This window comes from Hippoglossus hippoglossus, chromosome 17 (assembly GCF_009819705.1).
Source record: "Hippoglossus hippoglossus isolate fHipHip1 chromosome 17, fHipHip1.pri, whole genome shotgun sequence".
Lineage (NCBI taxonomy): Eukaryota > Metazoa > Chordata > Actinopteri > Pleuronectiformes > Pleuronectidae > Hippoglossus > Hippoglossus hippoglossus.
Genome location: NC_047167.1, coordinates 14,643,530 through 14,702,187, shown reverse-complemented (window position 1 = coordinate 14,702,187; position 58,658 = coordinate 14,643,530). Strand labels below are relative to the sequence as shown.

Below are 58,658 nucleotides of genomic sequence, written 5' to 3'. Positions count from 1 at the left end.
ACCAGAGGTAAGGCTAACTTTGTCAAAGCAATATTGTACCTTAGAGGATTTATGCTGGTGCATCAGTGAGGACTTGGGGCATTCTTTACTTAGTTATATTGAATAGAGACGACTTCTCCACGCAAGTCCTGTCAGTAGTGCTTCCTCATATCCCTGCAGGGCCAAAATCCAAAGTGAAATCCCACACGGAGCCCTGTCGTCTTCATAGCTTTTGGCAGAATCTCCACTTACTTTGGCTATCTACGGTTTATGCTATATGTCTCCCTTTCAGGCCTCTTTGCCCTAGATTCCCCCTTTGACTGACTGTTATTCTCATAGGCTAGAGGTGCAGATCCAAGAGGTGTGTGATGTGAGTGGTGCACAGCAATGCTTTGCCCTCGATCGTGAAAATCAAAATTTTCTGAGTCGGTGTAATTGGCAAGTATTCGCGGAGCAGGTGTCAAACACATCAACTCAGCAAAACACATTTGAGTTGGAAGAAATAAGTTAGGAACAACACTGACAAGTGTAGAAGTGTATACTCATATCACTATTAAACCCACACCACAAGCCATTTTTTGAATGCCCACAAATTCTCAGTCTTCATCATTTCAAATGAGCAAAATACTACCTGAAAAATAAACTTCAATTTGTGAGAATTTTACAGGTATATGGTTTGATAATTGATAAGAAATTTTGACCTTTTTGCTTTGTTGTCTAAATTTGTAAGACGTACAAATTCCATGTTGATCACTAAAAACAATTAGGCCATTTTTTTTATATATATATTTTGTTGACACGTTTCCAACAAAGTTCAAAACCAGAGTAATCAAACACAAATTTATTCAGTGTTACGCAACGTTTCATTTTGGTTGCCTTTTAATTACATCATATCCACTTTACTCATGGCTTTGCCCATCTCTGCTCTAACTTCTGGAGCAAACAACGCAGGACAAAGTAAAAACACACCAGTAGCAAGTCAGCGAGTCGACTGTTTTTTCATTCCACTGTTTCTATGAGTCAATCATAATAGATCATGATTAATTCATTGCAGTTTGCTGCGTAACGTGAATTAAACTTTACCTCATGGACAGGATTCGCACCTGAGTCCTGTCAACAACTCCCACAATCCCTCAGTGCTTCATGACATCATCAAACCAGGTCTTTTGTTATTTTTGCTTGAGAAAAGCATAGCAGCTGAAGTAACGTATTGCACGTGTAAATAAAAAGTTGGAGTCGCACTCATGTTTGTAGAATGAATATGATGTTAGAGTCAGCAGCTGGTTAGCCTAACACAAATTTTAGAAAATGGAGAGAAACCGCTCCATCCCACGATAACAAAATCCACCTACCAGCACCTAGCTAGTCTACAGCTCACTGATTAGCATGTTGTATCTTGTTAGCTTAACGCCTACAGAGACCTTAGTGTAAAAACGACGAGGTTATGGTGAAAACAATTGTATTCCAGACTCTTTCTTGGTCAGGTGTAGCAGTATCCTGTTTACTTTTGTTTGTGCTAAGATAAATGAGCTAGCTGCTGGTTGTAAATATACATCTATCACAAATTTCTTATAACTGCTGACAAGAAAGCGAGTAAGCCCAGTTTCCTAAAAGTACATTTTGACATACTAACAATGATTTTTAGATGTAAAATGACTGCGATCCTGCTACGGAGTTTGGTCAGCTAGACAAACAGCAATGGCCATAAACAAGGTTGGTGATTCCTACAGCAAAAATATTGTGGAGGGGGTGTAAGAGAAAATGATCATGTGTTTAGTTTAAAATTCAGCAGTACGTTTTGTGCACCCTATGTGATTTTCGAGTTTCCCTGTGGGGCAGCCCGAGTATAATGAGACCCGGTCCAGCCCTGTTTTCTCTCACTTCCTGGATTCAGACGAACTTGAAAAGGAATTAGAGATATCCTTCTCTCAGGACACTGCCTGCTGGAGAAAAGATGAATTGTATTAAGAACCCCCACTTCCAGTCCTTTAGAGGACAGGGGGTTTCGAGGAGAGTGAAGTAATTTGAGATCCTCCTTTTTTTCTGTGGTGTGTCTGTGATCATGTCTCTTTCACTCACTTTCTCTCCAGTGATTATTTCCAGTCATCAAAAGGCAGAGTAGGGCCTGGAGAAAGCGGCTGTGGCCATGTTTCCCTCGCTCCCCAGGCTCTGCTTACTCACCACTAGTGAAGGTCAGTGGATGGACTCATTCACCTCGTCTTCAAATCACCAGCCCTCACAGTGCTCAGATCCCCGTGCAAGCAGTGGCAACTGTTCCTAATGAGTGTCCTGGCTAACTACGCTTATTAGATGATATACTTTGTACCATACACTAGATTTAGTCTCATTCTATCTGCAGTCTTCTCTCTCTGTCTCTGTGTTGATCTGTAGGTAATATTCCGCACTGTAGGTGCCTCCTACCTTTATTGAAAAAGTCTCTGGGCTATTTTATGCCAGCAAGATAATTATAAATGTAACCTGTGGCAAAAAAGCAAAACACAACTCCCACATCTCTCCCTTGCCATTTCTTCTCTCTCTCTCTTTCTCTCCCTCTCTCTCCCTCTCTCTCTCTCTCTCCCTCTCTCACCTCCTCCCCCACCCTCAGCCTCAGGAGCTGATTTCAAATTTTCAAAGATATCTCACAGTGAGGCTGTGAGACTGAAGTCTCATAAATACCTTTATTATAATATAATGGCCACATATTTCAAGCCATTATTTCGAGTTGAAAAATTAGTTCATCTGGGTGATGAATGCCTCCACAGTCCTTTGAGTTTTAAATGTTCTTAGATGGACAATTGCTGGTAGGATAATATCTCAAAAGGACGCTCGCTGGAAGAATAATATGTCACAGCGGCTTTGCTTATGGAAATTCAAGTGTTGGTGTTTAATGGAGTGATGGACTTGAAGTTGTTTGGGACGCATGTTGCCTGCAAATGGAAATCCTTGTAACGTTTGTTTCCATAAGACAGACGTAACTTGTAATAATCTACTTTTAATGTACAGCAGAATTTAATCCAGTAAACCTCCATGTTGGTTTTGTTCAACACAGCCATACCAAGTATTTTCAGTCTCTCACAGCAAAATTGAGGTGGATGCTATCGAAAAAAAGGATAAAGTCAAAAATACCCAATAGCCTAGTTTCTGTGATTCTTCAAAAAATAAAATTTTGCTGCACTCTTGTTGGGATTTGCAAGAGACAGGTTTATTTTATTTTTTTTAAATAATAGTCAAAACAGATACAGGAGGAGGATGAGATATCCTGACTTTTGGTTTCCAGTATGCTTCTATAGCTAAAATTCACTTCTCACAGTGCAACTTGATAAAACCTAACAAGCCATATCTTTATAACTTCACTTAACAGGTTTATAACATCGGATTTCTGTCAACAAAACTAAAAGAAATTAGCACATTAGTTCTTCTGAGCACGAAGCCAATAATGACAATGCTAACAAGAGGATGATAAGAAGGATTAATATTAGCCATGCTCCCCATCTTAGCTCACTGTGTTAACACAACACAAAGTGCAGCTGAATATTATCTAATTTTGCAATTTTCCATTTTTAACCTGACGACCGTGTAGAGAAAAAGTTAAGGAATGATAGATTCACCTTGAGGGGACAGAGGTGTCGGTGCCAACTTTTAGTTTTAAACCTAATGGTGGCACTCGAGGAAATGTCACGCGGTCACTGACGTTCTCGTCTGGGAACCATTCAATATGTGAAGCAGACAAGGGATCCACACTGTATTACTAGCTTCCGGCAATTTGAATTGAACACAGTCTCCTGGACCTATACCTGTACCAAATTTGTGTCCAACAGTTGTCGATATATATTTCACAAACAACCAAATATTTAAATCTGCTGGAGACCATGAATGTTATTGCAAACCATCTGATCTCAAGCTCTAATAAACAAAGTATTTTCATCAGACGTGACAAAGGTTCTCCTCCAAAGTGTTGGATTGTTGTCTCCAGGACAAATAAATTGAATCACATATAAAATTGGTGTTATCTCTTGAACACAACAGAGACAGTTGCATAAAGTAATACCCTCTGTTAATTCTGTATTATTAAATGTTAATCTTAATGACAAATAATTGATTTATATAGATTTTAAATAGTGTTAAATACAAGAATCTGGCATATGCGCCACACAACTTTCTTCAGACCCTCTACTGCAATATGTGACAGTGCTCCAAGTGGAGGATTTGAGGTAATGCTCCACAACATGCTGCACTTTCCATTGTTTATTTATCAGTCAGGCCTTGAGTTATAGTGCGCTTGCAGTGAGGAATTTTAGACCGGACTATGGTCGCTGCAGGCCCCCTGGCATACACTGTACACTGAGAGGGAATCATTTATATTCTACTCCAGAGGTAACAGAAGAACATGAGATTGGGAAACAGCTCAAACACCACTCTGCTTGTGAGGCTTAAGGCATAGAAAGAGTCAAGCTTTTTTTCGTGTACGTGTGTGTGTGTGTTGGGGGGGGGGGGGGGGGGGGGCATATTCAAGCAACTTCTGTTTTTCTTTTCTATTTTCCTCCCAAAATCTCCTAATATATATGCTGTGCACAGTCATAACTACATGTTCGCACTGAAACTATACGGCTCAGCGGAGGTGTGATGGAATGCTTTGGCCAAATTGTCTGCAGCAATGAAATCTGACCGGCGAGGCTACTTGTACGTGCTCTAGGTTTCCCCATTCTAACCTGTATTAAAAAAGCCTGGGGGGCGTTTTATGCCGCTGAGATAATTGCAAATGTATCCTCTGGCAAAACCATCAGCAAACTATAGCCCCCTCCCTCAATCCTTCGCTCTCTCCCTTTCTCTCCCTCCCTCTCTTGGTTGGGAATTAATAATTAAATGATTAAAAGGTCTCAACTGTACTGTATGGCTCACCGGTATTGCACCCCTCCCTGCACCAGCCTTACACATGGGTAGACCTGCATGTTAGGAGTGCTCTAATGATTCTGGAGCTCGCCATTCGAGGGCCACCCATCCATCATAGTGGTAAGGCCAGCGGCTTTATTATAATACAGAGGACAGACGTGCTCTGAGGCTATGTGGGACACAATAGAGGTCTTTCAACAGACCTATAAATACATGATCTGTCAGAGTTGCTGTCCTGGGGGCGCTCTCAGCCAGGCTCTAGCCCTCGGGTCGGCCATCACTTATGCTAAGATATGCGCCAGCCCCCGGGCTAAGGCTAAGGCTCAGTTCATTTCAGCCCCTCATCAACCACCACATTCTACCTCCAGCCATGAGAATAAATAAGAACAAGATGAAAAAAAGTGATTCATTATGATGGAGAGCAAAGCCTTAACAAAACAAACAAATGGAGGGAGCGAAAACAAACAGTGATAGCCTGCTATTGACTCTTTGGCAGCGGCATCTGAAACGCTGTTGCCGAAACGAAATAACATGAGGGGGATTTTGATCCAACAGCAACATGAGGAAAAGGCTGATCACACGGTGGAGACACCAGTATTTCACTAGTATGGACAACTACATTGCAAATTCTGACTAACAACTCATGTGCCTGCAAGTGCATTAAATAAAAAGATGTGTCTCTCAGGTTGGTGCGAGTTTGGGGGAAGAAGTGGAACATGACTGCCTCCCTTCAGCTTTTCCTCCAGTATTTTTCAAAGTACATTTGAAGCGATATGAGCAGCACCTCCTCCTCCTCCTCCTCCTCCTCCTCCTAACTCCTCTTGCCGCTCCTGTCCTCACCTTATCTCAGGTGAGAATCTCCTTCCACTGTTGCCTCTGAGCCAAGATCAGCAATCTGGGAGTTGGGTGTGTTCTTCTGGAGATTAGTGTGGATGGAGGCTGTTGCGTGTTGGAATAATAAACAGGTGAACACTTTAACTCTGCATAATTCTCTATATCTCTGGGCCACCATAATGTATGAAAATCATATTCTTCCTCGGGGCAGAAAACCGGCAGCAGATTATGTCCGGGGCACAGTGAGTGGAAACCCAATGACAAATCCCACCACTCGCACAACAATGATCACCTGGGAGGGAGGTTGCTATTTATCAGGCTTTTCACCAAATCCTGGCGTTTAGGGGGGGGGGATTCTGGCTGTTTGAGTTGTATGCATTGCTAATGTGACTGCTGATGTGGTAATGCCATGTTTGCACTGGGATCCGCTTCGCTGTATCTACAAACAACACCTTACACAAAACACATGTTCCTGTACGCACCCCCCCTCCACAAAGTTCTTCTCGTTCCCATCCAGAACATACCCACTCCACCAGACCCCTCTTTGAGTACTCCAAGGGTTATTCCGGTCCCCTTGACAGCCAAGCCAGGTAGGGGGTAGTGCTCATAATGGCTGGTGTTCTCAGCTTTAGATTTTAGTCGCCCCCCCCCCCCTCCTCCCTTCACACAAACATGCACACAACAATGCCCCCTGCACCAGCCTCATCCACCCCCCCAGCGCTCCCTCCCCAACTTGCTCTCCTTCTTCTTCTCCTTCGTCCCCCAGATCTCTCTTTGCCACAGCTGCTGCCTCGTGGCCTTGCCCAGAGCCTTCAGGAGGCTTCCCAGCTCCCTCTCCTCTCCCCTGCAGTAATGGTGGAAAAGCAGGCAAAGGAGGAAAATAAAACTTCAGGCACACCACGCAAGGCCATCTGGGTAATCTTGTTCAAAAGGCTTGAGGTGATAGCTGCAATTTACACAGGCGAAAAAAAAAAAAGAGAAAAGAAAAGGAAAAAAAAGAACAGACCTCATTTCCATACCTACCAGCCTCAAGGAGATGAAATTGAATAAACTAAGAATTAGAAAAGAATTACAGTAAAACCAATACGGAATATTCAACATTAGTTCATTTTGTCCTTGCGACACCCCCTCCCTGCACACACATCTTCTGATTTCCTAAGAAAGGAAGCAGTTTGGGCTGACATGACGGTGCCGTGGACCACTAACAGAAGAACACAAGTGCGCGCGCACACACACACACACACACACACACACACACACACACACACACACACACACACACTTGCATACACCAACACAGATCCACTGGAATACACGTGCAGGCGCTCAACTGCCGAGGGGGGAAACAATATTTGCGATGAAAGCAAATCAAACTGAAATCCAACATGTTAAAGTCAAGTTGATTAGTGTGAAAATGTGAAAGCATCTTCAACTGGCATATCCCACAGTCATAAAGATATGTTAATTTGCAACTTAATGGCTGAGAGCATAATTTTGCTTATATAAACCTTGAAACATGCTGCATTTTTTGAAATGTGCCGTAATTTAATGAAGTAAACACCACCAAAAAAACAATAAATGCCCCAATTAAAGAACAGGCATGAAGAGAAGTGTCTGTTTCCCGTTTTGCCCCTGCGGACATATGTACCCAAGCGTGTCTGTGCATTTACCCACACGCAGAGGCATATGCATCAGGCGCAGCTCATAAACATCATGCCTTCACGTTTCACATTAGCATATGTCCTATGTTGTTTAAGATGTAGGTTATCTGGTGTGAGATCCAGGCTACATGTTTATGGCGATATCACCGTGCATGCATGCATGTACGTGTAATGTGCGAGTGTCTGTTGGGGGGAGAGAGGGGCATGTGTGTGCTTGCCTGCCTGCTTCTGTATAAGTGAGTGTATGTAAGTGCATGTCTGTGGTGGTATGGTGTAACTGTATAATTAGTACATAATGTAGTCAGGGTTAACATTTATAATTGCGTGCATGTTATTGGAACATATTGTGCATTAAAGGCAGGATGTGCCATCCTCTATTCTTTCTTCCTTCTCTGCCCGCCCCTGTGTCTGTATGTCATCTGGCCTGCTTCGCACCCCTGGGGGGCATATCCCATCAGGCTCGCTGTGCTTCAATGTGTCCCGACAGACCTGATGTGATCTGAGTGGCTGACGGGTTTGTCCCTGCTGCCCGCTCTCTTTTCTCCTCCCTGCTTCACTCACACATGTGCCTAAGAAATACACAACTTGATGCAGGCGGACTGGATTTTGCACCTCCCGTGGAAATCCTACAGTCGGTCCACGTGTAATTATCTGCTGCATGTGCAGCCACCAAAATGTGCACACCATTGTGGGAGCAGTGTGCGACACCTCACGCCTGCAATCTGGAGTTTAATCTTGAGTGTCGGCTTTGCCACGGATAATTCAAGTGTGGAACATGGTTACGTGCTTCACTTCTACTTTTAGTCTCCGTTTGAATGAGTGCATGAATGTGAATGTTCAATTATGAAACCCCAGTGGAGAGAAACAATGCCCTCTTGGTTCAGGATCCATCTTACACACACACACACACACACACACACGCACACACACACAAGCCTGAGGGGATGCAGAAAGAGTGGGGGTTGGATACCATGGGTCTAGGGCATCAAACTGGGGCTTAGAGACAGAGATATACCAACTGGAACCTTATACCTACAGGGTGTGTGTGTGTGTGCGTGCGTGTGTGTGTATCGATGTGTGTGTGAGATGGCTCGCATCCTTGTGTTAACACAAACTCACACATATGGAGGAAGCAAGTGTCATACTGAGGAAGGCAGAATGCTGCATAGGGGAATACAGTTTGTGGAGGCTTTGTGTGTGTGTGTGTATGTGTGTTTGAATATAATCTAATTGCTTACTAGTGGAGGACAAAATTGTTTTGCCTGCAGGTATAAGTATGGGTGGTGCTGATGAGAACTGGTCTGATATCTCAATCCACCAATCAGCTAAGCAGGGCCAACCCCACAGCCTATACCTCTTAAAGTCATGTCATTCATGCACTAATGCTGGTTATGTGTGTTTGCTTGTCATTTTCTTTGTCATAAAATGGACAATGAAAATGAGATTGGTTTAAAGTCTCCATTCAACTGCAACAACTGGGAGCATCGGGCTTTTTCGCCTTTAATTAAAAAAAGATCAGGGGGATTTTTATTGATATTTTTTTGTGCACTTTAGGCACAGAGCTACAATGCCTCAAGTCCACAGTAATGTGTTTTGATCAATGATTAAGTACCGTCGACAGGATCTTAGATCACCTTTAGGTGCTCCTCACAAGCTAGTTTGTCTTGTGGCTAAAAATGAACCACAACATGGAGGAAATGGCTGCAGAAATGGCTCAGGGAGGACAGTGACGAAGCAATGTTATTATCCTGCTTGTGTCCATTCAAGCAGCACGACTCCAGCATTTGCTTGAACTCAGGGTAAAGGTCCGAGCAGACAGGTGCCTTCTATCACTGAATTTGCTCTCAGTAAGCAGAGTACAAATGATGGATGGCTTACTTAGTTTTTACTCAAACTACTATTGCTCAAACTTTTTCCACATGAATAATATTGCAGCTGTACTGCTTTAAGATGACACATGCGGTTGGCCGTTTCTGACATGATGTTTTGACACTGTCAACTTGGAGAATTCTTCCCTCAAAAGCCCTAGGACACACGCGCCATTTTGGGGGGGCACATGTGACCCTTACGCTGTCTGTGATCATTCTAAACGGCTCGCCGACAGGAGGGGAGGGGTTGGAGGAAGCCAGGCAGGTCAGAAGTCACACGAGTCATGTGACCACCCCAGGGCTTTGTCGGGAGTGACAGGGAGAGCGAGAATCAGAGCTGCGGTATGGCTGCGAGCCCACGGGTGAAAAGGAGGTCAGTGGCCACAGGAACCAGTGCAAAAGTGCCCAGAGCCACTGTCCTTAATGAGAGAACATCCCCTGGGGTGTATATCCCAGCAGCCTAACTGCCACATGAAAAACTCCAATCTATATAGAGTGCTGCAGGCTCAAGAGAGCAGCCATTTTCATGGTCCATTCCCGGAGCCAGGAGCCATCTTGTGAGGTAAACAAACCCAAGTACAGATGTGCACCTTGGTACAGGGCCAGTGCCGTCCCAGCACACACACTGTGTTCCATGAGCGCCCATCTGACCATTTGTTAAGTTTCAAAGATTTTGACTGCTCCAGTCTCAACAGGGTCCTCCTCCAAAACTGATTATTAATAAAGTTTGTGCGCTTCCAAAGAGCAGGGGCTAATAAAACAGGAGCCCTATAGGGTGAGTGGGAAAATTCATCTGGAAATAAACTTTGAGTAACTCATTAGATTAAGAAAATTATAAGAATAATCACCCTGAGCGCTGCCTGGGGAGGGAAATCTCATTAACAGGTTTTTCGATTCTTCCTTTCAATACATTTGTTAAAAGTGCCAGGGAGTGTTCAATTATCACCCGCCCTCTCACCTCCAAGACACAGGGTGACAAGAAACCCCAGAGAAACCTGCAGGGCCAGGGAGGGGCCGTGCACACGCACACGCACGCACACGCACGCACACGCGCGCGCGCGCGCACACACACACACACACACACACACACACACACACACACACACACACACACACACACACACATATATATATATATAACCAAACATGCGCACAGGGTTTCACTTCATTCCCCTCTGAGTAATGTGCTTTCTGACCATTTGTTTAATACTGTCAACAAACAAGACAAGAGCTCCAGGGCTACTCCACCAATGCAATCCCACTCTTGAATGAGTACGAGCACATGATCCACACACATGTATCACGTCCACACATGTCCACGTGCCCATGCACAATAGGAAGCTTTTGCCCATTGAGCCTTTTAACAAATATATTTCTTACGCTCCAAAGAAAACTGCTCTCATGCAGCTGGCTTTCATAAGACCAACCAGCCAGCCCCACCTAAGTTTCTTTCTTTCATCTGTTTCCAATCTTCACATTGGCCTTTGGGCTTCATCCTCGAGGCTGGAGGTTTGGGAGGCTATATTTGCTCTGGAACCATTTACTGTGGCCCCCTCCTTCTCGAGGCATGGCAGAGTGCCCGAGGGGGGTTGCAACTTGGCCCACCTGGAGTGCTGTGTCTCCACCTAACCCCCCCTCCCTCCCTCTGGTGGTAGTCACCAACACTGTGCAGCATTAGTTTGTGCCTCACAGGCCTCAAACTACAGCAAACCGCTTGGAAAGACATCACAATCTGGAGATCAAGATTGAATAACGGCAGCTTCCAAACGGCAGTTTGTACAGTACAAAGCCGAGGGAATGGATTTGAAGCATATGTGGCCAACTGAACGCTTCACCACAGCTATGTTATGGCAGCGATCATCAACATATACAATATTCTTTTAAAGCAGAGAAGAGAGGCTGTGTAAAACAGAAAGTTGAATTGTGTGTTCAAAGTACAGGCTGTACTTTATTTCCATGTATATTTCTTACCAGTATCAACTGGCTAACAGCTTCACCGCAGCAGCACCTGGAGCTCACACATCTCTTGCCAGTTAATATTCCTTAAAATAACCTCGGAGATCCATGCAGAGAAGGCGTAAAATGAACTTCACATAAGACAGCTAAGTAGCTATATAATTAAAAAGTAAGATTTTGTTGAGCCATATGTAGTTAGGCTGCATGTATGTGCCAAATTCTGCACAGGCTATGAACTATTTATGTTGTACCAAGAAAAACCGACAAATTTAATATAGTTTTTACTTCTGCTAAAATGTTTCATTGATAAAATGTGTGGATTGGGGATATACTCCTTTTGTCCGTTTGTACAATGTGTGTGTGTGTGTGTGTGTGTGTGTGTGTGTGTGTGTGTGTGTGTGTGTGTGTGTGTGTGTGTGTGTGTGTGTGTGTGTGTGTGTGTGTGTGTGTGTGTGTGTGTACTGACCCTGGTAAAACAAAACTGCTCATACAGAGGAAACTGTGGACTTAATACTGTATGTGATGCTTTCAAGGCCCATGCACCTTTAGAGAGGGGAGATGAACCATCTTGTTTTCAGGTAAGACTTAACAACTAAGTTAAAACCTTATAAGTAAATAACACAATGTGGACACATGTACAGTGACTATTTTATACTTCAAGCAGAGCATATATGTTTCTATTCTTATGTACAGAGGTAAGATAGTTTGCAGATAGGTAAAACTATTTTTTAAAAGTATTATCTGCTGGAGGCAAGATCTAAATCATTTATTTTCCTGCCCTCTAGCAGCAAACCTGCGTCATTCATTTCCATTTCTCTGTTGCCTACGCCACAGTTGAAACTCTGCCTTGTGCTTGGTTTGTTTAATTTTATATCCAGTGGATTGGCATTTGTGTCAGCCGAGAAAAGAGTAAGAGAAAGAAGAAAAAAAATCAATCCGCTGAAAATGGGATTTCATCAACTACACTGTCCGATGTTGTGGTGAGTTAATGAACAAGGTCACAAAGTGGCATTGATTCCAAAGCACCAGAAACACGGGACCAGACGATGTAATCCAGCTCCAAAGCTGCTGCTGCGACGACAACAGTGTCAGACCTGCAGTGCCGGCCCAACCTGTGCCACCTATCAGCAGGAAAACAAACAGCACTTTTTAACCTGAGGCTGTAGATGATGTGCACCACAGGCTCTTTTTTTGACTTGTCAGAGTAGGAAAAGCACAACTGTAACTATAACGTTAATGACAGTTAGCACTATTCATTTTATTATATACACCTATTGTGCTGTTTGTGTGTGATTATAATGTATGTGTGAGTGTTTGAGGTTAATGTGTGTCCGGAAAATTATAATGCTAAGCCTAATTAATAGAGGGGGAAATAAATGAAAGATTAATTAACAAAATCCTTTAAAGCCAACATGTGGTGTTTTATAGCCACACATAAATTATCTTTCTATTTGAATATTCTTCGAGAATTTGACAGCCATTAAAGGTTGGCAGGACACATTGTTATATTTTGACTAATTTATTTATTTTAGCAAACTAGAATGGCACTGCGTAGAGCATGTACTTCCACCAAGGCCCAATAGTCCCTTTAAATTAAATCGAGCTGCAACCAATTTCACACACTCATAGATTTACCAAAATTGAATTGCTTCTTCATGACCTATACCACATCCTTCCACCAAGTTTCATGGCCATCTGTCCGGTGGTTTTATCGTAATCCTGTTTACAAACCAACAAACTACAAAACCAAGGCAAATGGTAAAGCTGGAACACTCAATGGCTGTAGGTGATGCAAGTGTCACCTGAACAGCTCTCTCTTGTGGAGAATCAGGAGTATGCTGTCAGCATTCAGCAAACAGCACACGTCAGCTTGAGAGAGAGATACATGCAATTATAATTCTGTGATTCACAATTTTAAAAAAAAGGAGAGACAAATGATGACAAATGTGTTGCTCACAAACATGTGTTCCACGTCTCGAGCGAAGGATTCGCTTTGCAGGATACAAGTCAAAAATCAAAGACCAAAGCAAAATGAGTAGTGCTGCATTCATCACAGAGCGTGAACCAAAAACGCAAGCATGCACATACACACACACACACACACACACACACAGACATACACACACAGTCAAAGTTTTAGTGCTTAGTTTTGATTCAGCTCTTCATTAGCCACAGGGCCCAACTCCGGTTAGCTCCAGTATTAGGCTCAATTAGAACAAGATCCAATTAGAGGGCTCCTTTCCCCTGGGGCAAGGAGAGGCAGGAAATGGAGACTGAGAAATGTATAAGTCGACAACATGCGGACACCGCCAACATAAACAAACTTACTTTGTTGATCTCTGCTGTTGCTACGCAGGAGTCCTCTGGGAGTTAAAGCCCTGCTAGTCTAAGCTATGAGATAAAACAAAATAAAAAAAAGCCCTGCAGCAAAACATGAACTCTGTGAACACAAGGGCTCCGACACCATGAAGGGAACGTCTGGGCCCAGAAAATGAAAAGCCCACAGGCGTTTTCCATTTACAGCTAAAAATCCAGCACTAGCTTCTAGCCAGGGTTAGTATCAGACTCTCAAAATGAACACTTACACTACGGGGGAACAAATGAGTATCTTTCTATTGTCACTCTATTAAATCTGTGGGTTTATAGACATATACCTTACTACTGACAGAAATCAATAATGTACAAAAAGATAGGAAGGAGGAAAGAAAGAAAGAAAGAAAGAAAGAAGAATGAAAAGACATAATTGGTGCAAGAAAGAAAGAAAAAAAGGGAGAAAGATAGAGATCCGGCAGTGTGATTCTGAGCTCAGTATTTTCGTATGGTTAGAGGTGGTGATGGCGGCAATGTTGTGTGAGCTGTTTGGGCTTGCCCTTGCCTCAGGCCTCCAGTGTTCCTCCCCCAGGCGGCGTGTGAGGGAAATGGTGTGTGGTGCGAGGGTAAACCTTGACCTGCCTGCCAGGAGGCTGCACACGGAATGAAATGAGCACAAACAAAGCAGGGGAGAGAGGAGGAGGTGGAGGAGGTGGAGGTGGTGGAGGAGGAGGAGGAGGAGGAGGGGTGTCAGGCAGCAGTGGAGGAGGTATATGGCTTTACTTGTATCACCGTTTTTGTTCTCTGATCTGACTCTGAGCGGCAGGATAAACATCGTACATCCGTGGAGGGACACACACACACACACACACACACACACACACACACACACACACACACACACACACACACACACACACACATCTCACGCTCATTTGGGAGTGCTCAGGTGTTGTGGGTGGCATCCTGGTATGAGGGGAAGATGGAAAGTGAAATGTTGCATTTCCCTTCATGCTCTGCCAAGTTGCGTTTCGGGTAAAGATGGAAATCCCATTATGTCACATGCCGAAACTTGGCCCCGCAAACTCCGAAACTCATTTGCGAAATTGGGTTCAGATCTTAATGAGTTGCAAAGTGGTTCTGGTCGTATAAATCTGCATTTTGTTGAAACGCCGCGGAAAGTGCGGCTGTGCATCAGCCCTAATTTGGAGTTTTACTTACAACCAACTTGCAACCTGGCAACCTAAAGTTACAGTTGTGCTCTGTTCGTCTCATCGGATTGTGCTTAGAGCAGGTGTTTGAACATGTGACAATTCGCTCATCGTTATCCAGTGAGAATTAAAGACATTTAAAAGGTATAATCGCTGTAAACCAGCGTGTTGACAGAAGTGTATACGACATATCACCCTGCTTACCTGTGAAAAGCCCAGTGAAATCCATTACATACTTTAGAGACGACTCATGAATGGAATAATTAGCACAGCATGCTTTCCGCCCGGCTGGAAGTCTCTCTCGATAATGAACAAAGGAAAGGAAATTAGCTTTTGTCTCATAAAGTCACAACTTCAAAGATCCCTGCCATTGCATTAACACAGCCATAGCCTGCGGCGGCATGGAAGAGAATAAAATAAGCACTCTCACTCCAGACCCCATTCCTATCAAGGTCTTTCTCAGGACAAATACCGGGAGCTTGGCTCTTATAGACCACACACACTGGACTGGATCGGGGAGAAATAGCAGGAGAGAAAACGATCCCATAAATGTCCCTTTTCTGGATTATGATCCAACAGGAAGATTTACATTGGTAAATAAATTCTCCAGGTGTATCACTATTTCCACGTAATATCGCTCGGTTGCAGCTGGATGTACGCTTAATCACATCAGGTCAACGCTTTGGCCCGGGGGTTCCCAGCTGTGGCCTAGGCGACCTGCGACGGCCGTCTCGCCTAACTGCTGCTGCAGTCAGCTGCCCTCAGGAGCGTGAGTGGTACACTGATCTGGTGCTGGGTCATCCGTCCTGGCACTACCACATTACAGCATATTAAAAAAAAGACCAGAAGAGCCCTGTGTTTGCGGTTGAGCTGACACTGTTGATGGTGAGGTGTTCACAAATTGTACTAGAATGGCCGACAGTAAAGTGCATACCTCCACCAAGGCCCAACAGTCTCCTACAAATTAAATTCACTAGTTATGGAATTGTATTTGGATCTGCACCAAATGGCACAAACTCATGAATGTCAGTCCCATTAACATGCCAGATATTTTTCATTATGATCCATGAATTATTCTCTCAATGAGAATGTTGAATATGACATATATGTCAAAGAAAGTGATTTATTCCCTGGATTCGCCCCCTCATCCAGATCCACACCTAAGTTTTGTGGGTGAGCCGTACCGCAGCTTTCCACCAAGTTTCATGGTAAAACGTCTTTTAATTTATGTGAAATCTTGCTAACAAACAAACAAACATACCAACAAACAAAACGAAGAAGTGTCACGGTGAAAGCACAACATCCTTGGCTGAGGTAATAAGTGGAAAAGAAAGGTAGTATAATAGCAGCCGCATATAAAATAGGGGGAAGCTGTAACTCTCACTGACTGTAGGTGGTGCAAGTGTTGAAACTGTATATATTTATTTGCCTGTAGGTGGCGACATCTCTAATACAAGCTGGTAGGTGTAAAAGTCATTTTGTGTAATCCTGTAAACAAACAAACAAGAAATAACGCAGACGAAACCATTACCCCATGAATGTGAACAGGTTTTCCAGACCCTGTGCAGTAACAATCATATAATTTTAAAGTGACAACATGTTGTGGACAAACTGTATTAAATATGTACCTATGTTCGGTCACTTTGACCTCCACATCCTCGGCAACATTTTGTCTTCGTCACCATCATTGTCTCGAAGCTCGAAGCAGCAGCACTGAGGGCGAGGCGAGTATTGTCCAAGGCACCACTCTGTATCGCCTATCTGCTCCTTTATCTGCCAGGATCAGTTGTTAGTGCTGGCAGTTTTCCTCTTCTGTCCTCTGGAGAGAGGTGGCTCTCAGCTGGAGAGAGGCGCCAGAGGCTGTGCACTGTCTCCATTGTGTGGAGAGACACACGGAGGACTTGAGAGACTCTGTGCAGGTGCAGGGAGGAAGAGTGAGAGGGAACACACCTGAGGGGGTTGAGGGTTTTTTTTTCCCTCTCTCACAAACGTCGGGCTTGTTTCTTTCTTTTTTTGAGGGGGCCTTTTTAGTGCAGGGACATTTGTTGGGCGGAGGACAGATTTACTGGAGGTACACTATACTGGAGGGAGGGAAAGGGCCCTTAGTTCGAATGCTTCCTCCAACTGCCAGAGACATTTTGTAACAGACGCGGCGTGCCAGAATAAACACAATTTCCAGCATAGTTGACGAAATGCAGGACAATGCCGCTAAACTACCAATAGAAACTTATGAATTCAATGACTCAGTGCAGCGGTGGGTTTGAATGTGCAGTGCTGCAGGATGAGCCATGAGACCGGCACATGTGTGAAGTCATGTTTCTCAGTTGAATCACAGGGCGGGTCCACCCACATTGGACAGGACACAACAAGCTGCGGCTGATAACCTCACCTCACACGGGGAGATCTCCTGTGAAAGTGATCCCTGTGCTAACTGTTTGTTTAAAAGCTGACAGGCTACAAGAGTCTCTGTGACAGCATCTATTCATCTCAGGGTGTCAGATGGAGAGAGAGAGCGGGAACGAGGCACGGCTGAAAACACAGGGAGAGGAGGCGGACGGAGAGAGCTGGGGAGAGAAAGAGCCCAGGAAAAGAGTTCATGGCAGAATTGCGCCCTGTTAACAAAAGGCTTGGTTTACCTTCAGCTTTGAAACATCTTCACATCATCCAAGTAGCAATTTCAGAAATTCATCCGGCGAGTGACTGAATGAGTGCTGATGTTTTCATCACTTTGGTTTTAATTATATGTCTCATTCAGCACAGTCTTCCTTCTACTCGGCTAATTTAGATTGAGATCCTTCCAGGCTTTCCCCTATCTTTCATTTCCCTCCCCTCCTTCTCTCCTCTCTGCATCCCATCAGCCCCTTTGTAGAAAAAAAGAGGAAGGGAAAAAAACCTTCATGTCTGTGACTTTCTTGCCCTCCAGCGTATGAAGCCCTCTTTTATTTTGATCATCGCAGCACAATGGATTCATGCCATTCTGGCAACTTTATTCAGTATCAGCCCAAATTTACATACTGCTTAACAAGTTTGTGCGTGACTGTTGATGCCTCTGATCAAAGTGCTTTTGGAAATCTTTCTCATCTGATTTTTTCCCCATCCTTCATTTCAAATGCATGCTGCAGACAGGCATCTCTAACTCAGGGGCAAAGAAAGGTAACCTTAGTGCTGCACAAGCCCAAATGTCATCCAACAAGGAGGGCTCATGTCCCGGGGATAAAGATAATGTAATCTAAGCAGTATACAGTGTGTGACTGTGTGTGTCTTTGAGTGTGTGTATCTGTGCTCGCCTCAGTGTTTGTTGGAGGCTTGGTTTTGGGGGCGGAGGGAGACAGGGGATGACAAAAGTCAAAGCAGTCATGTGTCATTTTCGGTGCTGAAGGGCTGGGACCTGCCTCCAGGGCTGTCCTCTCTGTCAGACGCACTCAGATATCCATGCTGAACTCTAACGCTGTCTCTTTTTTCTTTTGCTCTCTCCATCTTTTCTCTCGGTCTTTGTCTAATGCACACGCATATGTGCAGCTGCTGCAACGAGCGCCACAATCAATGCTTTAAGAGGCATACAGCAAGGTGGATAAAGAACAATATAAGATTTAAAAACATACACATCTGCTTTAGACGTACAACGCGTAGTGAGTCATTTCATATTTCTAAATAATGGCATCTTGACCACGTCCGCCACAGGAGAAAGACTGGAAGGAACATGATTTTTTTGCTCTTCAAGCAGTGATGCATGCATCCCATAATGCTGTGAGAGTGCATTGAGGACAAGTGGGGAGATATTTTTGACAAAGATCAACATTCCCATGGGGGTAGACGAGGAAACTACATGGAAAATGAACTGTAACAACCCATTGCAGGGGCACAGTAGCCTCCATTTACAAAAACTACAGCACGTGCGTAAATATACGTGGCTAGCAGAGCAAACAACAGAATTGAAAACATTAAATAAATGAGAAAGAAAAATGGATTCAAAAATACAATGAAAAGAGGGTGTGGGTGGAAAGAGAGGAATCGTGGGAATGCAAGATTGCACCTCCCTCAGGCAATCGAATTATCCTATGGGCCGATGGTTCCTCCTTATGCGTCGGCTGACATTTTCCTGTAACCCCATCCCAAGTAATGCTATGTGATGTGTGTGACTGGCTTCTGCCACGGCCCTGCGAGGCCACGGCACCCCGGGGCCATTTGCTCTTGCCCCGCAGCATCCTGGGAATTGTTTATTTTAGCTCTGTTTGCTCCTTTTCGCCTCTCCCCCTCATCTTGCTCTCGCCTTCCTCGTCTCTCCTGTTCTCCCCGTTCCTCCTTCCCTCTATCTGGCCCAGTGGTGTCTACTTTCAATTAGAGGAGGACGCACTTGTATTCTTTTGTGAGACAAACCCCCCCTGACAGGTGACTCTCGAGGGGTAACTCTAAACCATGCCTTTAGTCTCTCCATACAAACTGTTAGTATTCCAGAGGAGACAAAGGTAAACGGCAACCAAAAGCTGATGGCGGTATCTGTTACTCAGCTGTGTACGACGCTCTGTGCAATGGCGATAAGAGCAGAGGCTGGGTTCAAGAAGAAAACAGTTGAAAATCAAGATTTGCTGCGAGTTGTGTGGAAGAGCGAGGGAGAGAGGGAAGAGATTTAAGGACAGAGAAGATGAGATGTGTGATATGAGATAATAGAATGATATTCTAAATGTATCCCTGGAGCTAGAAGTAAAAGGAGAACATTAAAAGGGAACATATTTTTGATCGCTTATGGATATGTAAGCCTGCACACCAATATGCTGAAAACTTTACCCCACACTGCAGAGCCCTGAAGGACACTTGGTGCAGGCGGGCTGATCTACTATACACAAATAGTGTGTGTGTGTAACTGTCAACATGTGACAAGCAGAAAAGGGACAGTGTTGAGAACATAGCCTTTTATGACCCAACACACTCTGACAGCTTGGCCATCGCTCCAGGACACGAGCAATGTTGCTTTTTCATCTGACAATTTTAAGCAAAAACAACTCCCCCTTCGTGGATTCAGTTGTTCGGAGCCTTTGTGGCCGCGCGTTACAAGTACAGAGACTAAAACATGTCAGCAGCCCGTAGATTGTGCTCACTGTTAGGCTGGAGGAGTCTTGCTGCCAATCTGTAGGACAAAAAGTGAGATGAAAGTGTAAGAGATATGATGGAGAGAGGCTGCTTTTATGCAACACTGCACTCTGCTGGCGAAGACGGCAACAGCACCGTGAGTAATGAGACAGTCTTGACTGAGGACTAATGTAACCTTAGTTCCCCAAGGATACAACTGTCTGTGAGCTTCTACCCTTGAAGCAGTTGCCTTATTTGTACCTAAGGACATTCTGCTCTGAAAAAATGTAAAGATCCCAGGAGGGGCGTGCTTTGAAATATGGCCACAGGGTGGCACATCAGAATGACAAAAATGTAGATTCTCAAAGTGAAACCTGCCTGTGACTTGGAAAATCAGCTCGAGATGAAAGTGAGGGATATCATTAGAGAAGGGTCACACCGTTAGATGTTGGATACATGCAACAACTTCAATCAGATGCGAGGATGAGGGATGTATTTGTTCTATATTAACACAAGAACTCACTTTGCCTTGACAGAGCAAGAGAAAGAGAGATGCAGACACTGTTTTAAAAAATCTGCTGTGTGTTCACATTAATACAGTCTTTGCTATGCGTATGTGCAATTGGCCTGCAAGATGCGTGTGTGTGCATACAAACAATGCACTCAGTCGACAGCCCGCAGCAGTGTGCATTCTTGCTTGGAGAGTACATGTCCTCGGGCCTCGTTCCTCCGTTGATGACCTCTGGTGAAGCCATTATTTTGTGCATTAATGATGAGCAGCAGCCAGTGATGAGAGAGATGGACTTTGTCCTGAGGCACAGAAGCGCTGATTATGGGCAACAACAATGCCAAAAAAAAAAGGAGAGGAAATAAATAAATAAAAGAAAGAAAGAAAAAGAAAACTCTTCCCACAAGCAGTTCAAATGCCTGGGAGTCTTAGCGGCAACGCAGAATAAGCTGCTCTTGCTCCGTATTGACAAGATGGATCAGATAACCTCGGTAGCTGCAGGATTACTTAGACCAAACTTTAAGAAAGGTTACCTTTAGATGTTTTGTCATCCAGGGGGTTTAACACCTCTGCACAAACGAAGGGACAGTGACAACATTTTCATCTCGTCAGATTCTGATCTGAAATACGTGGGTGGCAATTAGTTCATGGTTGAATGGGCTGATGGTGAGTCATGCAAACCGCACTTTTTTCTTTGTGCTCCCCTCCTAGGATTCCATGACGTCATGTATGGGAAATAATATTAAGAGGCTTAATTGATCCTCTGACATCAGCCCAAACACCAACATATAAGACTCACAAACAAGACAAATTGCAGACAAAGTGCAATTGCTCTAGTCAAGGCAGCCAGGGCACCCACTCAGGAAATCCTGGCTTGGGGAGATGACTCTAAATGAAGGACTTTACCATTCACCATTATGTCTTTGGTGAGAGTCAGAGGGAACCCTGGGGCTCTTCAGCACAGCACGGCACAACTTTTCAAAGGGCTCCAGATTAAAGTCACTGAAAGTTCCCACTGGGGTCTGAGGCCAGGATCCCATTAAGCAGCCCTACCACACCGCCGGCCATAATTGTGTCGTTGAGAATTCAGAGCAGTGGTTGCTTGATAAGCGAATTTAGGGTGAAATAAAAAAGGGAGAGGCAAAAAGGGGGTCTCGTTGGGCCACCATTAGACACTTCATTCACTCATTGCTAATTTGTTTTAAATGACTGAGGGAGAGGTGAGCTCTTTATAAAGCAACCTGAGCTACCTTTCTCCTCCATTTATAGGCCGGTGCCACGGAATGCTGATAAATGAAAAACATTGCCGTTTATAGCCACACACCACACTGCCGCTGGTGGCGTTTTAAACTGTAGTTATCTTTATCGCAGTACTTGCTTTGCAGTAGGATAATCAATAAGTCCCTCTACTCTCATTTTGAAGAAACCGGTCAGTGCACCTCAAGTAATGACAATTATTACTCAAGTCTTGTGAGTAGACACCCTCTTGTAACTACTTTTATAAATAACTAAAACAACAAGCTACAAACAAGTCGGCTTTTATTGAGAATCAAGTTTTTTTATGGTTCTGAATGTTACAAATGGTTTATTTCTACATTTGCGATTCATCACCATCCCAGCTGTTTGGTGAATGATATAAAAGCCTCCATTAAGTGTAGTTTAAAGATGTAAACCCTAACTTGAGATCAGGGAATGTGCTTCTACACATCAGTCAACTCACTTGCTGGAAGTATAGGAACTACTGATTCTTTGCAACTGGTGGAGATCTCAAGTTATGATTCAACACTTTATACCGAAAGCAATAAGAGTAAAGCCTCTGAAAACATACAGATATTTGCAACCCAAATATACTATTGTCATCCAAGTGCAACAAAGAAAAAGTTAAGTTAACTGCTTCAGGTGGATTTTTTCTGCTTCTTCTTCTCTGCCTCTTCCTCCTTCTCCTTCTCAATCTCTGCCACCAGGGTCTCAATTTCCTTGGATTCCAAAATCTGCAAACAGAGAAAATGTGTTAATATAATGATAAAAAACAAGGTAGTAAAGAAAATAGAAAGATACAATTTGCAACAACTTACCTTCAGTGGCTGATTCCGTCTGATGATAGCAAGTTCAATATTCTTTCCTCCTGACTGGACAACCTAGAGACACAGTTTTGAGGGTATTTAGTGCAATTGAACACAGCAAATTCAGTCCTTGACTTCTGTGAGTATTTCCACTATAATATCTATAGTAATAATGCCCCTTTATTTAATTTTGAAATCAATTAATTAGCATCACATTATACAAAGTATCACAGACTGTAATATTACACGTACAAGGCAAAACATTTATTGAAAAGCAGCATTTATTTGATTTGCTTCATAACAAAACTAAAACTAAACGGCAGGTTTTGCTAAACAAAGTTTGACATTGTAAACGATTACTGCAGATCATTTGATGGTTCACACCTGACTGTCGCTCCTGACTGACAAATTCCGGCCTGCATTAAATTCATGCTGTGGTAGACTTTATTACATCTGAAGTGACAATATCTAAAGCACAGTCATTTCTTTGTGACTCATGAAAAATGCCTTTGAATCAAGTATTTGTATGGAAGTAGGGTAATCCTACTGTAAAACTGCTTAGTAATTATTCAGTATCAGCATATGTAGTTAATGGCAATTGTGCAAATTAAAATATGACAATGCAGAGACTCAATTTGAACTTACCTCCAGCAAAGCTTTGATTGCCAACTTGATCGTCTCATTGTCCCCAGCAATGGCTTCATCTGTATAATTCTTCTCCAAGAACTCCCTCACAGTTTTTGCGCTACGGCCAATTGCGTTTGCCTGATATTTCGAGAAAAAAACAAAACAATAATTAATCTGTTTTATACCGACTATTGTCCAGGTGTAACATGACAAAGCAAATTCACTGACCTTCCAGGCATGGTAGGTTCCGGATGGGTCTGTCTGATACAGCCGGGGAGTTCCATCGTCGTCAAAGCCAACAATTAACGCAGAGATGCCAAATGGCCTGCGGCCATTGCTTTGAGTGTAGCGCTACAAATATGACCGATAAACAGACTCATGTTACAAGTCATTCTTAAAAAAGCAGAAAGTAATGTTTGCCCCGAATGAAAGCAGACTCCTACCTCTGCATTATGGTAAATCAATAGTAAACAACACATTGATGTTAAGTAAGCCAAATACCTGTTTCAGTGTGGCTATGTAGCGTGTGATGTATTCCACTGTGACTGGGTCCTCAACAGTTAGCCTGTGGCTCTGGCACTCAACCCGAGCTCTGTTTATCACAATACGGGCATCTGCTGTCAGACCTTAAAATATTGAAAGAGAATAAATAGCTATAACCATACAAAGAAAATGCAACAGGAAAGACAAAAAAGGTCCTTGAATAGGGCAACAGTGACAACTGGTCTTTGGAGTCCTCTGTCACATCAAACTGAGCTGTGACGACTAAATACTAGGTGTGGTCTACTTTGTGATGTTGCATAAGATGTTCTCAGACATGACCTACGGGTAAAATCTGGAAAATTGGCTACAGAGGTTACCCAGAGTTTGCCTTTCACACATGCACAACACAGCGGGAGGTTCTCTGCACGAGAGCATCAAATCCTCCGATTATTCAGGCTGGATGTGGAGCAGCCGGGTGCATCAGGCAGAGGCAGGATGTGACGTATTAACTCTTCTGCCAAGATCACGTTTATAGCATGTTTATGCATCTCCTCCGGAGACCACACGGAGGAACTGCGGAGTCCAGCGCATGTCTGAAAGCAGCTATAATGAAAGTATTATTCAGTTATTAAAAACGGATTGTGTCGAGGTACCTGCAAAGGCCATGCAGACATGCTCATCCAGGGCGCATATCTTGCGGACAGTCCTTTCTTCCTGCAACTTTGCCACAGACTTCTTCTCAACGCCGAGGACAACAATGTCTTTACCTCTGATTCCCACCTGCAGAGAAAGAAAAGAATCAAGATTAACCACAGAGTAGTTCAATCCAACAGGCAGAGATCATAAAGTAGTGAACAGCAAATACTGAGAATTTCAAATCAACTGACTTTATAGAGACTGAAACCTTGTTTCTATGAGGTCGTCCCATGATTACTAGAACCTTAGTGATTCCTTTCAGTTTATCAGTGATGTATAACAGTAGTAGGACCAAGATGTTTACACCTTAAATCTGCTGTGAAGAGATAAGTACTCCCGTCAATGGACGTGAATGTAATATCTGATTTTATTCTTCCTGTTAAAATGACTAAGATATACAACTACAGAGATTATTTGTATCCGAGTTAGCTGCAACTTCAGTGATGATAACAGACCTATCATTGACTTTAATGCAGCATAGCATCTACTGAGCATCACATTAGCTAATATTGGAAACAAGATTCCGTCACATTTTAAAATGTTTGTATTGTTGAGAATGTGTAGTATGTTGTAAACAGTTAACACAGGTTAATGCACCTTCGCTGACCGAGTTAAACAGTAACATCGTTTGTGGCGTTAGATGACATGAACACACTGAAACTGAAACTGTTGTGAGAGTGACACAGCGACAAAATGCTCGCTAATGGCAACTTGCTCTTTATTTCCACAAGCTTCTAAATGTTTTAAACATTTCACGTGAAAGTAATAGACTGGCACTACAGTTAGATTTATATATGTTTTAAATCAGAACACTTGAGTGTAACACATTGTCAGAAATAAAGAAACTAGCTTAACACACGAGTGCCTGCTGCTAGCTAGCTGGGCTGGTAAGCTAACAACCGCTTGCTAACGTTAGCATTAGTTTCATTTTAAGGACTTACCGCAGTGGAGCCCTTTTTTACGGCTTCTTGTGCGTACTCCACCTGGAAGAGATGGCCGTCGGGAGAAAAGACGGTGATAGCTCTGTCGTATCGTGCCGCCATTGCACCGCAAGACACGTACAATCAAACGAGAAGAGGGAGACTGACACAAAAATGATTCAGCTAGTTAGCAACAAGCCGCTCAGTGTGAAGCAGTGTGCCGGAAACTGCGCATGCGCGAGACCTCTGAACTCGGGCGATACCAAGAAACCAGACGAAAGTTGTTAAATCTCTGTGGGTTGTTATATGTTAAATTGCGTCAGTGCTCTACGAGATAAATACTTGTTTTAAAGTTTCAAAAGAAAATACAAAAAAGCTTTCCAATTAATATTTAAACACTGGTTTAGTTTTTTTTAACCTGGTTTATTAAGTGAGATGTTGGCCTTTAAACTCGTAAAATCCGGAGTAGTGAATATTCATATATACTAGTATTTCCTTGAAGTTGATGCCATGATATTAATATCTTTTAGAAATATATATCAAATATTTAAAATCTCTGTTTCCCCTTTTTTTGTCGAGCGGTCCATTTCCCGTGGCATTTCGAACGAGAGCTAGACTGTTCCACTATATGAAAAGGGGGGGGCTGACAATTAAATTTGGTTAAAGTAATGACCTTTAAATCATATTTACGAATATTCATAGTAATATTAGGATTTTTAAAATGTGTGCATTAATCCCGTTTATTCCTGTGTCGTAAAAATGTACAATACCCTTATACTACATTTTCAAATGCGCTGTATCCCCCCTCAAATTGGACCCCTGCATTATGAAATCGCATCCCATTCTCCCCAGTCTGAGTTCTCCAGGTTTGTTAAGTGTGTTAGCTTCTTCACACTTTCATGCTCTAGATAACGTCGCTTCTTTACGATATCACCATGTCGGTGGCGTTCGCACCTCACAGGCAGCGCGGGAAAGGCGACATTACACCCGCGGGAATTCAAAAGGTAATTCATCTTTTTTTTTTTTTTGCGCGTCGCAGAATGGAGGCTACGCTACGCGGCTAGCCGCGGAGCTAACGCACGTAGCAGTGGCCCAATCCCAGTCCGACCGGGAAACAGCTCGGGGGGGAAAAAATGTTGCAGGGGTCAAAGCGCGGTGAATATGAAACCTCTCCGGAGTCAGGGCGCCATGTGCGCACGCTGCGGCGCCTGTCGGTTCACCGGAGCGGCGCGTACATGCTCTTCAAAATGAACGGCAGGCCTGCGGTTTTGTTAGCCGGGCACAGCTAAGCTAGCAAGACGCGTCTTTTGTTAGCCAGAAATGCACACTCATATTTAACAAAAAAACGCCCCCCCCCTCCTCATCCTCCTCCTCCTCCTCCTCCTCCCCTCTCCATCACCCCCGTTGTTACCCAACTACAGCAGAATAACCATCACCAACAGAAGGACTTTGTATACTAATTTATTCAGTGTGGGTAATTTCACTTCATGTCACAAACGTGAGATAAACCTTCTGCATTTACTGTCGCAGCTACTCGACGAAAACAACCATCTGATCCAGTGTATAATGGACTTCCAGAGTAAAGGCAAAACAGCAGAGTGTTCACAGTAAGTTGTTTCCCTCACGTCACTGTAGCTGTAAGCTCACATGGATACAAACCATAGATGGATATTGATGCTTCTCAATCTCCTCCTCCTCCAGGTATCAACAGATGCTGCACAGAAATCTAGTGTACCTCGCCACGATAGCAGACTCCAATCAAAACATGCAGTCTCTCCTCCCCGCTGTGAGTATTGGTCCATGCTGATTGTTTCCAGTGAGTGAAGAGTAAAGTTTAACACCAGAGGGACCTCTCTGCCTTATGGGGTGGTTAAGGTTGAGATCATGTACAACACATCTCACTTAAGTCTTAATTCAATTGCATGTTACTTATTACTTACTGATGCCTAGTTTGACTCTTGCTGCTGTAACACTGCACATTTCCCCATTGTGGGACTAATAAAGGATTATCTTTAAAAAATAAGGATGTTGAGAGTCACATGAATTAATAAACTCTTATTTTGGTCACTCCGCTAAAAAGCCTTACAAGCTTTATTTTAGGTGTATATTTTCCAACAAGTTTTACAAATAATGATTTAATATCAAATGCTGTGTATAATACAAATCCCATCAGTTTTTAACATTAAGATAAGATTTTCTTGTCATAGCTTTAAGGGAAATGGTCAGTCCAAACTTTATGTTGCCTGATCAAGACTAAAGGCTACAAGTCTTAGTGTCTCAGCCTTTTCTCTTTGAAGCCCCACAGCCCTATGGGAAGTATCACCACCTCACATTAACCTGCAACAGCCCAGATTGGAGTAACTGTTACTTGGGGAATAATGCTATGTGTTCAACTTTTTAAGTATTTGTGTTCCTTGACTCTTAAAGGCATTCTATTAAAAACACATTTGTAGTTATTAATGACTTAAATGAGCATACTTTATTCAGTAAGTATGTGACTATTCATTGTACCACATGTCTATCTGTAGCCCTCATTTACACATGCTGAATCTTTCTAAATGGTTGTTCTCCTTGTTGATGAGGCTACATTACAACTGTGCTGAATTAAATAGTTTTGTACAGAGATTTTGGCTTTTAACTGCCTTTTTTTAAGTTCTCCTCTGAGTGACAGGCTAAGATGTGTTTATAGCTGGCTGATGTGTGTTTTTGTGTCTGTGTATTGTGCTTGCAGCCACCCACTCAAAACATGCCCATGGGCCCTGGTGGGATGAACCAAAGTGGACCTCCCCCTCAGCCTCCTCACGGTCACACAATGCCCTCTGAGGGTATGGTCAGCGGTGGCCCTCCAGCCCCACACATGCAGAGCCAGATGAATGGACAGATGCCTGGTAAGTAACCACCCCCCCCCCCAACACCCAACAAACTTCCCTCCCTCCTCTGTCTTTCTTTTCTCTCCCCTTCTTCTCCCTCAGTGCCTGTCTCACTTGGGTTGCCTAGCAACACCACAGAAATGTGAGGGAGGTTGCTTTGCTGAAGGATGATGTCACCCATTTGCCAGCTCTGGTGGTCTTAGACTTGTGTTCCATTTGAATATGCTCTCTGCTTTAGTGACATTGTTTATTTTAATGTTTGCTGTGTTTAGATTTGTTTGCAAATGTAATATTAAAAAATGTCCACTTTATGTTGTTTTTCCAATGGCATTAACTTTTCCTTTGGATGTACCACACTATGCCATTCTATGTTTCAGATTTTAACCTCACAACAGACTTGTAGCCAAAATGTCAAAGAAATGTAATCAAGGCTTGACATTCGATTATTAATTTTGGTATTACCCGTACACTGTGCCAAGTTGGAGTGTTATATGGCTCTATATCATAAACACTTTGACAACCAAAGATTTAGTTGTTGTTGTGGATAGATCATCTTTTTTGATGAAAACCCAAACTGGTCCACAGTGCTGCTATTACCACAACATCATTATAATTATATGTACTTAGGGAGATATGGAAAAAAATCTTATTACAATTTTTTTTTTCATAATCAGTCTATCGTTATATATCCAATCAGCGCCGCTGCACGCAGGTGCATTACTCATGAACATGTTCATATTTTTGGTGAACGCTGAACTGAATGAATCAGTTTACGACAAGAGGGTGTTAGATGTACAGACGCATTAACTACTGCTGAAGCCAGTTTGTCTGAGACTGGAACAGAGTAGGAGTTTAGACACACACATGCCCCGGGGCCCCGCCCCTACTTACTCACACTTTGAACTAGTTCTTTTTAAGTGTGAACTGGCACAACACTGGCGCAGGTCAACAAGTGACTCTGCTCCTCTGATATTTTCTAATCACTCACACGTAGAACTGATCTCTATAAAAATCTTTATATTATGTTCCTGGATTGACGGGGCGTCACTCCTTCTGCAACAATGAAGTTAAAACGCCGCGGGAAGAATTTATCTTTTGTGTGATCGTGTGTGCTTGTCTCTGTCCCTCTTCACACACAAACCGTTAATCAAGTGGGATATTCACCATCTAGTCCTATATTCTAAAATAGTTATTAATCGATGATGTCGGATCATGACTCTGAATCGTTCCGGTCACTTTAACCCTGATGTCCTGTCTGCGCATTACGTCTCCTGTTGTGTAGCAGGTTTAAACATGTCACATAAACTCTAGAGCAAAGAAACACAAAGTAAACGTCAGTCCTGTACGTGTCCTAATAACTTGTGATCAGTGATGGTGTTTATTGCTAAATTGTAAAGTGAGCCCAGGTCAGAGGGGGACTGAGGAGGAAGCAGACTCCGACAGAGACTCTGACACAGGACGACCGGACCTTTTTAATGTGCGTCTGTGTGACCCTGAAGCAGTGATGGTTATAATTATTCAGGGGTTGAAAACCCGTTAAAACTATGAACGCAGTGGAAAACATGATCTGATTATGTTCAGTCACTGCATCGATGCAGAGTCGTCCACCTCTATGCAGGAACCCAAACATTAGCATGTGTGCTGCTGCCGGCTGCTCCTCCTACGCTGCTGTGTGCATCAAACTAACCTGGCCTGGCGGTAACTCTATTCCAGCCACTTGATTGGTTCGGTGCAGCGATCATTATCATTGGTTGTTCGTGTTGTCTGTCAAAACATGGATGGAATGAGTTCAATCGACATTATATCGACCATGTCTTATATTTCTATCGAGGAAAAGTTATATTGCGTTAATTATCACGATGTTGTATCACCCAGTCCTATGTGTACTTAATAATGTACCTGTATTTTCATGAATCATCTCTGTTGTTGTTTTCCAGGGCCTAATCACATGCCCATGCAAGGTCCAGGTCCTAACCAGCCCCCAAACATCCCCAGTGGCTCTATGAATATGCCCCCCAGCAGTCATGGCACGATGGGTGGTTACAATCACACCGTCCCCTCCTCTCAGGGCATACCAGCTCAGAGCCAAATGAACATGACCCAGGGCCAACCCATGGCAAACTATGGTCCACGGCCAAACATGAACATGCAGCCCAATCAAGGTAATATGGCTCCGTTATTAGATTGCTCTCGGTTTTAATGATTTCCAATACCGTATCTATCTTGCTGGCGTAGCGGCACATCATCACCTGCATTTGACAAACCATATACTGCTTATACAGTATGTGTATTCAGTGTTGTAGTGTTAAATAATGTTAATTTTAGCAATTGGTTTTGATTTAGTTTGCTTTCTGATGAAAATGTGTATTAGTATAATCAAATTTTAGTCATTCTATCTTAGGACTATAGCTTTCGCTATCTTTGTGTACAGTTACCATGGTTACAGGTGTCTCTTTTGTTTCTCTGTAGTAATACAGACTGACTCCCCCAGTAAATCCAGTAAGCATTTCCAAACTGTGTTTGTTTGAACACAGCATCTCTCTCTAATCCAGTACAGTTGTTCCTGCTAACGTAGTGAATCCAACTGTTGATTCACTCAGCTGTTCAGTTAAACTCAGAGATTTTATATTATTGCATCAATACTGTGATCTTTGTTTAGCAAACAGCTAGGTGGTCATTTAGGATGGACCGTATGACTGCTAGCACTAAATGTTACCTCCACATCTACAGCACGTGATATTCATGATTACATATTGGCTTACCTTTTTATGAATGTTAGTGTGTCGCCTACAAGTTTTTAAGTTTATTTTGTTGTTCCTTGTCTTATTTTAGTGAATTGTGGATCAATTAATCCATAAATCAGTTTCTTATCAGGTAGCAGTACTGACAAACATGCATTTCTGCAAGGTTTTAAATCATCAGGAGATTTAGCATTTGCTCTCGCAGTTGCTTGCACATTGTTGAATAAGACTTTGCATTGAAACATGTCCATTGTCTTAACATTATTGTTTCTATGTGTTGATGAAAAATATAATGTGTCTTGTAATACTTGCAAGTTACTTTTTTTTTTTACTTTGAGTCACTTTTCATTGTGAAGAAAATGTTTTAAACAGATTTTCCTTTACAGTTTTTATTAATGAAAATTACCAGTCTATTGTACAGTGTGAGAGTAATCTCTTTTTGGGTATACTTCAGGCCCCATGATGCACCAGCAGCCTCCAGCCCAGCAGTATAACATGCCTCCTGGTGGTGGCGGACAGCACTACCAAGGACAACAGAACCCTATGGGCATGATGGGTCAAGTCAACCAGGGGAACCATGTCATGGGGCAGAGGCCAATGCCGCCCTACAGACCTCCTCAGCAAGGTATACCCCTCAGCGTGTGTCTGTCAAGTGTGCAAGTTGTGAGTGTTGGTTTTTCCTTCTCCCTAACCCTCCCTTCTGAATTTCTTACTATTGTTCCTCTCAATTTCCTTTATTTCCACTTCTGTAGCCCACAGACATCTTGATGACTAAAGATGTAATCTAAAGCCTCCAATAAAAAAAAAAGAAAAGTAGTCGAGTGACCAAAGGACAGCTTTCTAGCGAGAACTAGCAGCAAGGAATCCATCCTCTCTGCTCCTCCCCCCACAAAACCGATCCAACAACACCTTGAATCTACTTGTGTGTATGTTGTGTATGTGTATGTAGGACCCCCTCAGCAGTACCCAGGGCAGGAAGACTACTATGGGGACCAGTACAGTCACGCAGGACAGGGAGCCTCAGAAGGTAGGAGAACCCTCCGGTCACTTGGAGAAAACCAACAAAAAAAAAGAAAATGAACCCAGGAGTTGTGTTAATACACAATGATGTAAAGAGACTGCGACGGATGCAAAGCTTCAGTTTCTTCATTATTTTCTGGGGGAATCAAAGTGACTCTTGGCTCTAACAAAGACAAAAATGTGTTACCTGATTTTGAGTTTAACATCCTCGTGCCAGAATGCACCGTCGTCCAAAAGGTGCTGCTGCAGGCCGACGTCAAGGTAGCACCCTGTCTTGTAATGACATCCCCCAGTCGTGGCTGGTGCTCTACCTGTGGCTTTACCTGAGAAAAGTCAGGGAGTCGTGTGAGTCTTCATCGTCAAAACTGCACCAAAGACGATTAAGATTAAGATGCTCACCCTTCAGATCGCCACATGTGATGCCTTTACAACTAGTTGTTTGGAGTAGTAGGTAATTAGAGAGTTCATTAACTACATGAAGCTGACTGCCATTATTTGTAAATACAGATTTTATTCACACACAAAAATTAGTAATTCATATGATTTGCAGAAGAGCAGCACTACTGACTAACAAATCTCCCAAACTTTTTTTCCCAGAAATATGCTACCGCTGCATTTTTCTCTAATGGTTGACATTCAGCCAATTTTCACTCTTGGTGTGAAATTAAGATTCATATTAAACAACTCCTTTTTTCTTTCTTTGTCCAATTAACATTTACCTTATGTTTGTTTTTTTCCTTTACTTACCACACTATTTCCCTTTTGACCTTTTTTAAACACCAATGTGTCCTTTTATGTGAAATAAAGAAAATTCAACCATTTTTGTGGAAAAGTTTGCGGTACTGCTTTCTTTTGTTGCAATGGTTTTGCAGATACACATACAGTGCTAATATGATGGATCCAGTACTCAACATGTATAAACCTGGTTTGGCGTTTCACTCCTTTCACTCTCGAGGCTCTTTCCCTGTTCCCTGCAGGTACAAACGCACTCGTCTCACCTACATGCATCACACACACTCTCCCTGGAGAGTGGTCGAAATGGCTGGGCGTGTGTGTGTGTGTGAGATGTATGCACGTGATCTTTTTCTTTGAGTGGGAGAGAGCCATAGGTGACGGGAGCGAAACACCAAAGCGAGTCTAATGCCGTCAGCTTAAATAAATCTGTCACAATTTGTATTCGTTGTTCGCTCTTTAGTCGTTTATTTACTACTTTCCATTAGAACAAGCCACAATACATTTGAGTATATTGGAGACATCACCTGCCCCTAGAAAAAAATAAATCTTCATTCAGAATCTACCTGTGGGATTTGCTGTTGTGCTGTTGACATGTTGCTCACAATGCCCGTGTCGCCCCCTGAAGGTAATGCCCAGTATGGCCAACAACAGGAAGCATACCAGCAAGGCCCTCCCCAGCAGCAGGGCTACCCTCCTCAGCAGCAGTACCCAGGTCAGCAGGGCTACCCACCACAGCAGCAGGCTTACGGTGAGTTACCAAATCAAACTGGGCCACATATTAGTCCTGTAGGAGACATCATTTGCTCTCCTGGATCATCTTTTTAACTGGTGAACTATAATTCCTCCTCAGTGAGTTGGTGGCTACTGCCGCTCGTAAATGTAACTTTGCCAAATGTATGTCAAGACATCATTAAGGTGTTCTTTTAACTCCCTGCTCTTGGTGAACGGTTTGGGTATTGCAGCTTTATGGAAGAGTAATTTAATCAGTAGCGACTGGCACCACATCAGCATTTCTCTTGCTGATTTAGTTTGATATGAGACACTGTTCTGAGGGAGTGGGGAAGGATCTCTGCATGATGGGCACAGAAACTGGGCAAAGTGTTTCACCTGCCAACCAAACCTTTTGGAGGATTGGAACTTTTTAAATGGCTTAGCACAAGTGAAGTCTTCGCAACTTATGAAAGAAAAGGCAAGCTAAAATTTTAAGTTAACACTGTCTGAAGTTAGGTTAAGAATTAAAATTTACTTTGTTACTGTACATTTTTATTTGCTTAAAAGAGTCAAATCAGCTGCAGCAGAGACGAAGCCGCTGCTGTTTTGATGCACCACACGGTGACAGCAGCAAGTTTCCAGACTCAAACACCAGTTTCTGCTGTTTTTAATATTTCATATTGCGACAGCACCTTTTCGGAGGCTGATTGGACTGTTACATTTAACAATATTTGAAAATTATAAAAGTGTACAAGACACTCAGAGAAACTTTCAGACAGATTTCTGCAACAAATATTTGACTGTTATCTCGCTTTACAGAGGAGAGCGCCACTAACTACTCTGTTGCCTAGCAACGCAGGGCCTTGTCTGTGTTTGTTGGCTGCTGCCGTGGAGTTAATGTTGATTATATATATCTCCACCTTTTCTGCTGTTAATTCTATGAGAAGTGGCGGGCTGTTTGTCTTATGTAGGTAATATTGCATAAAATCTATGCCTGCAGTAGCGTCCATAGACTTTTAATTATCAATTATTACTTGTATGCACAGGTTGCAAAGGGCCTGAATTGAATTTAGTGGTTTCTTTCGGTGCAGCTCTCACCTGGGAATGACGTATAAGCATCAAATTTTCAAGATACTTTTTTAATTAAGTTTTTTTTTTTTTTTTTAACACAATCTACATCCATATGAGTACAAATTTCTTTTGAGTAAAGTTGTCCAATCCCTTGTCCAGTCCCATTCTTGGCGTTGAGAGTAAATCACAATTAATTAAGTCTAGAAAGTCTACAGTTTGAGTGCAATACTCGCAGCTCTCAAGGCTTTTTCTATTCCCCTCATCCTATTTTTTACTGGAACTTTCCATCGCTCTCCCACTGTCTGAACCAGAGCTCATGTCAGTAATGAGGTAGCAGAGAGGCAGCGGCTGTGAGGTGAGTTCCATCTGGCAAACACAAATGCTTTCTCCTGCAGGTCCCCACAAGCTCATGCTCCACAGTATAAGTTATTATGGGCACATAACAATGCAGCGTGGGCCTCATTTGACTCCAGCCCTGTCAGGCTTTGCCCACTTTTTAACAGTGTCGGCAGAGATAACTACAGTTTATGGAGGCTGATGAAAAGATTTTTTTCTTTTTTAATGAAGCCTGCTCCTCTAATGAAAACCAACAGGATCTCCTTGATGTCTCCTCGCATTACGGAACCGCCGCCTGACTCTCCAACCTGACTCACTCATTCATTACTGAGTCAGGCGTTGTTAAGAGGCACCTTAAACCAATGGGTCAGACATCCGCCATCTATCAGCTATTTTTATTTTAGCCGATTAGTGATAGAAGAATAACAGGGATTCCCCATAGTTCCCAGAGTAAATGGACATGATTAATGAGCAAAACTTTGATCATTATCAAGCTGGGTTCTTGCGTGTACACAAGAATAATTCTTCTGCTCAAGTGAAAAATAGTTTTATGACTTGATGCAAACTAGAGTGTGGATACCTGACCCGAACCTATCGTAACCCATTGGTCCAGCACAGGTTCAGACAAAAATTATGAAATCATATCTATTTTTTACTGCACATGGCTTTAATTAGGGGGGAAAACAAGCAATAACGATGCATGTCAGGGACTGGGTAACACAAACATTGTGTTTTGGTCGGGTTCCGGAGTACACAAAATACAGAATGCCTGCCGGGGTCAGGTCAGTTTGCTCTCGAACAGGTTCTGACAGAAAAGTGCAGCATGAACTCCACTCTAATACAAACCTTCTATACTCTCACTGGAACTGATCATTTCAGTGGCTCTAAGGTCCAAAGGAAGCTTTTTGGGGTTTACATTATCAAATTTTTAGACAAACGTTCCTGCATTCTGAAGAAAATTCCCAGTGTGAACAGAACTCATGTGCACATGAGGACATATTAGAAGTATCTTGATGTAGTTTTTATTGCCTGTCTAATTTTACTCAAAGCTATACACTTTCATAATTTAACACTAAGTTCTGCCTTTTTGTCGCAGGTCCCTCCCAAAGTGCCCCCGGGCAGTATCCCAACTATCCTCAGGGGCAGGGGCAGCAGTATGGAACCTATCGCCCTCCTCAACCTGGACCCCCACAGGGCCAGCAGCAGCGCCCTTACGGTTATGACCAAGTGAGTACACCCACAATACTGGACAGTCACAGAGACTCGTCTACACATCGGTCTTAGTTTGTCCCTTTCATGATGTTTATTGCCAGAATAAGTTGTATATGTTGTGTAATTCTCAGTGAGACATCAACGTGAGTGGAGTTAGAAGGTAAACATTTAAAGGTAGTATGTTGTGCATGCTGTCATCAAATTGGGGGGTAATTTCTGTTCTTCCCGTCAAGAGTATGTGTTACTAGAGGGTGTATGTGTCACTTGTTAACCTGAGTCATATCCTGGCTAATATGGTATGCCATACCAGTGAAATATGAGGGCTGTAAGAGGATTCTTCCTTAAACGTGATGCAGACTGCTCTAGTGTTTAAGAGGAGACCTATTTGTTGCCCTGTATTTCCTGTGGTCTCATGTGGGGACCACAGCTACTCTTTGATATCTTTATCTTTGAATATTCAGGGGCACATGAGGAAATAAAGACCCGGGGATTTGAACCCCTGACTAGCTCTATAAGAAGCAAAGGTAATGGTTGCTGTGAAGACCTCAATGTCCAATCTAGACGTTTGACCACCTAGCCTTAATTTTCATTTGTTATGTTTCCTCTGTCTATTTTGTCTCTATCCTTCTTCCATCTTTCTCTTTTCTCGAAGTTTTATTTTTTTCTATCTTTATTTTATTTTTCTCCTTTTTGATTTGTTATTAACCAGGGGTCGAATTTAAGTCATGAGGTCCAGAAACACAGCATGCTTTATTATCTGCAGTGAGACGGCCAAAGCTTAGCTGCTTTGACTGTCTCTTTACAACACTGGTTTTAATGACTTTGCTCTTGATAACATTTTCAAATGATTGATGTTATGTATATGAAAATGTCAAAGTTTGTTTCCAAATTTGTTCCCTATGTATTTGCCATTAATTCCAAACACATACCTCGACCCCTGTTTAGAAATGCATTCAATACTACATGAACCTGTCTCACGTGAAGTTAGTATCCTCTATTTACTGAGGAAAATTGTCCTCTGCCAAACTGCAGCTGAAACCTGAGGTAACAAGTTACAATATAGAGCACACAAGTTGAGGCCATACTGCCACCTGCTGGTCAACACCAGCAAATGCACCATAAATCATGGTTTGCAGTATATGTTTTTTTGCACCCCATTGAGATTTGTGACTAGAAGTGTTTACTTTGTGCTTTTACTTTGAGTAACATGTGTCTGTCACATTTCTCTCCACAGGGCCAGTACGGAAATTACCAGCAATGAGAGAAGGTCACAGCAACCCCCACAGCTCTGCTCTAATCTCTGTCTGAGCTTTGACCTCCGGTCAACCGCTCAGCAGACTTTAAAGATTGTTGCAGCTCACTGAGATTCTCTCAGACACGAACATGCAACACTCAAAAACACAAGAAACGTTTGCCCCCCCCCTCTTTTTAGGCTCTCATCCTTGCCTGTAAAATGTTTTCTGTTGGTCATGTACATGGACTCGATCAGTGTCAAAGTCCGTGACTCTCCCTTTGTTCCAGTATGTCTCAAAGCAGCAATGCCTTAAAAAAATGGAACTGCCTTATCCTTCAGCATTGCAGATTGTGAAACGAGCTAACAAAAATCTTTTTTTTGGGATAACAGAGATTTAAATGTACAGTTTCAATCTACTGTGGTGCATTGTTTCTCTATGGTTCAGCTCCGCGTTCATAAGAAGCAATAATGCCAGCAGTAGAGAAACGTGTGGGGGCTTAACATACGAAATAATGCACCTGACAAACTTCCCGCTAGGCCATGGTACATGTCTTGATGTATGTGATGATGTAAAAATATATTTTATGCTTTTTAGACCAAGCTAACTTTGTATAAGACATCAGAAACTAGTACTAAAGCTGTGTTGTTTATTTCATCAAATGTATGTGTCAGTGTTTTTTATGATCTTTAAAATGATGATCCCATCCAGCACATTATGTTTGTTTTTCTTTTATTTCTTTGTTGTGTTGAATTGGATCTGCAAAATAAATGACATGGACACTGTAAAAGAGAATCTGTAAAAAAAATGGCCAAACACCAACAGTGCACCTGGTATAAAGAAATGTTGAAAACATGTGACCGTTGCTCTATTGTTTGTTTTTTCTTGTTTGTTTTTTGATATAAATGAAATTTGGATCATTAATAGATTTTCCAAACAAATCACCTGACACAATATTGTCCAATGCTCCTCATATATGTGCTCAAACAGGTGATATGTAGCAGATCTCAATGCAAAATGTAAAATAATTCTCTATGGAGCCTTTTTTCTTCTATACAAGCACCTCAGTCTTGTCCATTGACTGCAAATCGGTTTAATAAATATTTCCGACAAGTAGATTATTTTTGTTGGTTTTGACGATGCTGGAACCCCCTCCCCCCTTTTTTTGAATAAATGTCTAAGTTGATGTCATTCGAATAGTGTTGTGTGTGTGTGTGAATAATAAAGATTGTTACTGTCAAATATGTAACATAAGATGTGAAAATAATGTTCTGAAATGGATTCCCTAATTTCACAGTAAAGACTGGTGCAGTTTTATATCACTGGCTTGATATCTTGTTTTACGGTGCATACTTTATCGATCCCATATGTACATCGGCAGAAAGAAGAGGAATCCCACCTCCTCTGGGTATTGTTTATATATGGCTGTTTTAATATTTTCCATTCTCCATCATTCATCCAAGTGGTGGTCACATTTGTGTCATGGCAATGTATAACTGTACATTAAAATAAATTGGAAGAATCTTTAATATATTTTGACTTGTGTTATTTTTAGTGATTGACCTTTCAATCGAGTTGCAGGAGAAAACCATACGTTCTGATGACAGCACAAACAGGATGTGCACTAGTGGTGCCGTCAGGATGTGACAGTATGATATAATTGTTTTGTCTTCATCTGCGATCTGGTGGCGAGTGTCCGACTGATAATGACCCCGCCTGGCTCAGCAGCGTTTCTGCTTGTCCAGATGCATCCGGAGAGGTCCAGAGCACATCTACACCCAAAATTACCCTCCGTGTCTCTCTCTCTCCCTCCCTGCTCCCCCCAGAGAGGGAGAGGGACTACCTGTCACATTGGGGGGAGTGATACAGATGGCATGCCAGATGTGTGGCCGAAGCATGTGATGGGAGAGCGGTGCTGGTGTTAAGAGGGCCACAGACTGCTGGGGCTGCCTCTGTGCCAGGGATGAGTGTTTGTGTGTGCGAGTGCAGCACAAGTCCTTAAAGGAAAGATGGGAAGTGTGAACGCTTTACGATTGCACCTATGTATAAAAATGTGTTTGTGTGCATTTTGTGTGATACTGCTCAGGTTTAGTGGCATCTCCCAGTCACCCCACCATCCTGCTGCTCCACAGCTGGCCGCCCCACCCTTCCCAGCTGCCACTGGGGCTCCCCCCGGCCCCTCCGCTTGGCAGAGCCGGCGTTTTGGGCGCTCCCCCACCAGTCCTCCCTGGCAGCTGCTGCCCTCAGCTGTGCTCTCGCAGACGGTATTGGGGTCGGACAAAGTCACTCCTCCTGTGACTGTGTCTGGGGCCGTTGGGGGAGGATGAAGAGGTGGCAAGGAGACTCACCTCCTCTGTAAGATCTCCTTTAAACGCTGACTCTAAAGTGGTGAGCACAACTCTGGGAGTGAAGGCAGAGGAGGAATCCTGGTTGAGTGTAAATACATCTTGTGTCAGTTGAGAATGATTCATTTGAGTAGGTCAACATCACAAAGTGCAGACTTACAAAAACAAGCTGTCTTTGGCTGTGTAGCTCTAAATGAGTTATCAAGGCAGCTTCCAGGAGAGCGTCACTCCATGCGTGTTGTAGAGTGTGGAGAAGTGGCAGCATCATTTAAGAGGATGATCATCTTTTTCAATATTTTGATAATTATAATTCAGGGCACCTTTCACAGGAGGCTCCTAAGCACGGAGGGGGAAATGACATTGTGATCATAGCTGGCAGGCAAGATGTGATCTCTCCCCCCCCCTCTCTCTCTCTCTCACTTGCTCTATCTCACTAACTCTCCCTTTCACTCTCTCATACCCACGCTCTCAGTGTGACAGAAAGTCTATGGGGAGGTATAAGAGGTAGTTATGGGGGGAATGCAGCAGCCTCCACAGTTTAATTGGAGATGTGTCACACTAAATAAATGGTGCAAAAACAAGCGCTGACTGGAGGCTTGAGGGAGGGGCCCTGGGGATGCAGCCTGTTTTATTGGGCAGGAGCTTTGCACCGCTCCAGGGTGAAACGGGGCTATGCACTGCCGAGATACCCTCCAACCACCAAACCACCAGGCCCTTCCAGAGACGACTGTGGAGCAAGAGACAAAGGCATTAATTTCACCGTGCAGAAAATCATCTTATTGGTGCTGGGGAGAAGGAGTCTGTGAACCTGGTGACCTGATTGTTTCTCCTCCAATAAAAAAGGGCACCATCATCACACCTCATCTGCAATTTCAATATGTGCACGCCGGCCGGTGAACAAATCCATACTTGTATAAAAAATCTTGAGTAAGTGCTGTGTGCCTCGCTCGCTCCTAGATCTTCTGTATGTCAATTTATGTTTTGAGGAGACGCCAGCCAACGGCCTCCAGCCAATCCCATTTCCCTGTGTAATCCATACATGACCCCAGAGTTACCAGGAAAATGTGTTTTCCAATATTCTATCAATGTTGATATTACTATTGTCTCGCTTTACTTATGCAGCATGTAGTATTTGTGTGCGCGTGTGTGTGTGTGTGTTGAGTGCATGCATGCGTGTGTGTGTGTGTGCACGAACCGCAGATTCCAGAGTTCATGGCATGAGTTTTGATTTACCTCCACAGTGTGCTGCAGTAATTGGATGTGACACCATTCTCTCTGCTCTCCCCGGGGGATATAACAGGAATCTGACTATTATGGCCCCAGTCATGAATATGTCACGACAGCTGCAAACAAAGGCCTGTGATTTGGATAAGACTCTGTATGTTGTCTCTGTGCTGATATATGAGATAAATGCTATAGGGGTAAATGAGATTTCTGTAAAGCAATTTGCGGTGTTTACAAAGAATGATTAATTGCCATTGTTTGGTAAGAAAATATAAAAGCCAAAGCGACGGTAGAGACGATGAGCAACATGACGTGTTCATCACCGCATGCTCACCTCCCAGATCTTTGTAAAAGCTATTACACCTAGTTTCAAAACAACTACTTTTGCAAGTGAAATCCACAAACAGGGTGATCCCCTGGAAAGACATTGTTTTGCATGCACCCGACGCTCAGTGCTTTGTTTAAATCCCATCGTTTGTTGAGGGTTTAGCCATCAAATCAAATTGAGTGTGCTGTTTTGTATGTGTTCTAGCCTCATAAAAGTAGTCTCTGGGTGAAATAGCAGGTATGCTGATATCAGTATTCCCACAGCCTGCATAATTGCTGTAATTTGCTTTCCCTTTGGGTAATCTGTAAACATGGCTGTTTTGATGTTTTTGGCATCCTCCATTGGCTGAGCTCTCGGCTCCTCCAGTGGAGCCCCCATCCCAGCCCAGGGTGACACAAATAGATCCTTCCCCAGAAGGCGCACGTAGTTCCACATGGGCACAATCAATACAGCCCAGTCATTGCTGGAGCTGTGGCAGTATTAAAGCACCCCGTGAGCTGGTTCTCACCATGCGGTGGTTTTAGGGAAATAAAGCTATTGATCCTCCGGGGCCTCTGGCAGAGCATTAACCTGGGCCCGCAAATTAGAACGTGCTCATCTGGACACATCTGCCTGCAATGTTCCCAAAAAGCCAGTCCCAGGGAGAGAAAAGGAGGGCTGCGAAGCCTGCTGCTTCCAATGATGAGTAGAGCGCTACTTGACGCCTATGTCGGAGGCGGGGGGGCGGGGAGGCGTCTGGATGCCCAGGGACTTCCATTAGAGGCCCAGGATGGTGGCATGGGTCGATGTGGTCAGGTTTGGTTGGGGGTACTCCATCTCGGATCAGTGTGGTTCCTTCCCCCTGATGTAGGGAGAGAGGGGGCTGACCCGCAGTAAACCTGAGCTCCTGACTGGAAGGACAATGAGGGAAAGGGCTGCTTGTTCCAGTCGTGTCAATGATGCTGCCTCTTTTGTTCACTTTTATGTCAAAAACAGAATTTTCCATCACGTTTCACAGATTTATCCAGACGAACTAGTCTAACTTCCATGCAGGCTCTCTCTAAATCACCCTGCAAACAGTAAATATTCATTGATTTATCCTCTCATTTGAAATATCATGTACCACAACTCTTCAGCGCAGCGGTAAAATGCATTTTCTCATTTGGAGATTACATGTTTATTTGTCTGAGAAAAACCCGAAACACACCAGGAGGCTGTGTGAGCCACTGATTCAAATGGGTGTAATCAGTAATTATATTTGACAATGAGATCAGAGTCTGGATACACACAGATAGAAACACAAACATGACCACATCTACATGCACAAACACGGTATTAGTAAAGACCAGCTTGTTGTTATTCCTTCATTTTAACCACGTCTCCCTGAGTGCAGCCCAGATGTATGATGCGTCACCCCCTTCACTCCTTCTTTTGGCTGAAGAACGTGTGAATCTACTCTTTTTATTTCACCTCTAAACCACATTTATGTTCTGGATGCAGGAGAGCTGTTATATGACGAGGAGAATCCACATATTTCCTCTTTATACCACATTATACGCTCACACAGACAAGAGACACTTTGGAAACTTTCCCTCTTTTTATTTTTTCCTCGGCCTGCCCTAACAGTGGGAAGCTTGGAAGTTCTTTGCCCCAGTTCTCCATGTCCTTGAGAGTTGTGCCTTCGGGCCGGGGCTGGTGGGGTCCCGCCGAGCACAATGTGTGCTTCTCACTCTGGCTCCCGCTGTACTCCGCTGCCCCTGCATGGCTCTGGAGAGTTGCCAAGCTCTGAGGGGTTGTCCGTGCGAGTGGGGGAACGCACACGTTACCGCAGAACCGCTCCAAACATCTCACTTCCTTTTTACCCAAATGCACGACGGTTGACCGGATATAAATCACTCCCCCGGATTGGCTGACTGCAATGGCAGACTGCTTGGGAAGATGCTGTTATGAACAATCAGACTAATTGCAACAAACAGTGTGAAGTTGTTGTTTTTTTTGCAAAGGTTAAACATTAGGGGAGAGTGTGTGATGCCAACTTTGTGAAGTCAACAAAAGCGTAAATTCAATTCTTCTTATTTCACTTTCGTTCAGCGACTGAATAACATCATAAGAATGGGTAATTATACAATGGTCATAATTTGAAGCCGTATGTGTTTGACAAATCTCTTTATATTTTATTCAGTTCGTATGCATTTGTTTTTTTTTTTGTTGCAATTAATATGGATATTGGCCAAGAGCAAAGATAAAGATCCATTTTCTAATATTTTGTCCTTGGATTGTGCACTCGGGGAATTCACTCCCCTTTTTCTTTTTCCGTTTCCCTGGCTAAGGCATGGGGAATTGGTGGGATGAGAGGCTATTCCCTAAATAGCCCATGGCAAGAGGTATCCTGATTAGCATGCTGCCTGCTCTCTGGCAGCAGTCCTCTAGGCCACCAGCGCTATCACTTACGTGCTGTTTGTATTTGTAGTTGATAGTGTGTGCTGTTATAATTGGAATGAGCTCAGGAACCTCGTTTGCTTTTGATCCGCTGCCAGCCACTCAGAGTGCTACTGGGCCACAGCTCTCACCTCAGCGCTCCCAGTGGATTATGGGAAACTGCAACGCTTATGTTCTAAAAAGCGCCTGACAGCATCTCACTCAAGGTCGAACAATACCATGGTAAGAGAGGGGAGTAGAACAAAAAAAAAGAAAGAAAGATGGAGGAAAAAGTTGTGCAGATATTTGATGTGACTCCGCGTATCGAGTTGGGAACCGCGGAAATGGTATTTCAGACTTGTGAGAGCGAAAAAATCAAAGTAGACGCACGATTGTTTGGAGGAGTTTCAATAACACACAAGGGTATATGTGGAATTACAGCTCTCAGAAGACCTGAGCATTTTTAACAAGCTAATGTGGAGATGTGGAAAGTGATATTCAGGGTTAATGTGCACAGTCACACCTGGAAACACAACACAGGCCATTTTCACAGCAGACATTGTGACTGGTCATGGTTGTTACTAATAACGTTGTTGTTGCAATGATCTCAGTGGTTGATTTGGCGACACCTGTGGTCAGTGGTGGTAAAAGCAGCAAATGAATTTTGATAGTAGAGCAAACACCCAATGAGCAGCAACTTTGTGAAGAGCAGAGAAATACATTCACTTTGTTTTAACAAAAAACATCTGAGACAGAATGTATGTTTTTCCTAAATTATTTTTCATACAACAACAGGGAATGGCAGCAGGAAAACAATACGAAGATTGTCTTGTTGTGTAGACACAGTTATGGAAGAAATAAAAAATTGTCAAGTGCTGACATTAATGCAAAATATATTGCATTTCCTGTGTTGGCTTCACAATAAAAGGCCATTCGTGTTTCACTACCTGAATGCCTTTATTGTGAAGCAGCAGCGGTAGGAAATGTTTCAATTGGATGATCAGTAACATTCTGCAGGAGAGTGAACAGCAACAACAAGGCTGATAAAATAAATGTACAGACAGTAACATCGGATCACATGCGACACAGTTTCCCTTTAAATCCCTTGTGTGGTAATTTGGATCCAGCTCAGCAGTGAAAACTGCGCCTTAAAAATCCAAAGTACTATAATGACAGGTAATTACAGAATGTAAATACACTGGATGATTTTTGCTAAATAATATGCATAACCAGATTGGAAAATTGGCTTTGATTCGAAGGTAAATCTTAATATCATCGGGCCTCCAACTTCCCCATCAGGCCATGACGATGTGACAGTGAGCCAACATGCACAATATCAGGATCCGGAAACTAATGTAGTTAAAGACAATTCATCCAACATTCATTTTATTATTTATAGATGTGTTTATTCCAACTGCAACACGTTCAAATTTCTACAGTCAAAATATCTTTTACAGCCCCAAAGTCCCAGTTCTGTCCTTTACTGGTATCACGCAACATTGAACACATCTTAACTCTGTGATGACAAAACAGGCTTTTACCCAAGTTGAAGTTTCCACTCATCTGGACTTCATCAGGAGCTATAACGTCAGACGTGGACAAGACTGCGAGGTGATGTGCGCCTGTGCTTCATTTCCTTTTCGCTCCATGACATTTTCACCTGCTGGCTCAGCACTTTTCACCGGAGTGGACCGACCATCTCCAGAGACTTATGGGAGTTTTAATGCTCCCTCGCTGCCAAATGCCAGCAGGCCCAATGAGAAAAGATATCTGAAACTCCTAAGCTCAATATTTAATCAAGCGCTGGGTTACATTTGCTGTTTGATTAGGTAAGAGACTTCCACCTCCCAGAGTCTTTGATTGCTTTGAAAATATTTGGCCGAAAAGAATTTAATACCTCTCTTTGAACTGTGTGTTCTAAGCACTAATATCTCAGCACGAGCAACAGTTTATAATTGTCACACTTACATTTGTATTCTGACGACGGCACAGAATCGTCTTTTTTTTTTTCTTTTTACTATCTGTGTCCATATTATTATTACTGATGCTGCTGTTCTTTTGTCCTATTCAGCAGCCTCATTATTACGCGTGTTTTTTGACCATGAGTCCATCTTGTCGCATCGTAATCACCCAGGACTGCAGAGAGTCACCTGAGAATAACCCTGATGAGCTCGTTCCAGGAGGGCATTACCAATGGTTAAGTACAAACACCTGCTAAAATATTGGCAATTAGGACATAATTAGCTGCTAATGTATTTCTAATCCGAAGCGGGCCATAGATTTGTCTTTTTTTGCGTAGACTCCCATTTTTAATGTTCTCTGTTGTTATTGTTTTCCTCAGGTATTTGTATCCCGAGAACATTGACTAAGTGCCCTAGTTCATCATATGCAAATGACTTATTAATTACACATGCATTATGCCCGTATGCAGAAGACATCAAAGGGCCTGAAAGTCTTCAGATGGTCCCCCTCTGTACCACACTCAGGTTACAAATGCCTGCGTGTGCACTTTCCTGCATGCCTTTTCAGGCAGAATAACTACATCCTCAATTAAAAAATGTTCACAGGAACCTCTCTCTTCTTGCCTCCTGTAATAGTTGAGGAACACCTCCGGTGGTCTGCGGTTGTTTGGTAACCGCAAATTGCAGATAATCATTTGAGCCTAGATTACATAGCATTATTAGAAAGCTGTGAGACTGCGAGTGTGTCTCTGTAGCGAAGCCAAACCAATATTTGCTTTGCTAAATGAGAAACATCTACATTCATGTACGGCTTCTCTAAGTTCTTCTTAATCTTCCCATTGATCAGCTCCTTGATCACCATAATAGCAATTCTGTATCAATGCTTCAAGCCTGAGCATTTCCTCAGACATTTCTGTTCTGTGTGTCGGCATGTTTGTTCTGTCTATGCCTCCCTGGTGAGTTCCCTGTTAACAACCCAGAGAGCTGGTGTCAGAGGGTGATTTATACGTCCTATAATGCCAAACATTGATTAGCGATAGAGATCTAATGGGACGGGATGCCAGCTCTGAAACTCAGGTTACAGAGAAAAAAAAGAAAACTAACACCACATACCACACCTTGTGTAACGCGAGGCAACCTGTGCAATGCGATGGATAGGATTGTGGAGGGAGCTGGTGTGTGTGCAATCACTGTAACCCTGGGCAGTCCTCTTATCAGTCTCCGGTGGGCTGCTCCGACTGGGTGCTGCTAGCATAATTAGCACAGCGCTCGCTTTGATGATAAAATGTGTAATAGAGCATCCCTCCCCTCCCGTGCCCACCTGATTTTAACATCGTTTATTGATCTAATTAAAATTATTTAGAATTAATAATTCAGTTAATTGTGGCAGTTTTTGTTATGGAAAGGAAGTTTTGATCAAAGATACTTAACAAGATAGTGTGTGTGTGTGTGTGTGTGTGTGTGTGTGTGTGTGTGTGTGTGTGTGTGTGTTTCTATGCTCCGAAAACATTTATTTCCAAGGACGTCTTGTATGTGTTGTGCCTTTTCTTTAAATGTGTTGAAAATAAATGTCACAACTTGTTCTAGGCACAAGAGGCAGTTTTCAAAAATGTCATTGAAGATGCTGCAATAAAGCAGAAGTGCAGTGGGTTGCTGGTAATAATGTGGAGCTCCTCATGTACAGGAGAACATGGTGTACATCAAAGCCACCAGGTGGGGCTGGTTCTTTCACAAATGACTCTCACTTTTGGTGTTTGGTGCGTGTGAATCACAGCAGAGAAATGCATAAGCGAAGTGTTTTTTTTTTTCCATGGCATTTTTGTATGGCACCTCCAAAACTATCATTTCTCATTAGGAGAACCAAACTGTTTGTGGTTGTCCTCATTACTAAAAAGGTAGAGCTCTACCCCCAAAGGTAACTTCATCAACACCCGAGACAAATCTATCTTAGGTGCTCTATTTATATTTCTGACTCACTGCCACAAAGATTTATTCTGCACTCCTGTCAATCCATCTCTCTAATGGGCAATGGCATCCTTTTTAGTTTCGATGTCTGGTGTGTGCGTGCGTGCGTGTGTGTGTGTGTGTGTGTGTGTGTGTGTGTGTGTGTGTGTGTGTGCATGTGCGTAAGTGTGTGTGCGGGCACGTTCTCTTGCACCAGGATTTTTTTTTTGTCAGATGTGAACACACAAAAACAAGTACCTCGAAGTCACTGAGCCTGTCTCATCTCTAAAGAGAGTCGTCTTTAGATAGAGAGCTCAGATGTCATGTAATTAAGATGATAAAAAAAAAAACCCATTTGCACTTCCATGGGTTATTAATGTGGACTAATGATGCTCAGATCAACTATAAGATGTATGCTAGTTATGGGGTTAATCTCCTCATTCTCACAAAAGCCGCCAAGATAAACATCTTTACAGTGAAATGGGCTCATGAGATTCCCCAGAGAGCTGCGTCCCAACTTCACAAGAAAGTTTGAAGGGGCCAAAAATAAAACTGCTGCGCACACTAACATGGTCATTTCTGCAAAAGCTAAGCAGCCCAAGCATTGCTGGTTCAAAAATAAATAATTGACTTGTATATTCTTTATAATGTAGCATCTATTAATAGTATATTTACATCACGAACAATGCAAATAGAGATGTTCTATACTTTCTAAGCACTGAATCACAGTCAAAATATAGGATGGTTACAACACTGAATTTGCACTATAGAGCTATGAAAAGCTGATTTTCTATTTATAACTGAGCTTTATGCTTTTTCTTCTTTTTTTAATATCTTTTCAAAGGGCGTCATCAGCGCACAACGTCAGATAACTATTTATTACCTCCAGGGATCACGTAATCTGAAGATAAGGCTCGGCAACACTGAAGATACAAAGTTTTCATCTGAGAAGGAAAGGCATCATGATGAATTGTGTTGTTGTCACTGAGGGTTACCATCATAAACTTTAAATGAAAACCCTTAATGACTTCTGAGCTGTTTAAATGGATGAATTCACGAGAAAGAGCCTGGGCCTCACCTGAGCGTATGGGTGGTAGAAATCCTCCTAATACATGGAATGTGTAAATGTCAAGCCTTCTGATGACTTTATCATGAACGCTGTGATCATTACATTGTCATTAGTTTGGCTGCACCTCGTTAATGCGCACAAACAATCCGAGGAGCGTCGGATGCTACTGTGCGGTGGTGGTGGTGTTTAATGAGGGTCCACATTTGCATACTGGCCTCCACCCCCACTTCCATTCCCACCCCACTCTCATTTATAAAAATAAATCACATTAGAATATCACCAGCTAATAAACTCGACTCCGGCCCACATCCCAGTGATAGCCAAGTCTCAGTGCAGGAAATACACAAAGCAGTCTCCCTGGATTAGAGAAAACCTATTATAGAAAATTCTCATATGGCACCGGAACATTCTTCATATTAACACCGTGCTGCTGAAGTAAATTATGCCAGTTGTTGTGCACGCTACAATCAAATAATCTATCAAGGAATCTCATCTGGAAGTTGTAGCAAATGTTGAAAGTCGGCCTATCAAGTAATTCAACCATTTAGAAGAGTCAGATTTAATTACATATCCCATCACTGAAAATAAGAGTAAAGCAGGAGCGTTTGATTTTGAAGTAGTTTGTAATCTTGATTGCACATAATTGTACAGGATACCACCTGAGGCGAGTGAGTCTCACTGCCTCTTTCTGCATTATTGAAAAGCTTTGATTTTGGTGAAGAAACGATTTTGCTTTGATTATGAAACAAATGCAGTTAATAGCGGCGCTCGCATTTTGAAGTTAAAATAGCTACGCCTGCTTAATATGCTTCGCTGAGACCGTGTAGCGCCGACTGAAAACATCACCGCCCAAACTAGAGGGGTCAGGAGCCACAACCTTGTAAGAGCACTTTTGTCTCGTGTTGGTGTGTCTGTCCAAGTGAGGACATGTTTTTGCACCCTCTAGTCGAAGCGCGCTAAATAAACAGTGTGTTTCCTGATGCCTAACGGTGTGCACGGCCCATGCACTGCTGATGTCAATCCACCGAGGACTACCAGTGGCCCCACTTCGCTCACTTACTTACTCTTTGGCTCGCTCCATCCTTCCTTCATGCTCAAATTGACACTTGGTGCAGAGGCAGGCAGACAGGGGGCCTCACCGCCATGCGCCTCCAGAGATGTGGCCCAGCTGTCAGCCGTCTAATCCAGTCCAACCTCCCCCTGAGCCAGGCAGGAACTCCGGGCTGCTCCCCCTCATCCTCACGCCTAGAGGCACAGCAAAAAACCCAGCCCTCGTCGATGCTGCACACAGCGGGCCCGGGATGGGGAACGCTTTGCTAGTCAAATCAGTCTTGACCGTTCCTCATAAATCAGGCGGCACCATGTGACAGCAGAAACTCCAAAAGAGAAACGCGACTGTGCGGGAAAAGACAACAGGTTACTGACAAAACATTTATGGAATCCACTGCATCATATAGAAGTCACATCAGTCTGACAGGAAACCTCTACAGTCGGGATTTTGTGACGTTTAATGATGATGTTTGTAGCAGCTACTAAAGAGCTGCAGTTGATTTAATCAGCATTGTTTCGAATAATCTCTCACAATCTGGAGTGGTGGTTTCCAGGCATGAGACACCATCTAATACACTGCTGTCTTTTACTGATACACTAATCACAAAACATGCATCTTTGTAAATATATGTGTGACATCAATTTGATAATGCATAAAAACCCTATTTTCACAAAAACTGCATTTCTGTGTATGTGGTTTGTGAGTGCTTGTGGCACAGTCGTGGGCATGTGTGTTTTCAGGAGTGTGTCTGTACCTTTCCGTGCGGCTCCCCATGGCATTCCCAATATCAGTATTCCTGTAGATGTGTTTGATGTGTTTGAAGCCACGTAGCATACCTTGGAACATGACAGTAAACATGGCAAAGGCTCTCCCTCAGTGGAGCAGTGATGCACGTCACCCCTAAGAAGTGTGTGACGGGTGTACAAACCAAACCCACCGGGCCACGTCCTCCCCCGGGACCCTCCCCTACTACGCCGCTGTCTCCCTGACTGGCTGCGTGCTGCTCAGCGCCACACGCTCCTGCAGAATAATTTCACCCTAAACCGGAGAAAACAAAAGAGCAGACCAAAAAACAGAAAGAGAAACAAAGAAGAAGAAATGCAAAACGTGGACTTGTGACAAGTTATGGAGCCCACTTAACTGTTATCTGACCCAGCAGCAGTAGATGTCATGCTATATCCTGTACGAATGTTTTCCCCGTGTTTCATCCCTGGAAAAATCACTAGTGTATGTTTCCTGCATGCATCCCTGGGGAAATTAAGAGGCACACTATGTATCTCGGGAGGATTCCCACAAGAATGGGAATAAAGCAGGCAGCATGAAAGAGTAGTGTTGGTGTGAGGGAGTTATTGGTCTGGCAAAGGGATTGCCAACACATCAAAATAGCATGGGTGTTGAACAAGACAGAAACTTGCACCATTTACACCTGCCACCGAGAAAGAGAGATAGCGGTGCCATCCCGAATATTTCCATAGCCACATAAATGCACGGCGGGATGTGAAGTGCAAGAGTTGACGCTTCATGTCAGGCTGATTTTCATGAAGTGACAAGGAAAAACATGTTCATGTGACAGAGGTGCTTTGAATGTTGTTTTTAGGGGTTGGGCGAGATAAAGTCATTTGTACACCGCAGCAGTTTTACAATGTCACACAGGCAAAGCTTTGAAAAGAGGACCTGTGATCTGAGGATGGGGAAATAATGGAGTGCTGCAACAGTTTGACAAAACAGTCAATCGTCAAAGATATTATCTGTGTTATCGTGCTTTTCTCCCTGTATTCGACAGAGAGCAGCAACAGTTCCAAGAGCGATTCTACAACACCTTCATCATTTCTCACAGTGATGGAAAATGGTCTCTAATCTCACCATGAGATTTACTGTAAGTGCCAATTCGTTAGCACCCATTCACAACAACTTTAAAACACAGATGACCTACTTTAAGAGATGAATCCCATCTGGATATTCAAAATGCAAGAATATATGTTTTAGAGAACTGTCTTCAGGGATTCATTTCAAAGCTTTGGTGGATGTTGAGTTAAAGTCCAACCGCGTCTTGTTTTCTGATATCTTCCATGTAAATCACATGCTATGGGAGAGATGCTCATTTTTCCTTTCACGCTAGCGCCTCTTGTCATGGGGAAAGATGGTCACACTGACAAACAGCCTGACAGCAGCCCTCCACCACCCACATTAACTTTCCTGTTGAACCCTCCTCATCCTTATCCATCTCACAAACATGGACGCTTCTGTCATCCAAACATTCACCAGGGGGAAAGTTCACAGCTCAAATCAGTTTGCAGCACAGACTTGATATAGATAAGCGGCGCTGCTCAGCTGCAGCACATTAAACAGCATGTGAAATTACCTGCAAATGTCACTTTGGTCTGTTTGGATGCTGGTGTGGTCTGGCTCAGAAAGTTTAGTACACATATTGCTAATATTTCTCCAAAAATGCTTTTTCTAACTTTTAATATTGATCAAAACAATTTATTTATACTTCCTGGATCCGCCACTGATCCTAATCAGCACCAAAATTTAATTTGTTCTTCTCTGACTCATCCAAATCCTTCCCCCAAGCTTCTTAATCGTCCTGCGTTCTTTCTACGTAACCCTGCTTAGAATCAAACAAACCAACAGAAAAACAGACTGGGCTGACAAAATAACCTTAATGGTCATAGGGTGAAATGTATTGGTAAACCCAGACTACATATATGTAACTGAAATCACGTAGCACAGCTGATGTCTTTAAAATTTGTATGGTCAGAATGTGTCATGTTTATAAAGTCAGCTCTGTTCTGACCATGGGCTGTAAATAATAATGAAGCCACAGTGTCTTGATCACCACCTGGTGGCTATCAGCAGTATAGATTATAAACTCTGGCTCCCCCATGTTAGTGGATGGGACCTAAGCCAAAGAGTTAGTGAGTTAATTAGGTATTCAATGCTATAAAAACTGGGTGAAACTTCATGATCGACAGATGAAACTGACTCGTGATTGTTCGAGCGTGTGCCACAGCGGATTCATACCCACGACCACTACTGCGCAGACTCTGGCTGCAAATGCACAAGACTGCTGACTGATATTTTGGCTTCATTTTAGGATTGTGGGAGGAAGTGGAGATGTGTCGTTTACCTTTACCTGTATTGTGGAAATTGTGGCACAGCCAGCTTTTGTTGTTATTGTTTACAGTGGACAATACCTTTTGAGTATTTCCATCTTCAAGTTGACTTTTAATATTTTTCGATTTGAACAGGATCACAGAGGGAAAGAGAGAGAAGTTAAGAACTGGGCGACGTGGAGGGATGGAGGGGTGGTGTGGTGAGGAGGAGGAGGGCAGTTCATTGAGGTCAGGATGACAGTGAAGAACGGATGAGATGGGGTGGCTGAGAAGTGTTTTGTAGGTGGGATGTTGTACGAGCGGGGCGAGTGGGTGGGTGGGGATGGCAGGAGTCGGAGGGGAGGGGGGGGGGGAAACTAGGCCAGTGTCCAGACTCAGAGCACCAAAGGCCCCGCGTCCCTGGATGCCCCGTGTCAGCCCTCTGACAGGAGAGATGGGACTTTAACACAGAGTTTTTCACCACCAGACGCTGCCTCCCCCTCCTCCCCCCGCCGTCTCCTCTGAAGAATACCCCTCCTCCTCCTTGGTGCACTCACCAGTCAGAGTTTGAGGAGAGAAATGCACTCGTTACAATAAGGAGGGCACATGGCATGGGACCTGAGGCTTTGAGTGCCGCCTCCTCCATGCTCTCGGTAGAATTAGAGGCTCTTCCCTGCAAGTATCTGTGAATTTCCAAAGTTGATGTGGAGTAAATAGAATTTTTGAGGCAGGTTCCCGCTGCTTAGGTGCATGACCAATACAATGTGCTTCTCTGCTCGTTGGCCTTAGAAAACAGCAGCGAGCATGAATGCACGACTCTCATGGTTGCTGAATTTGAATAGATCCTCCTCATCCTCCGCGCTCTGCTGAGCTCCCTCCTACCCCACAGATAAAGCAGACTTATTGTCAGGCTTAATCAGGTGGTCTGTTACCTTGGCAATTAAAGCCTTGTTAGAGATATAAAACCTTGAGAATCAAATGGAGAGTCCCTGGCGAGTCAAACCACTGAGCAAATCCTTAAACCAAACAACCTTCCAGTGGGAGCACCGCTTCTCTGAGGATAGATGTTTAATTATCTCTGCTTGTTTGGGGGGGAACGGAAGGAAAAACTGTTTCACTCCCTCTTGTTTGTCTTAAAAGCTCATGAGTATTTATAGGAATTAATTTAAGTGGCAACCAGTGTGCCATGTTTGATTGTCGCAATATATTGACCCAAGACTGTGAATGCTGCAAATTATTTGTGAAAGAGAAAGAAGTGATGGGGATAATTAAACCGCACAATGGAAGGAAACCAATATACAGAGAATAAATCATTGTTTTGAAAGTTTTCTTTATTTAAAAAAAGGGTATCTTCCAAAATATTAAACAGATTTCATAAAATACTGCAATTAATTCATCTTAAAAATATTGCTGCTGTGTGATCCATTTATCATTTATTCCCAACTGATGCTAAACACCTATTCCAGTGTTATCTCTCCTAAACTAGGCCAACTATTCTCCCGTATGAATATTCTTTTTTGAAAATAATGCTACATATTTGGGCAATATGATATGATAATTCATCATTATTTAATGATCTCCCTCAGACAGTGCACACATCACACATGGTGCAGTCAGCGACAACAGCTGTGCAGGATCTTGATGGGCTAATTCTCCAACACTCAACTTTTCTGTGTGCTCAGTGCCACGTTGCCTTCGGGCCTCGGTCCCCCTGCAACCCCTCGGACGTCTTCTTCTGGTGTCAACTTTTTCTTTTCCTCCTGAAAGGTCATTTGTGTTCCTCTCCTCGTCTCCTTTCTTCTCACCTTTTCGCCTTTTTCTCCTCTCCTCTCTGACACACTCCTGTAAATGGGCCTGGCACGCGTCCCACTGTCTAACGAAGGCATGTGTGTGTGTGTGTGGGCGGTGTTTAGGGAGGTGAAACCTTCTCTGGGACACACTAATCAGCTCCACACCAAGGCCTGGGCAGGGAGGCACTGGACAGGTGAGTGGAACCACTCGCTACACCCCCTGGCTGATCCTTAGTGTGAGGGTCAAATCAGTTTCATCCTTTATGCCCTAGTCACTCCTTCATCCTGGTGTCCCCCATCACCTGGCTTCAATCCCTGGTTGCCGGGCCCCTTCCCGGGGGCCTTTGAGGAAAGGAATAGTTAGCATCTGCTCTACCAAGGGAGCCTCCTGAACGCGCCTTCTGCCGGGCCCTGTATGTGTTAACCTTTTCTTTTAATTAACACCGTCCCAACTCCCAACTCCCAGCACCGTCGTCCGGAGAGAGGTTCTCGGGGCTTATGCAACTGTCAGGCAAGTGGTGGAGTCATCGGGGAGCGAGAGAGAGGTGGTGGGCGGGTGGGAGTGATGAAGGTGAGAAGGGTGAGGAGGAGGAGGAGGTGTGATGAATAATGCCTGCATGGCCTGGGAGTGAGGGTTCTTCTAATCCTTCCGAGCCTTCTTTATCCGCATGCCTTCACACAACTACAACACACCAATCATTCTACACAGCTGCCTATTTTCCAGGGACAATCCCAAAGTAAATTGGACGGGCTGATGAGAAGATGGCTGCTCTTAATTTGCACTACAGCTCATTACACTGCACAAGAGTCAAGATGCTTTCATTTGTGCGCTCGTCATTGCAAATGTAGATATTTGTAAGAAGGAAAAAAAAGTCACAGAGACCCAATCAGTGGATTTGATTCTTGTTACATGCAGAAGCAGTTTGCGACAGTTTATTGAGCCATCATATGCATTTATCTCAAATATAAAAACATAAACCTTAACATGATTATATCCATAGATCAACTGAACTTGATAATCAGTACCACACTGAGGTGAGTGTAGAATGTTCTGTATGATGAGCGGCACTGTAGCACAGTTACACGCTGTTGCTGTAGTTAACTACCAGCGTACAGAGAGGTGAGTGGGCTTGATCTCGTCTTAAAGCGAAGATCTCCTAATGAGAGAGTGGTAATGAGCAAGAAAAAAACCCACACACTATCATATCAGTCAAAAAAAGTGTTGAAAGGGTCGCTATCTTTTTCTTTTATCTTGCGTGCCAAGTGGAAAATGTCCATCTTTTGCCGGGAGATTTTTATGTCCGTCTTGGCTCACGGTAATGCCCCCAGGGGATCCTCTTTCTTGGCATGTTCATAGTGGTCACCATTTGCTGGAGACGGTGCGGTGGAGGTCAAAGCCATTTGAGAAGGACATAAAACCCAGAGAATGATTTTTGATCACACTACGAAACCGTCCCAGTGTGGTTAAATGGTACTCTCCGTGCCAGTTAACATCTCTGTGCAGGTTATTGTCATGACAAGTAATTAAAAGTTGGTCCCAGGAAATGATCCATAGGTGATGATTGTGGATGTTATAATAATGCAGTCAGCTGAGGAGTGAGTTTGGATAACACAACTTAATACTCATAACACAACCAAATGTAGAATGTGACAAAATTATAGTAACACTGAGCTGATGGTGTAACCGTCAGACACAGGCTAATGTCACATTAGCTAGCTATATAATATGCTAACTTTTATCAGATCAACATTGTCTTTACTGTGGTGTTGTTCATCTGAAATAGTTAGCATGTTATATAGCTAGCTAACATAATGCCTGTTTCTCAGCTAAGTGCATTTCCTCAGTGAATTGACAGGCTAATAATAAACACGAGGCTAATGAGGCATATGGGCCTATTAAAAGATATCAGAATCATGCAATTACAATGTTAAAGTAAGTCAAAACTTTTTGATCTAATTTTGTAACACTGGGAGATAGCAAACTTTAACTTGTAACTTTACGGGTCCACAACAAGCAGCATGGTTGCCCCGTGTTCATCACTTTTTAGTGTCCCTGGGAAATATTCCTCCATTGTATTGTGAGTATTTGGCTGTGTTGTGGGATTTTGTTGTGTTATGAGTACTTGCAGCGGTTTTCCAATCACACACGTGTGTTGTGTATATTTGCATACATGTGTTCCCTTAAGTTCTGAGCCCTGAGGGCCACCGTAGAAATGGCTTCCATGGAGCATCCAGTGGCGCAGGTGATAACATTGTCACCAAAGCTATGACAACACCCTACAGCTCGGGTCGCGGGGCGTTGCAAGCGGAGGCTATGAGTCGAACATCTCGTGACCTTAGCTTTATGATGGAGTAAGTAAGGGGAAAACTGCCAGGACCTTCTCCTCATGAAGACCCAGAGCAAGGGCACTGTCTCCCCAGCCCCATAGATCAGCCAGCCCTGAATGTCAAACCGCACAGCAGCCACTGCGGTGCCAGGAGTCCCCCTCTCGCTCCCTCTCTGGCCCGTGATCTGCTGTCTGGTGACACCACTGCGCTAATGACCCGGTTTGGGAGTTGCTCCATGGGGCTCCTTGGCTTGGGAAGATGGAAGTTGTGGATATCCAGCTGGAAGGTCACTGTTGACGAGGACCACTCGCCACGCATTCCGTCTACTTTGTTGACATCCCTTTAGTTTGTCAGGATGTTGATACAAGACGCCTGCCACTGACCGTTTTACTGAAACATGCATGTTTTTTACTGTCCGGCCTGTCAGGGAATACTCCTCAAGAGTTTTTGTCAATATATATGGGCTTATTTCTTGGTAGAGAAATAATCAGCGTTTATGTGATCTGCATACATATGAGAGTTTTGTGCTCCAGTGTTTAATTGCTCAACAATTTGGATAACAGTGAAGCTGGAAAGCAGCACTCACGCCTCGCTTGCCAACTCTGAAGCTGTCTGATTGTGAGCTCTCCATGTTGTTTTTGTTCTTTTTTTAATCAGTTTACTGTGAGAGTGTGCCTCAGTGCTCAGCGAGGGCAATGTTTTCAGTCACTCGCTTTCTTGACTTTTTTTTCCTCTCTTTCTCTCTCTCTCTCAGCCTCAGGAGTTTGGCGTGGTGGAGCAGAGTGTAAAGTCCCCGGGGAGCGCTCCTCTGGTGATGGGGGCACTGCCTCGACCTCACTCCTGCCTGGTGTGGGTGGCATCCGGCTAGGGAGACGCACGATGGAGAGCAAGACGGAAGACGGTGATGCTTGTGGTGGACTCTCCCAGGACTGAGCCTTATTCTCAGGGTCATGCATTCCAGCAATCTCTGTAATTATAAGCAAGTAAGAAAAAAGTTGAATCTTCTGCCTTTCTCAAAATGATCGTGCCCCACTCCTCAAGGGAGACATTCACATCTCTGAGTTCTAGTAGCTGGATGGGTTTTAATGAGGCAAGTCAAGAGTGTGTGTGTGTGTGTGTGTGTGTGTGTGTGTCTGTGTGTGTGTGTGTGTGTGTGTGTGTGGCCGGTGCACATGCATGTCTACATATCTGCCCTCTTCTAACGAGCGTAATTGACCGACTGTGCTTTTAAGCCGCCATTTTTCACCATTTGTGAGAACATTCGACTAAATAGCCTTCAGTGATTATTATTTCTACAGGAGACATTGGGATTAAAACTTTCTCTGAGTTTTAAAGTTCAGTCTCTACTTGTTGTGTGTGCGTGTGTGTGTGTGTGTTTTGTATTATTTTATGGTTTGACATTGTGCTGTTGGAGCCAAACAGACAGACGGCGAGAGGGCCACAGGTCGGGTGGAACATGCCGAAGGATCCCACCACCCAAGGGCCGCCGATTTCACTGGGGAACGGTTCATCCTGCGGAGGAGCAGAGTGAAATCTCTGATGCCGCGGCACACACACATACGTGGTAGCGTCTAGCTGTCTAAACTAAAAGCTATGGGTGGTGGAGAAAAAAAAAAACTCCACATAGCTGCTCAGTTTTACTCCAAATACTGTGGTAAGAAGGTGATCTGAAAACAGACTGTGCCTTTCTGCCTTTCAAAGCATTCAAACAGCGTATCTGCCGAATGGAGCGACACACATAGAGAGTCGAATAACAACATAATTAAGTGGCTTAATTCTACAGTATCATAAAGGTACGTGTTGGATAAGAATTTTCAGGCTGGCAGCAATTTTTCTGACAAACATGTCACATTTTTATTTATTTGTCTTTGTTTGATTCCCTCCCCCCCCCCTCCTCAGAGGTGGGACTTGAAACAAAATACCTTTTTGCTGATTTTCATTGTGCCTATTTGCTCCCCAAAATATATATTTGATTCTCCTTTCCATATTTATAAGGTTACCCCTGAGGGACGAGCCATGTCAGACAGTTTTTTTTTTTTTCTTTTCCAGAGCATCATGAACAACCCTCCTCAGATGAGGCTGCTTCCACTTGAAGAGGGGGAAAAAAACAACAACTTCAGAGCGA

General features: G+C 43.4%; 2 protein-coding genes and 1 long non-coding RNA gene across 9 annotated transcripts; 1 reads left to right on the top strand and 2 right to left on the bottom strand.

Annotated features, from left to right (window-relative positions):
* Window positions 1–21,806: 21,806 nt before the first annotated feature.
* Window positions 21,807–25,302, bottom strand: psma8 (proteasome 20S subunit alpha 8). Its single transcript, XM_034614588.1, has 7 exons — window positions 25,095–25,302; window positions 24,111–24,237; window positions 23,476–23,600; window positions 23,203–23,325; window positions 22,993–23,112; window positions 22,360–22,422; window positions 21,807–22,275 (listed from the first exon to the last, which is right to left on the bottom strand). The coding sequence occupies exons 1-7, from the start codon at window positions 25,194–25,196 to the stop codon at window positions 22,180–22,182; spliced, it is 756 nt and encodes a 251-aa protein (XP_034470479.1). The 5' UTR covers window positions 25,197–25,302; the 3' UTR covers window positions 21,807–22,179.
* Window positions 25,303–25,907: 605 nt separating this feature from the next.
* On the top strand, window positions 25,908–38,530 carry ss18 (SS18 subunit of BAF chromatin remodeling complex). Of its 7 annotated transcripts, XM_034614582.1 has the most exons (12): window positions 25,929–26,077; window positions 26,604–26,680; window positions 26,775–26,859; window positions 27,805–27,961; window positions 29,881–30,105; window positions 30,413–30,442; window positions 31,139–31,309; window positions 31,634–31,711; window positions 33,065–33,187; window positions 35,654–35,784; window positions 36,231–36,293; window positions 37,004–37,711. In XM_034614582.1, the coding sequence occupies exons 1-11, from the start codon at window positions 26,009–26,011 to the stop codon at window positions 36,246–36,248; spliced, it is 1,164 nt and encodes a 387-aa protein (XP_034470473.1). In that variant the 5' UTR covers window positions 25,929–26,008; the 3' UTR covers window positions 36,249–36,293; window positions 37,004–37,711. The 7 variants fall into 7 exon arrangements, with proteins under 7 accessions (XP_034470478.1, XP_034470476.1, XP_034470472.1 ...); XM_034614585.1 differs by lacking the exon at window positions 31,634–31,711 and having other exon boundaries at window positions 25,912–26,077; window positions 37,004–38,530; XM_034614581.1 differs by lacking the exon at window positions 36,231–36,293 and having other exon boundaries at window positions 25,912–26,077; window positions 37,004–38,530.
* Window positions 36,284–57,864, bottom strand: LOC117778788. Its single transcript, XR_004616845.1, has 3 exons — window positions 57,851–57,864; window positions 47,909–47,911; window positions 36,284–36,414 (listed from the first exon to the last, which is right to left on the bottom strand). It is a non-coding gene; the product is annotated as an uncharacterized LOC117778788 (long non-coding RNA).
* Window positions 57,865–58,658: the final 794 nt, after the last annotated feature.

Excerpts from the sequence above, each read along its gene's own strand:
- psma8 (XM_034614588.1), bottom strand. The coding sequence starts at position 25,196 with ATGGCGGCACGATACGACAGAGCTATCACCGTCTTTTCTCCCGACGGC. Across the intron at positions 23,326-23,475 it reads ACATAGCCACACTGAAACAG|CGCTACACTCAAAGCAATGG; the intron begins GTATTTGGCTTA and ends TCATATTTGTAG. Across the intron at positions 23,113-23,202 it reads GAACCTACCATGCCTGGAAG|GCAAACGCAATTGGCCGTAG; the intron begins GTCAGTGAATTT and ends TCGAAATATCAG.
- ss18 (XM_034614581.1), top strand. The coding sequence starts at position 26,009 with ATGTCGGTGGCGTTCGCACCTCACAGGCAGCGCGGGAAAGGCGACATT. Across the intron at positions 31,310-31,633 it reads CTACAGACCTCCTCAGCAAG|GACCCCCTCAGCAGTACCCA; the intron begins GTATACCCCTCA and ends ATGTGTATGTAG. Across the intron at positions 33,188-35,653 it reads ACCACAGCAGCAGGCTTACG|GTCCCTCCCAAAGTGCCCCC; the intron begins GTGAGTTACCAA and ends TTTTTGTCGCAG.